General features: G+C 34.2%; 1 pseudogene across 1 annotated transcript; it reads right to left on the reverse strand.

The window, feature by feature from the left end:
* Positions 1 to 2,483: 2,483 nt before the first annotated feature.
* On the reverse strand, positions 2,484 to 33,467 carry LOC309615909 (myb/SANT-like DNA-binding domain-containing protein 7 pseudogene; annotated as a pseudogene). Its single transcript, XR_014249812.1, has 2 exons — positions 29,157 to 33,467; positions 2,484 to 28,837 (listed from the first exon to the last, which is right to left on the reverse strand). The product of XR_014249812.1 is annotated as a myb/SANT-like DNA-binding domain-containing protein 7 pseudogene (transcript).
* Between the last annotated feature and the right edge of the window lie 38,622 nt (positions 33,468 to 72,089).

A 72,089-nucleotide genomic window follows, 5' to 3' on the forward strand; every position in this document is an offset into this window, starting at 1 on the left:
TAGCTTTTCAAATGCAAATAAAACTTCCCACTTTTCTAAAATGTCTTTTTTTCTCACTGAAAGGAATTAGCTGTTGATATTCTCAGCTGCAAACTCCTGACAAAGTGATTACTGCCCTGTACTTGTTATAGTCACAGCCTATTACAAGTAAGAGCTTATATATTCTGACCACTCATTTTCCCATTTCACTGTCCATAGGAGCTAGTGAAAGATGGACCTCTGCATTTCTATCCTTTTATGTCAGTTAAAAATAATAACCAAATTCATTTCCCCCCCACAGAATGTAATTGAGATACAGGCAATGATTCCAAGAAACACTGAGTATTTTTGTACAAGTCAAATCAGTTTCTTCTTCTGCACTCCCACTGAAAAAAAGGCTCGATGATTTGCTACTTGCGTGAGAAATGTCAGAAAGCACACTTCTCTTTCCCACTAGTCCTCGGGTCACAATCCATCCATTTGCTGCCATGTTACCATGACATCATCCTTTATCATGCTTTTTTCAAGGACACAGAAACTGAATGAAAAAAGATCAAAAACATAGAAATATTTTTCTCAAAGATGTTTATTATTATATGTAAACAAAGGGCAAAATACATGTAAAATCAGAGTTTCCAATAAAAAATAAAGATAAAAAATAAAGATAAAAAATAAATCAAGAGCCTTCACTTTTAGCGTTCCAGCCACTGAAGATGTTTGATTTATTCTTTATCTAAATAGAATACACTCCCCTAAATATTTGAGAGACATAATATAATTTTTTAACTGAACACAGCATTTTAATTAAAATATATGTAGTGAAGACAGTATGTACTTATAAAAAGTACAAATATCAGGAGATGATTTTGCTAAACACTTTATTTTTACTTTTAGTATCACTTTTAAAATTTTAATGTTTTCTTATAAAGGATATGGTTCCTACCTCTTAGAGGAAAAAAAATAAGAAGGAGGGTTTCTGGGACAAAGAACATTTACTGGTTGTGTGTTGTTTAGAAACCATAAATAGCAAATAAGCAGAAAGCTACCCAAAAGTCAGATTTCACTAAAGGAAACACTTGGTATTCTTTACTATATACTCTTGGGTCCACAATGAACCTCTTACAATTAACACTTGCCAAAACTAATTTATTCAGAAAACTGAAGCTCCCAAGGAAACATTTGGTTATCAACAGATTACGCTGACTCTAATATGTTTAGGGAAAGAAAAATATAGCCTGGGGACAGCAGCATGAGCATTGGCTAAACCCACTGGGAGCAGATCTTGAAATATTTCACAGTGGTAGGTATTTATAATTCTCAGTTAAGTATCTGAAGATTAAAAGGAATTCATAATTTTTTTAGAATTTTTGATGCAAAAATTGTGACTTAATCAGATTACCTTAAGGTGTATCATATTTGAAAAAGTTGTTAAAAACTAATGAATAAAAATTAGCTAAATATTTTTAAGGAAAAATCATCCAGTACATATCATTTTTTGATCTAAATGGCAAAATTCTTGGTATTATTTTTTAAATTTAAGATCTAGAATCCTATATAATAACTTCAGAGAAACTTAACAGGCATTTAATCTAACTTTATATCTGATTAGGAATCTCTTCTACAATATTTCTTATATTAAATCATATAAACTTTTACTTCAAACTTCTGGTAAAAGATAGCTAAATTATTTTAGAAGCTGCTACTTTTTATTAATTTGAAATCTGCCTTGCTGACTCACTATAATTATTTTCTCTGGATTTATATATAGACTAAGTTTCTTACTAAAAATTTTATAGTTTTAAATAATTGATATAACTTTATAATCTGGCCCCCAAATCTTCTCCTTTCAAATGAAATATCAATTACCCTTCTCATGGCACACTGATTTCAGTTACTTCATAATTCTCTCCAGCTCCCCTTAACATTTCTCTAGTTTGTACATTTTACTCTTAAAGTGTTCTCCTAAAAAGGAACATAGCAGAACGCAGTAGAAATGTTAATAGTTTTGCTCTAAAAATAATAGCTGAGTGTTTCTCAACATACTGTTCTACAAGGTTGTGTTCCACAAGTGATTTTTGGATGTGTTTCAGGGAAAAGTGTTCTATTATTAAATATACATGGGATGTACTGCATTAACAGGTTTCTATAAAACAGAACTTATAAAAAACTATTAATTACTTAGGGGTATCTAAGTAATCAAAGTCATAAAAACAATAGGTAGAATAGTGGTTACCAGGGACTGTGGGGGGAGGGGGAAAAAAGAAGTTGTTTAATGTGTATAGAGTTTCAGTTTGCAAGATGAAAAAATAGTGGAGATCTGTTTCACAACAGTATGAATATACCTTAACATTACTGAACAGTACACTTAAAAATGGTAAAGACAGTAAATTTTGTATTGTGTGTTTTTTACCATAATAAAAAAAAATATTCTATAGCACAATGTTACTTACAAATCTTCATATATATATATGGTTTGAATCATTGCCCAAACAAATTTGATCATATTTATTATTTTGTTTTCTTTGGTGTTTTTTTTTTTTTTTTTTTTGAGGTACATATATTTATACCTTAGAGCAATATAACACACAAGATATTTTGATGAAATATTTCTGGGTCTTTACTGAAAATTAAGATTGTAAGATGTTAAATGTATCTTTGTGAGAATCAAATTCCTGTCTTTCTAACTTATCATTCCTTCATGGAAAGATGATTTTTAACTTAGTTCTTTACTTAAGAGCTCATTTAGGTTTGTGCTATCCGGAAGATATGAGAACCTGCCTACTATAACTTCCTCCAAATATTTAGTAATACACATTTAATAGTATCTAGATAAAAAGAGAATTCTGTGCATCTTGCTCAAGACTTTTTCCTTGATGGCTTTTATTTTATAAAATAACATTATGTTGTTTCCCTTTTTCAAAATACTTAAATCCACTTTCATTCAGACTATATTAGTCCATATATACTAACAGGTTATAAGAATGACTACGTCAAATGCAGTGTTAAAGTCACAGCATGTCATATTCAGACCATCTTTTGCTCTGTCTATTGGCCAATTATAAAATAAATATGATTCACTTTGCTGGTTTTCTTAATAATCACAATTAAATCCAAAATTGCCCAAATCTTATTGTCCATATCTTTGTAAATTATTTAAAAGCTAATAAACAATTCCAGAATTCTTATTATAATATTTGTAAATAAAACCTCAATTTCTTGGGGAGAAAAATTATAAAAAACAAAAATAAAAACAAATGAATAGAAAATAAATGAATATATCCAAATGAATATCACAAAATAAGATTGACCTATTCAATAAACTTAATTCTACATAAAGCCATAGCACTAGTATGGCATAGCACTAGCACTTTTATATTGTCAATATGTGCTCAAAGTTTGTAATATCCCTGATACAGAAACATTTAAATTTGCAATGTTATTACAAACCTTATTATATCTCAGGAATCACCTGACTCAAAATATGATTTAAATATATATTAACACAGTAAGATTAAAAATATTACACAGAGCCAATTTATTCAGAAGATATTATTGTGAAGTTTTATTTTTAATGTAAATGTTTTATCATTTATTTCACCTGCATAAATAATGAATTTACATTGTCTTTTTAGACATAAGTCCATAGAATCCACCTTGTATTTAAACAGACTTATGAAAACTAGGAAATATATAATATCAATTCATGTTCTTTCAAAAAAGTTATTAAAATGTGTAATGGAGTCTTATTTATGCATAAAATCTTATCCTTTCTTTTTTGCTTTTTATGTATTGGAATAAAAATTAAATTTTATATTTGTCTTTTAATAGAGTTTTTAAAAACTCTATCAGAATCCATTACTATGGTGTTTTATTTTCTTGTACAGAGTTTTCCTTCTATAGTTCTTCCCTGGAATATTTGCAGCTTCTGCAATTTTGTTTTGGTTATTTCTAATTTTTAGTAAAAGGGAACAATTCTCTATCTATAGGGAAGATTGCATCTATCCTAATGAAAAATGCTCTTTCCCTCATTATATTAGCATCCAGGTCTGAACTGGGAAAATTATAAACTTAGGCTGATTTCTGATTATGGCTGCTAGTCCTTAAGTGTTGTGTTTACTCTTACCAACCTCAACAAACAGAGGACAATCACAATAAGTAAATAAGACTGTATCCACAATCTTGTGGTCCATTCAATTTATGAGACATGGAAACAGATATTTGAAAAGTGGAGAATTGTTGTTTTGCAAATGTCCGTTTAAAAATGGACCCAACTTGTGCAGGTAGGTGAATGTGGAAAACTCTGTTACAAAACAGCAACACAATCTCCCTCTTTCACTGATAAAAATTTGAAATGGAATAGTATAGAACATTCAATTTTATTATATTTTCTGTAAATATTAATTATATATTCAGATTCATGCAATTTGGTAGGAAGTAATAAATTTATAACATAATTATTAATCACTGACTTATAAGGGACAAGTTTTTCAGCTGTTGTGCTCTGCTGGTAGAGCTGATATAGTTTCCCTCTTGCTGTTCACCTATAATGGCAGCAGTTTAATACACCAGACTCCTCCCACCTCCACCCACCAATGCTTAACATTATTCCTCAGTTTTCCTTAGTTACCTTTATTAAACAAGGCTGGATTTCTTTTCCATTTTTGCTCCACATGATTGAAGCATTGCTGACCTTCACTTCTACTGCACAAGATACCTGTAAAATTAATCAATCTGTCAATCCATAAATATTCATTAAATGATTGTTCTGTTTTTAGAACTCTGCTAAAAATATAATTTAAAGCACCCTGCTCTATCAATAATCATTAAGAATAATCATTATGTAAGAGACACAGCTGAAACCATTAGGTGTCATTTCGGGGGGCTCCTAGGAGCCGGGTCCTTTATGTCTCAGCACAGAAAGAATTCAGCTAGAGGCAAAGTGATAGATAAGAAGTGATTTATTAAAATAGGATACTTGTGAGGCTTATAAGCAGGCAGGCAAGCATTGCACTGCCCCAAATACTTAGTGGGTTACGTTTTTATAATCAAAGGAAGAGAGGGAAGGGAGAGAAGACCTTCTTTGTCTTTCTTGAGTAGATGTCATGCTTTCATCATCTGTTCCTCCTCCAGGTTGGGTTTTTTGTCCCTAAATGGTCAGGCTGGGACTGTCATGGCACTTTGGAAAAATTATCTCAGGTCTCAGTGCAATGAGGGTCTTTCACTTTGAAATGCCACCTTTCCATAAATGATTGCTTTTATATGTGCACAGAGCATGCCCTGGAGGTCATTAACTTGATGACACCACTGGGCAGGTTGTAGGTCTTACTCTCCACTATTGTTTTATTGTTTTTAGCGCATTGTGCAAAGAATATGTCCTAGGGGTCAAAGAGCATGTTTTGGGGGTCATTAACTTATTGAGCTCATTGAGCAGGATGTAGGTCTCATGCCACCATTGTTTTATCGTTTTGGGCCATGTCTCGTGCTTCTGTTGCATGATTTTGTTGTTAATCAAGTTGGCTTGATTTTGTTGTTAAGCAAGCCAATCTGGCCTCGATGCTAAGCGACTTGTTCTGCTTTATGAGTCAAGCAAGCCTATGTTGTTTCAGGATTTTCCCATTAATTTCTTGAGTGATCATTAATCTTAGTGTGGTCTCCCAAACCCCCTAAAATTCCCTATCTACAATCCCCTAATGGGGTTTCTAAGCTGACTATTTGATTATCCTACTCAATCCCTATCACAGCTAAGCACCTTTTGTTACCAGTGGGCATGTCCCAAAACATAACTGAGAAAATCACTGTTATTTGTATTTTTTGAGATCCCTGTTGAAAAAAGCCTAATTTTTCCTTTACCTAAAAACTAAATTCAAATGAATATTTGTAGCAAGACAGAGTGGAAGTGATTAATTGTTTAATTGAATAAGGTGAAATCAGAGTATAAATCAGAATTAAATGCAGGTAGCTTCTGTTATATATATATATATATATATATATATATATATATATATATATACACTATTAATAATTAAGCATAGAACATGGCAAGGAAAATGTCAGTTCCTTAAGATCTGAACTCATAAATTGGCCTGGTGTCACCAATGCTTTATTCTACTGCTTACAAGGTCCAGATTCAAGGGGCAAGAGCATAGACCTCATTCTCCATGAGCTGGGCATGAAAAAAAAAGGAGGGGCAATCCATGTTTTAAAACTTCCACTTTAATTTTGTCATCAACAAATATCTCTTGACAACCACAATAAATTCTAATATAGTAGTGACTATCTTTATCCTAAAATATATTATAAAAGATACTGTTGAGACACTCTCCAATTAAATAGGGATAGATCCCCAATAATCAGGTAGGTGACACATGATTTTTCTTGCTTAGCCATATACTTTGACAGTGGATGAATGCTAACCCAAAATAAATTAATCAGATTATCTTCTAGAAATTTGGGATTGGGTCTGAGAGACAGTCAATTATCCTTGAAAATGGATTGATTTCAGATTATGTAAACTCAGGGATTTTGCAGAAACTATTTCAGGCTATGTGCACACAGAAAAAGTGAGATTGACTTAAAATGAAAGAAAGCAATGAATCAAATAGGATCTAAGAAAGAAAGAGTAAATGAGAAAGAGCTTTCCAAATACTTGATTGCTAATCATTTCCAGATTCTATTTCATGAATCATTTATGCATTAATTCATATTTACTTAATTTTTCCCCTGGGCCTGACCCTGGAGATACCATGGTAAACAAACAAGACAATGGCCCTGCCTCCGGGGAATCTGCATTACCATGAGGGAGATAGTAAACAAGCAGCAAGGTTAATATATAAACAAGCATGATACTTTCTGATTGAGACAAGCCTTTGTGTTGAAGGTTGTTTTTTTAGATAAGGTGTTTGGGAGTGGCCATTAATTTCATGGTTAGCAATATATTCTACATGATGTCCTGCTTACTAATCATAATTTTTATTATAACTTCTTGATAAAATTGGCCATAACTTTGTGAAATGCAGATCAGAAGTAATTACACTGATTCAATTATAATTTTCAAACAAAAGGCTGATAAGATTAAAATGAGACTTATTCCCAAAGATCCCTTACTACATATGACATAGGAATATAATTTTTCTTTTTCTCTTTATTTCATTAAAAAGATACTGTAATAGGGAAGAACAAACCTGAATCCATATTGGATTTGTTTCTCTTACTTTAACCTTTGTATTCCATTGCTTTTGCTATTAGTTAAGAATGTTGCCTATAGTCTAAAATATACAGGATAGCGCATTCTCAAGGCTCTGACCTTTAAAGGTATAACACCTTTTCATTCATATGGAGATAAAAAGTTGCAGAACAGAGAATAACATTTGCCTTATTGGAGGATTACAGGAACATCATAACCTGACCTACATGGACAGCTGCAAGAACAAAGGATTCTGATACCAAGAAGTTTGCAACAATCAACCATACCCTCTTCATTTTTAGTATAAAAGAAGGCTGAATTCTAAGTCAGGTAAGATGGTTCTTTGGGACACTTGTTCACTATCCTCTTGGTTTGCTGGCTTTCCAAATAAAGTCACTATTCCTTGCCCCAATAACTTGTCTCCAGATTTATTCATCTGTCCTGTGGTGAGCAGTATCAGCTTGGACTCAGTAACAATACTGTCAAAACAAAAAATGTGTTTTTAAGAGCTAGGGTGTGCGGATCATAGGCCATCTGTGTTTGCTGATTGGCTTTACCCAAAGGAAAAGCAAACTGTCTAGTAACTTCATGACAGTTTCATGACTTCAAGTAGTTTCACAATTTGGGGAAAGTTGTCTGTAGTTGGGCTCCTACACTTCCACAAAAATTGAGAGAAAAGAGTGCTGTCTTCCTTGACGGTTATATTTCAAAGGGATGGCTTCCAGGTCCCTGAAAAAGACAACCCTGCCTTGTAAAATGTGCAAGAAACTTTTAAAAATATTTATATCTCAAAGGGAAAAGAAATAATTTGCAATTTTCTAAAGTAAATTCTAGAAGCAGAGGGAGGTCAGAGGCCTTGGGGTTTAGGTCCTGTGGATTCTGTAAGGGTGGAGGCTAGGAGTGAGTTCAGAGGCTTAGAGATAGGAATAAGCTCGTCTAAAGCTTGATCAAGCAGAAGGAAATGTTAAGGTTACTTTGGTGAATACTGTATTATAAAATGAGAATGGTTAGGGCGTCATGAATTGGATAGATAGATCGATAGGTAGATATTAGAGTATTAGGGATATTTATAATAGATATTATACATACATAATATTTTATATACAGTACAAATAGTATCTGTGTAATCTAATATACATATATGAGTATAGTTGAGTACACATGGATATACATATATAAGATTAAAATGAGGGTTTAGGGAATTCCCTGGCAGTCCAGTGGTTAGGATTGTGCTCTTTCACTGCTGTGGGCCCAGATTCGATCTCTGGGAATTAAAATTCCGCAAGCTGCACTGGGAGGCCAAAAAAAAAAAAAAAAAGGGGGCTTTAATCCCAAAGATCCACTAGTATATATGATATAGGAATATAACTTTATATTTATTTATTTATTTATAATACTAATCAAAGCCTCACATGATTTATCAGTTCTTAAGTATTTTAAAGAGCTTAATTATTTTCATACTCACCACAATCTTACAAAATAAATATTACTACACTCATTTTAAACAGAGAAAACTGGTTAAAAAGTGGTTAATGTAATACCCATAGATATGTAGCAAAGAAATGATAGAAATAGATTTTCATAACAGAATTATTTTACTCTGAAGTGGATAAACATAAATAGGCATCACAAAAATAAACTTTACTCACATTAAATTTAGAAACAGAAGAACAAATTTAGATATTTGAAAATAAAAATCTAAAAATTACATATATTTGAAAAATATATAATTCATTTTAAAAACAGCTGATAGAGATTTATTACAATACATATATAACTCATAATGTGAATTTGGTTTGCTGACTAAATCTAGATCCAAGTGTCTTAGGAATGAGGAGTCCATGCTCCTCTAAGGGATATGAATGAAAAAATGTTGTCTGCCATATCAGTAAACAAAGGATGTTGCAGCCATCAAAACACTACAGCCACCCTGGACCGTGAGCCCTGAGGGAACTCAGGATGGAGACAAATGGGCTGCCTGCTGCCAAGCCCTCAGCCAATGCAGCTGCCTGAAACTATGCACCCTGAGGGGATTCAAGATGGAGAAAAGCAGGATGCTGGGCCTAGATAGTTAAGGTACACATCAAAGGAATGATTTCAATTGAGCCCACACCAAGAAAAGTGTTAAATCCATTAACTTGAGATATCTGGTTTTCTTTAATTAACAGTAATCTTTTGAAGTTCTGACTACGTTGCCTTTGTTGCAAAAACTCCTATATATCCTGGCTCTTCCTCTTGCCTCTTTGGAGCAGTCTCTCAGAGCTATCTGACAGTCCTGTGTACTGGGTTTAAGTCTCAGATTGTCCACCAAATAAAATATAATTCTCAACTTTCAGGTTGTGCATTTTTTCAGTCTACAGGAAAGTTAATCTATGTTAAAGGAAAAATAAATTACAAGAAAACCTTCATTTATAAAGCTGCTTAAATAAAAAGAGTAAAAATAAAAACTTTTAAAAAAGTTTATTTATAAAATTTCTTAAGTAAATAGTAAATAGCTAAAAAACACTAAAATTTGAAAGGATTATCATGTAGTTATCTGTCATAATTTTTCTTTGCTTTCATTTCATTAACTGAAGCTCTTCTACCCCATTAGAGAATCACTGATGGCAGTGTTCAAACTGAAAACTCTCCATGTGAAAAGAAGACAAGAAAAACTAGACATAATTTAACAAAATTTTATGGTTTTGAAAAATAATTTAAAATAGTATACATCAACTATTTAATGCAACAACAAAAACTCCGTTTTATACAGAAGCATTAATAAATGGCTAATTTACTTATCCAGAATGTTGCCACTTACTGCATCACTTGAAAATATTATTAAAACATAATGAACTGAATCAGTATTGTTTTTCAGCTTTATAATTCACAGTGCTGAGAATATGCATTATTTTATTATTATTATAACTAATAATTACTATTTACTGAATATATCTTCTATAGAGTAGTCACACTGCTACGTGCTTCATATACATAACTTTATTTAATCCTTACAATAACTAATAAAGATTTCCATAGGAGAAACTGGTTCTCTAAAAATGGTAACAAAAGTAATGTGGTAAACTGGAATTTACAAGAAGGTCTAATTTTAAAATACATATTATATTTGGGACAATTCTAATAAGTTGTAAGTCCTTAAAAAAAATCACACAACAACAAAACAAAACATATTGTGGAATGGTTATCATTAATTAACACAAATTAAGATTGAATATCTGAGTGTAATGAATATCGGATCATCCACCACTACCTTTGGATGTTGTAGCCCTTTTAATATTGTTGTACATATATTGACCAAATACATTACCACCTAAGTGAAAATTTTTGTCCCGTTATTGCTGTATGACGAATTACCCCCAAATTTAGCATATTCAAATAATCATTTTATTTTGCTCCAGGTTTCATGAATGGCTCAAATGGCTCAATTCTAGCTTGAGGACATTTACATCATTGCAGTCAGATGTTGACTAGGACGGCAGACATCCAAAATGGCTCCCCCACTTGGCCGGGGCAGCTAAGAGCTCTTTTGGGGCTGTGAATCTGCGTGCCAAACCTTGGCCTCCCCAGCCTGAGGATCTCAAGGTGTTCAGACTTCTTACATAATAGCTGCTTCCTCCAGAGTAAGCATTCCAAGAGCATGTTGGGAAGTCACAGATTACAAGTTCTGCTGCTTTCTACTGGTTACAAACAAGTCAGTAAATTCAATAAGAAGGGACATAAACCTGATCTCTTAATGGGCATTATGCCAAGGAATTTGCAAATATGTTTTACAACTTCCATTATTATGTTAAGTGTATAGTATTTTAACTACTGTAAATTATTTTTTCTTATATTTCATCTTAATTTTTTCCCTATTTGAATGTATTATATGCTTGTCTACTAACATTTGAAAACTACTTGAAAGAATAATGAATTCTTTAAAGGCATCTAAAGTGCCTAATCCAAAGATAACTACTATGTTCTTTTATGTTTCTTTTTAGTCTTACTAAGAGCAGAAAGAAGTCTAAGATTGAATTATATAAAATATTAATTACTGTGTTTCTCATTTAATGAGCATGTTGCTCAACTCGTCTTTTGGTCTCAATGGCCTGCAGGTATTAGAGTATGTCAGGTCCCCTCAGCACCCCAAGTCAGGCTACATGGAACTGGTTCCTCAGGCATTCCTCAAAAAGCCAAAACACTGGACACATGCTCCACTCTTTTCTTTCTCCCTCCTGGGAGCAGCCTCTGACCTGTCTCAGCCTTCCTCTGCTGTAGTGCAGGTGCTCTGCAGCAGCAGCATGTGGCCAGCTCTCTTTTGTTCTCAGTGGTCCCTAGGCATCTAGGGTATGGTGGGCCAATCAGTGCTCTGAGATGTGAGACAGAGAAACCAGTCCTTCAGGCAGCCCCCTCTATCAAAAGTCAGCCTTGAACATTGCTCAATGTTCTCTTTTCCTCCCCAGAAAGCAGCTTGATCCTCTTGATCATATCACACTGTCCCAGAGGGAGGGAATATGGTGAGAGTGTACACAGATTTTCCTGCCAGTGTAAGTGGTTTCAAACTCAACAGGGGTGCAGGAACCTTTTAACTGGAATCTAGATTGGTCACAAAGGAAATTGGTCTACATATTGTTGAATTAGTGCCCTCATGGTAGAAAGGAGGGTTTGTGGTTTCCTTTTCCACCATCTTGCTGACATCATCTCTTGTCCTTCACATTTTAAATTAATTATTCAAAATGTTTTTATTATTTTTTGAATTTTTATTCATTTCTAATATTGGCCTGTGTAACACAGTTGGTTTTAATTTGGGTGTATTTATATTATAATGGATATATTTACACACAAACTCATTTACTCAATAGCTCTTCTTTATTGATCAATAATTCTTTATTTCATGTAATTCTTGAATATGATATGAACTATTATAGTCTTTTCAAGTCAGTTTCATCATTTGATCTTTTCTTATGCTAGTACCTCACTTTTCAAATTATTTTGTGGAGATATAATACATTTAATATTTGGCAGAGATAGTTCTAATCCTGTCTTACTTATTTTTCATTGTATTTTCTTATTTATCTACATTTCTACAGGAGCTGACCTGAGATAACCTAATACTCACCTCTGTATTCTCTTTACATTTTTCACCTGATCTCAATGGTACTAACTCATAGACACAAAGCCTTCTCAGATTAGTATAGCTTTAGCTTATCTGAATTTGAAGTTATCTGTGTGAATCAACCAAGAATTCTTCTTACTTCTTTCCCAGTTAGATTATCTCTATTGAAGCAGAATATTTTCATTCATAGAAGATTTTTCTTTAACTAGATTTCTTTTCTTTTCTTTTTTTTTTTATGTACAGATAAAAATTTTATTCGTCCATACCAGGATTAAGTTACTTAACAGAGAGACAGAGGGTGGTGGGAGGTTGGCATACACAGCACCATTTACTTTGAGGGCTTCAGGAGGCAGAGCATCACTCCTACCACAGTACCATGGCCTTCATCCTCCTCCTCTTCCTCCCTCCTGAAGTGTCCCTTGCAGTCAGCAGGCCCCTGCCCCTCACTCACCAGCACTCTCGTGCTACTGGGCTTCTTTCCCACGCTGTCCCAGTACAGAGCCCACTATGTCTGGAAACATCTGTCTTTACATTCATCTGTCCACTGGGCCCTCACACAGCTCCTGCGTGGTAGCTGGGATAGCCTCCCACTGGATAAGTGAGGGACCTGAGGTACAGAATGGTGAAGTGACCTGCCTGCAGACTGACAGGGGGTCACGGCTGGACCTAGAGCTCAGACAGGATTTCTGGGCCTGTTTCTCTACAGCCTCCCCTTATTATGACTTCCCTCCTCTTCACAAGATTTGGCCTGTTTTTTCTGTTTACTTTTTAAAGATTTTTCCCTTTAGTTTTATTCCCAACCTTAAAGTTGCTCTTGCCCATTAGATCTGCACACTACTACCTCCAAAGTTCACCTTGACTTCTGCTCTTTAGCACTTCTCTTATCTCAAATAAATCCCTGCCTGTGCACTTTGCTACCATTAATAGATAACTATAGTACAAGGCTAACTCGTTCAAGTCCTTTCCTGTTTTCTGGAAAGTCTACCTATCTACAGTAGCGTTATCCAGTTGTAACTGACATGGACCCCTCCACGTAAGGTCCTAAAACAACTGAGAAAAAAAATATATATATATCTCCATTTCCGTGCCTTAAACATATGCTCCTTTAAAGCAAGGAATCTGTGTCTGAGTGTGGTGCTTATAGAAGTTCATGAGTACATTCATAAATATTAATACTGTAGAATGCTTCCTTAAGACACAATTGTTACCAGTATTTCACATACATTAATACGCTGCTGTGACTGAAGATATTGCAATCAGAATTTCATTTTGCCTTTTGTTATGCTATTCATCTAATTTTTTAGAACTGGAAGGTACAAGAAAAGTTATCTAGTACAAACATCTCATTTTAGAGGTAAAGAAACCGAGGCACAAAAAGGGCAAGTGATTTGCTCAATGTAACGAACTGTGGCAGCATTAGAATCTGAGGGTTCTGACTAGATTCCAGTGTGTTCTACCTCATGCTGCTTCAACATAATCGCCCATTCATCAGAGAAGCTTGCCATCTATTCCTGCTTCCAGTATGTTCCCACTGTGGTTTGGACCATTTCTCCAGCATTGGTATTTCCAGCATTTAGGTAAGCAATCAAGCTGGCAAAATATAAAATAAAACCTCTCCCAACATGCCTGCACATTTTTTCAGACTCTTGATTAGAGGAAAGCTTTTTAAATTCCAAGTTTCCTTTTTGTACCTTCTGAAAGTACTAAATAACCACTAAGAGCTTTAAGTTAGGTTAACGAAGGCTGGTAAATGGCTTCCCTTCTAGAGTAAATTGGAAGCATGGCTCAACACCATCATATCTCCTCTAGGAAGTGTATGTGTTTTGGAGGGAAAAGGGGATGGATTTGTGGAGGGTTGGTGCTTAAAAAGAGTTGCCTATTGCAGGCCATCCTTATCCACACCACCCAACTGTTCCCAAAGCTGTTCTATTCCATCATATGCCATTAACGAGGTGAACTTCTGTCTATATCTTGTGAGAAAAAGTGACTTTGGAAAATTCCCTAGAAGAAAAGTTTTCTAGGGCTTTCCTTCTGTAACATACTAGACAGAAAAAAGGCTAACAGAGAAGAACAAAATTAGCTAAAAGCCTTTGGAAAACTGATATAATCCAAATTGTTTCAACGATGTCCAAATGGCAAACCAAAGCTAAAGATATATAATTATGCATAATCAAGGAACCTAAAAAATACGGAATGCAAAGAATTTACTTACATGTAATATTTTATAAGACAGCCAATTTCTTATCATATCAAAGATTGACATGAACCAAAACACACGACTGTGGTTCCCTGTCAGTTCTGAATTATATCCATAGTGATAAGAGACTAAGGACTAGTAAAATGGAGGGAAAGATGGTTTGACTATTGAGTGTTTGCTAGTGGGCATGTCACAGACACAGCAGTGAAGATATAAGAGATAAATGTACTAATACGTGTTGTGTCTATATTAGCCTAATGAGCTAAAGAGAGATTTAAAGAAATGAAGATTGTAAACTCCAGGAAGCAGTCAAGTTAAACTAGTAGATTCAAGCAATGAGGTCTTGGTATACAACCTTAATTCTATATCTTGTCAGCTTACCCCATATCTTGTGCCTCACCCTAGCATGACCTCGGCCAAGGTCATGTGCTTTAATAACTTCCATGTGTATAGTGCTTGTAAACTTTTAAATCCTTTCACATCTATTTAAGCCATCTGATCCTCACAACAACCCTGTGAGGTAGGCAGGTTGCCCCCTTTTAACAGCCGAGGAAACTGGTGTTGAGAGGTAAACTAAATTGTCGCACATCAGTGATGAAGCCAGGGCTAACTAGCTCTCTGGACTTGGCTACTTCCATTGTCTACCAGGCCACCACTCATGTTTCTGAAAGGTCTTTCAACTAGTGAAGACGCTTGGGAGAAGCAAGTATATTCTTACCCGTCTGCACCTTAATGGTCCATCCACTCTTTTTTTTTCTGAAGACACGGAAAAGGAGCCTGGGTACCAGAAGGCAGCTGTTGGACCCGGGCCTCTGCCAGAGAAGGAAATACACCCTTGTGTGATCAGATAACTTTTGGTGTTTGAAATTAACCTCTGAAGCAACTTATCAAGCTGAAAAGCACCGGTTGCCTCTTCTACCGCTGTGGCCGAGCGTCTGACCGCGACCACAGCATCCCTGCGCAGCTCGTTGGCAGGGTCCTGCTGAGCGCTGGCCTCCTCGCCAATGGCAATCAGCCGGTCCAATTTTTCTTCCTCCCACTTTGAAAGTTCTCGTGCCAATCTCCTGTTTTCTGCCAACTGGGCTGCAATAGTCCTGGCCACTGACCACCTTCTTCACCTCGCCCACCTGGGAGGGGGCTCACTGGTCAAAGGCCCATCCCCACCAGAAACAAAAGGAGCTCTGGAGGAGGAGACTGGAGGCCGCTGTGCCGAGGCCACCCCGGGAGTGTTTCGGCCGGAGCTGGTGCAGGGGCTGGGCTCACCAGACACTCCCAGTCTGGTCATGGGGCTGCTCTGACAAGGAGCAGCTGCACCTCTGAAAAGGTGGTGGGAGCTGCTGTAGCTGGGAGTTCCTTGAGAGCTCCCTGCACCCGAGGATTCATCCCAGGAGTCCTCAAGGTCACTGGTTTCTCTCATCTGGTCACTGATCCTCAGTTGACAATCCTCCTCTGATTCCTTAACTGTTTTCAAGGTAGGCTGATGATCTGCTGCCTGAGTCCTTTTTGCTCCCAGAATGCTGGTTCCTTCTTCCCCTGGCATGTCAGGGGCTGCCAAGTTCTGATTACAGTGCTGGGTCCAAGCAGCCTCCTCCATTAAGTTGTCTGCATCAGTCACTCTCTGATTTCGGAGAAGGTGATCCAACATATCTATAAAAGGGCCAGTGTGGTGGATCACCCATACTTGTGGCGTGGGCCACATAGGCCTTTAAATATAATGCCTTCAGGACTTTGAACTTGGAGCGGCACTGACTCTCCGTGCGGTAGAAGCCTTCCTGCTGCGTCCGCTTAGACACAGCCTGTTAGACGTCTGCATTGTGATGTACGGTCTGGAGGTGCTGAATATACTATGCCTCACCTAGTATGGAGAGAAGCGTCGGTGTCTCCTGTCTGGACCACCGGATGCCCACACTGCTATTGGAAGTGGTCATAGCGGACTGCGAAGGAAGGCTAGCTGGAGGAGGCTCCTGGGCAGCAAGGTGCTGATCTGAAGGTGTGGGGAGGCTCTGTGTGCTCCGGTCTATCTCCAGGAGCCAGCCGATTCTTCCCTCTCAGGGCTAATTGCTGAGAAGCCAGGTCCAAGGACCGCGTTTCTGGCTTCTGCCAAGGATCTGCTTTACTTTCATTACTGTATTTGAAATATTCCTTATTCTACTTTGTTTTGCTGCCAATCCAACAACCTCTTCATTTTCTGAGTAAGCAAAAACAGCTGGAGTAACTCTGTCACCTGCACCATTGGCAACTACATCAGCCTGGCCGTCCTTATAGACGGCCACACAGGCTGATGTGCAGCCTAGGTGAACCCCGATGGCCGCCATGAGGTGGCAGAGACGGCGGTAGCAGTAACGAGTGGTCCCCGCGCCGCAACAGCGCCGGGCCCTAGATTTCTTAATATTATATTTCAGAGAATAGTCCTTGGAAGTTCTAGTATGTGATAGATTATTTTGTGCTTGCTTACTAGTGATTTATTTTCTTTTCCTCTTTGTTTGTATAGATATATGAAGTGTTTAGGATTAAAAAAAAATTTTTTTTTTGAGTAAGTGTGAAAAATGACTAGATTTTGAAGCATGGAGCAGTTGAAATAAATGCAAATAAGATAATAATCTCTTTTCTCAAACAAATCATACTATATTGGGTCCTGACAGTACAAAGAAACAAACTATTATTGGTGGGTAGCATTAAACATACCAATTCTGTATAAAAGGCTAATCTTAAATAGTAATATTGACATTTTGGATTAAATCAGTTTCACCTCTGAGCCATCAACATTACTATTAGAACATACCGCAAAACAGGAAGCCAGGATAGCTGAGTACATGAAGATGCCTAGAAATCCTAGGCGTGTAGTAACTGCTGAAAATTCCTACCTACATATAGTGACATGACTGAATATTTATGTGTAAGCAATATGAAAGACAGTTTTGCAGTGACATAAAAGAATAACATTTTTATAATGAATAAAATTTAGAAAACAAAATGGAAAATTAAAAAATGTCATTATCGTATGCTAATAGAATTATAAACAAAATAATTTTTTTGTTTTCACTTTTTAAAATATCTTTTATTGTTATAACATCATGTTTAAATGGTATTTTAAGTTATAAGATTTGTGACTTACTTAATTACTCTTGCCTTAAAAAATAAATCCTGAAAGTTATCCTACCACACAATAATTATCTATGAAAAAGATACGTTAGCTACAAACCAGATAGCCATCTCCAAGCACACTGGTTATAAGAAGAAAATTATTCTGATAAAGGAAAATTAAGATATCATATTTGAGGGAGAAAAACATGTAACATAGCTTTCTTTTGAGTATAATTTTAAATTGTGAGCCAAAAGTATTTTCTCAGTGTTGTCTGTAATTTAATTGAATGCACTTTAAGTATAGTTAAATAAACACTGTTATATGTATAAGCTGTTTGAAGGGTACCTATAGAGTGGTCATGGGGAAATAATACAGAGAGGTGAATTATTATGCATATGCTTTCTAAGCATTTTAAATCAACACATTGTCATAGTGAAGAATGTAGTCTTTAGATCTAAAATACATAGGTTTAACATATAGTCTCTAATACTCTCTACCTATATGGTTCAGTTCCCTTATATTTAAAAAGAGGGAAATGGACAGCTAATTTATAGCCATTTTAAGTATTCAATTTTATAAATAAACTATTAATAATGTTAACTACAATTAATGTTAAATCAGACAATCTTTTTATAACCAGGCTATTAATTGCTTAATTATTTCTGTTTTTCATTTGAGTTTACTTAAAGAGAGCTGTGTACCATCTAAATGGAGTCCAGAATTCATGGAACATAGCACAATTAAGAGCTCATTTGTCATGGAGCTCTCCAAAAACAACATTCAGTTTTCACTGTCAAATGCAAAAATCTGAAAATTGTTTGATATATACACATGCATGTGTTCAAATTGTTTAATTAAAAAGTTTTATACTGAGTTTACCATAAAATATAAATGTATACACAAAAGATGTTTTCAGAACAAATATGATGCTAGATAGAATTTTAGTTTGGTAAGTCAGCTTATCAAAGGCAGAAATGTTTATATATTGTACATGGTCAAAATGGAGTGGAAAACCATGCTGACAATAAATAATTCAAATATCAAACTATGTTTTGGGAATAAAAATCAGGATTTTTTTTTTTTTTTTTTTTTTTTTTAGTTAGCTTTATCCTTTTCCTCATAGAAAGTTACCAGAGGTTCTATGGATTCCTCAAGTTTTTAGAAGAAAAGTAACCATCTAGATCACCATAGAGCTAAAAAAAAAAGCTGTTGAAAAAGCAAATTAATTAAGGGCTTCACAAGTCTCTGGCCCTGGATATAAAAATGTTGAAATTGCATTCTTAAATGAGTTCAAGACCGAGAATTTTGTAAAATCCATTAACCACACCCTTCACTACATGCATTAGTTGATTTCTTGATTCTTCATTTCACCATGAGCATTATTTAAATAGTAGAACCCATACTATTAAACATATAATATATTTTTAAATTAAAACAAACTTTACTTACTGCTTTATAATTTATAAATGTATGTTTCAATCAGTAACTTATTTTTTTAATGAACACATAAAACAGTAAAATTTGGTTTAGTTAATATTTTAAATAAAAGTATAAGTTTTTAATTTTACCAAACAAGACAAATTTCAGGGATTAACAGACCATTCTACTTTCTAGTAATAAAATAAATATTTCACCTCCTTTCACGAAAACGGCAGAACAAAACAGGGCACAGAAAATGTCTGTAACCAACATAGTAGCAGAATAGTTGCTGCTTTTAAGGTCAGTGCATTGTATAACCAACTACTGAAATTCAGGAAACCTCACTGTTGGAAGAAATGGTGCTTTATCTCATCACCTGCTTTACCTCTTTTATTTTCTTGCTTGTTTCCAAAGCTCCTGCACTGCATGAACTATTGTAATGTCACCAACCAAACGTTCTTGATTTTCTTCAGACTGTTGTTTTATTGAAATGTCTCCCCAAATAGGGAGAGTGATTCCTACAAAGATAATTTATGTGGGCAAGTTGCTATTCATTCTGAAAAATGTAGCACAGTAGCTGGTGAAGAATGTATGCTCAATTAGCATTTATATTACTTAAGTAGATGGGGACTAATATCATTAATTTATATTCAGATAGTAATAATGATATGCACAGCCAGATATAACCATGCATATTATATACTATATATGATGTATTGCATTTCAGTAATTCAAAGATGGACTTACATTAAAACCTTTATTTTAATCTCACAGTTGATGTGATTAGATGTTAAGTGATATTTTAATTGACATTTTTTTTTAATTGACATATTTTTAATCAGAGGGCTCAATATAAAATAAGCGTTTACTTTACAATTTATGCCATTTTTCAATTTCTAGCAGAATTTCCTTTTTCTAGATAATAAAACCTTGTTTATATTTCAAATGTGTGTTTATAAAAAATTAATAAACAGAAACCTCAATTAAATAGGTTCAGGAGACCAGAAGGGGGAACTCTTATGCCCTGCAAAGATAACATAACCCAACAGGAAGAAGAAGGACTCCTCTTTTTCCTGGCAACAACCCAGCCAATGAAAAGCTATAGACTCTTTTTATACAGTAGCCCCCCCCTCCCCCAACTTCCTTTCCTCCACTATAAGAGAGTTTTCCTTCCCTTGCTCTGCTGGGAAGTTTCACATGGCTCATCATGGTTGCAGACCCTGAATTGCAATTCTCTACTGATCCTGAATAAAACCATTTTTGCTAGAGAAATAACAGGCAGTCTATTTGTTTTAGGTCAACAACTTTATAGTGGCAATAATGAACAGGAAAATGAATGGTTTGTAAGAGTAAAGCTTGGTAGACTTGCCCTGACTGAGGGCACAAGCAGAGTGACAGGTGGTTGACAGGATCACATTGTGTCTGCAAAGTCCATGTTGATGGCAATCATGGAATGTTTCATAGAAAATGGAGGAAGGAACTCTGGTCACCAATGAGTTTAATTTTTGTCATTCTTTTGCAGTGATAGATGAAATTCTGTTTGTTTGTTTTTTTTTTTCAGAATTGTCCTGGAATGAATGATCAAAGTAAGAATTGCAGTTAATCAGGTAAGTAATTAAAATGTAACAACTCTAATGATGAGATGATGATAATTACAATAATCTGCTTATCCATCTATCTAATATGTGATTAGAGGAAAGAAGAGGCTTATGCCTATTCATTTAAGAAGCTGTCTTGGTTTATCTAAGAAAGGAAATATTCATTCCCTATGCAGAGAACATTGGGAAGGGAGCTTTCTATCATCACCTTTATAAAGGAGTGGATGTTTCAGAGACTGACATCCACTGGGTCATGACTTATTAGAGGTATAGAGGGTTCACTTTATTAGACATCAAGTATCATTTAAAACACACTACATTCCTCTCCCTCATTCTTCTTGTTCTTCTTGCTTCATGGATTAATAGGAATCAGGACATTTCCTTTCCAAGATGGAGTCATATGCTCTCTGTTCATTCTTCTCTCAATCAAGACTGGTAAAGACTCTTACCCACGTCATGAGCTGGGCAATCAAGGCTAGGTAAGAACTAAGCAGAAAGGACAGAGCATTTATCTCTCTCTCTACTGCCAGGGCTAAGTGAGAGAGTCAAGCCCACAGCCTCATCCTAGGACCATGTGAACGGATTTGAAATTTGTTCAAGACTCCGTTATCTTGCTCTTTTGTTTCTGTAGACACAGCAGAGAGTGCAAATCTCACACCTAAGATTTGCATAATATCATGAAAATATAATTTAGCCTTTGTCATAAAACATATTCTCTAATATATTTAGCTACATACAGGTACATTTTTGTATACTCAAAAGTCAAAGAAGAGAAGGGTTGAACACATCACAAAATACTAGCAGGTATCATTACTAAGTAGTTATTATTTTATTCCCACACCATAATAAACCCGTTAGATACATTTTCTTATTTAATCCACCCAACATTTCTAAATTAGCCTCTATATTTACCCTTATTTATTGGATAAGTTTACAGAGCCTCAACATGGTTAAGTAATTCACTAAGATCTTCACAGGTGACATATGGTAAAGTCAAGATTTCAAACCATTCATTCTGATTCTGGAACTTAAATTCTCACACTATATTAAACACAGGCCAGTCTTTTTGGCTCAGTGACTCTGAGAAAGCAGCTGCTAAGTGAAGATCACAGAAGTTTCTCACTGTGATTCAAGAGATAACTGCTGTTCCTTCTGTAGTTTCCTTGCTGGCATGTGAAACCATGGACACCAGTACAGATCTGAAAAAGTTTGCTTTTGATTGTGACTGTTATCTCCATGGGTGGATTGTGGCTACAGACAGTAAGGTGGTAGATAACAAACATGACTAAGGACATAGGTGTGTTTCCAGATTGGTCAGGAGGCATCACAGACACAAAGAAGCCTTGACTAAAAGAGAAGGCTAGCAGATTGCTTCCATACATCCCAGATAGCAGGGCCCCTCCTGTCTTAACTTTAGGTCCTGGCCACCCAGACTGGTTTCCCTGGATACAGGAGCTTCCTTGCTTAGATAGATTGAATCATTAAGTGTGTCTGAATTTATTCAGACAAACTCAAAAGGACAAATGCTCTCTGAAAAATATGAAAGTTCCTATTTTTAAGAAAGTAAACACAAATAGATTAATTTTTAATATATTATATATGACCAGATTTTATCTAGTTTTAGTTATTTTATAGTGATCTTAAATTCAATCTTAGGAAGATTGTAGTAGAAGTACCCATGTTCTAGTAACACATTTTTTGGCTTTGAAAAAGAGTATTTGAAACAGATATTGTTTAACAAATCATTTTATAATCTTACTATATCAGAAATCACCTGAAAATATAAGCACAATCTATTAATTTCTCTTTCTAAAGAATGAATGCAAATATGGAACTCAAGGAGTGTTACAATTGTTATTTTCAGAGTATCAAAATAGAAATCATGTATTTTCATTTTTTTCTATTATTCACAGAACATAGAACACTGTCTTGCATATAAATTTTTCAGTATTCTTTGAGATAAAGTTACTTTCTCCCACTTCTGAGTAGGCAATGTAAAGAGTGAATCAAATATCATTTTTATCATTCTAACTTAAATACCTATTCAGTAATTCTACAATCTTTTATTTGGTTAAATTGGCCCTTATATAAAAGTACTTTCAATTTTGGAAAAAGAAAGATAGTTGACTAAGACTGCACTAAGCTGGGAATTCCTAGTCAGGACAGGCTAAAAGGGGAGAAATCATAAAGGAAGTCTAAGGGCCAGAAAAATGATTGTGGTCATAAATCTGGACCCTAAGACAAGAGATTGACACCCCAAAGCAATGCCCAAAATGTCATGGGGAGCATAAGCTTGACCTGGTTTGCTGCAATGACTTCTTAGGGAATCTAATCTGTTGAACCGGAACAGGGTGGGGGGAGGCAGGAGAGTAGTATCAACAGTAGCTTCTAGGAAAAGACAAAACTTGGGTGTTGTCTTTTGTTAGGAGCATTTCAACAGACCACAACTTGATGGAAACAGAGCTAAATAGAGCAGTTCATGTTATTATGATTCCAGGCACTAGATTGGTTCAGGAAGAGTTTGATTCTCAGTAAGGAAAATGGAAAACAATTTTGAAACTTGTGGGAATTGATGTTAGGATAGTGCAGCTGGATGGATACCTAAGGACTCCTACTCCTAACTCAGGCACGCCAAATACAGGGTGTCTGTGATCCTCCTGCTGTGTGTGGACCTGAAAAATGTCACATAAGCTAGTTGACCATCTGGGCTATAACATGGAGGTGTTTCAAAAGTTAAATGATCCTCGCTGTATGAAATGACATGTCAGCCTCACACAGAGAATGCATCTGTTACTTGGGGGCAGAAAGCATGTGTCCAATATGAGAAAAAAAAAAAAAAAAAGGTCCTAGGAAACTACATCACATATCTCAATACCTTGTGCTTTGCCTATACATTTCATTATATGTATATTTGTACTTATGAGTAAAGCTTGATACTCTAAAAAGATGTATAATTTCTGAGATTCTGATTTGACAATTTGATGTTTCCTGCCAGCTCAATATAACATACTGCAACCAGCTGAAATAAGAGCTTGTAAGTCACTTCCACAATGAATCATGAACAGCTTTTTCATTTCCTTATAATCACTTCATGGCTTATTTTCACCTTTGTCTCCAATTTCATTGGTGGGGCAGATATATTCCCTATGTTCTATTTCTGTCATGATAGGAACGATGTATTATAGTAAATTTTACATATTATATTACCAAGCAATTTTGATTTGAAAATAGGTTATGTACTATGAAAATTGCAGTCACTTGCTTCTATTCTTTGAAAATAAATAGAGTGTATGTCTAAGTGACAAGTACAAACATAACAAAATATCTAACGATGTCTAGAAAATCCAAAATAGATTGTTTCCTACCTTCCATTTCATCATTTTCATGTTCACCCAGTCCCTGTTCTGTGTTCTTGGGGTGCACTGGCCATGTTACAATTCTTATGGTCATGTTCTCTCCATCCACAGGGTTGTTGCACATGTAGAATAGATTTCTCCAACTGGAATGTCTCTCAACTCTTACCCTGCTTCATTTCTTAGACTTCAGTTCAAGCACCATTTCATACAGAAAATCTTCTTGAACTACCCATGTTAGTTTTGAACATAATTTATTCCTGTTATGTACTCTCACAGAATCCGATGACCTGATTTCATAACCCATATTGCAGTTTTATTTGCTAACTAGTTCATTCAACATTTATTGAGTATTTTCTATGTACCACATACTGTGCTAGGCAATAGGGGTAAACCAGGGAACAAATTAAACACAATAATTTTACGTGTATTTTCAGGATTATTTGATTAATTCTTGACTTTCTCACTATATTGTTTCTTAAGTGTAAATGGATCTTTATTTAAGAGCAAAAGATTGGATCATGTTCGGTTACCCTTGTTCTTCTCCACTAAGTTCATATGTTTAACAAATTAATGTATTAATTTGATTAACTCTAATTATATTTAATGGACATTCTCAACTAGCCAACTTAATTATCTCTTTATTTAATTTTAATAAAACTGTCAGACTTTAAAATTTTTCTTTTGGACAACTGGAAGGTGACCATCTACCTTAGTATTTCTCAAATTTATTTGAACAAAATAGTTAGCTGAGGCAGGGAGATCACAAGAAAATCTACTCTCCCTCCTCTCAGACTACAAAAACTATGACTAAAAGAAAATCAAATTCAATCTAAAGGATGTAGGATAAAATAATAATAATTAGAGGAGAAATCAGTGAAATTAAAAACAAGAAATCAATTAAAAAATCATAGAAAATAAGATGACTCTGTAAAAAGAGCAATAAAATCGTAAGCCTCTATCCTGGGTACCCAAGACAAGAGAAGACATAACTACTAATATAAGAAATGAAAGGGGCCTATCAATACAGATCACACGGACAAAAAATAGTAAAGGAATATTATGAACAACACTATGCTCACAAGTTTGAGATGGAACAATTTCTTGAAAGACACAATATACTAAAACTTACAGAAGAAGAAATAGACAATCTAAACAGGACTATATATATTAAAGAAATTGTACTAATAATTGATAACATTATAAAAAAGAAAGCACCAGGCTTGGATGAGTTCATAGGTGAACTCTAACCAAACACTTAAATAAGTAATTATACTAATTTCCAACAATCTCATCCAGAAGATAAAAGCAGAAGGAATACTTACTAACCCATTCTTTGAGATCAGCATTACCCTAAAACCAAAACCAAAGACAGTATATGAAAAGAAAGCTAAAGACCAATACCTTTCATAAACACAGATGCAAAACTCCTCAACAATATAGCAGAAAATTAAACCTGCAATACATAGAAAGAATTATACACTGTAATTATGTGGGATTTATTTCAGGTGTTCAAGCAGGTTCAATTTCTGAAAATCAATTAATGTAATCCATCACATCAACAAGAATAGACAAATAAATCAATGGCCCAGAATAGAGAGCCCAGAAATAGATCCACAAAAATATATTCAACTGATCTTTGACAAAGGAGAAAAGACAATGCAATGAAGAAAGGATAGTTTTTTCAATAAATGCTGTTTGACATCCACAGGCAAAAATGTAAATCTAAAAATAGACCTTCAGAAAAAATATGAAATGGATCAAAATACATATACTAAAGTCTAAAATATTGACAACAACAAATTCTGGTGAGGATATAACAGAAATTAACATTAATTGCTGGAGGGGTCATAAAATGGTTCTTTGGAAGTCAGTTTGGCTATTTCTTACAAAACTAAACATGCTTTTATAATATGATCCACCAATCACGCTCTTTGGTATTTACCCAAATAAGTTGAAAATTTACCTCCATATAAAAATCTGCACAAATATGTGTATAGCCCTTTTATTCATAATTACCAAAACTTGGAAGAAACCAGGATATCATTCAGTATGCCAATTGATAAATATACTGCTGTGTATTCATAAAGAAATATTATTCAGTGCTAAAATGTATCTATCAAGACATGAAAAGACATGGAGAGACCTTAAAAGCATTTTACTAAGTATAAGAAGCCAATCTGAAAAGGTTGCATACTGTATGACTCCGGTCATAGCTGGAAAAGACAAAACTATGGAAACAGTAAAAATATCAGTGATTGCCAGGAGTTTGTGGGGGAGAAGGGATAAATAGGTAGAGCTCAGGGAATTTTTAGGGCATTTAAACCATCGTGCATAAAACTATAATGGTGGACATATGTTGTCATATGTTTGTTAAAACCCATATATCATACAACACCAGAAGTAAACCCTAGTGTAAACTATGAAGTTTGGTGATAATTATGTATCAATGTTGGCCCATCAAACGTAAAAAGTGTACCTATCTCATGTGGGATGTTGACAGTAGGAAAGTCTAGAATTGTGTGGGGGAAGGTGACATATGTGAACTCAATTTTGCTGTAAACCTAAAACTGCTGTAAAAAATAAATTCTATTTAAAAAATGGACTGATAGGGTTTCCCTGGTGGTGCAGTGGTTGAGAATCTGCCTGCCAATGCAGGGGACACGGGTTCGAGTCCTGGTCTGGGAAGATCCCACATGCCATGGAGCAACTAGGCCCGTGAGCCACAATTACTGAGCCTGTGCGTCTGGAGCCTGTGCTCCGCAACAAGAGAGGCCACGATAATGAGAGGCCAGTGCACCGCGATGAAGAGTGGCCCCCACTTGCCACAACTAGAGAAAGTCCTTGCACAGAAACGAAGACCCAACACAGCCATAAATAAATAAATAAATAAATAAATAAATAAATAAATAAACCCAAAGTTTAAAAAAAAAAGGACTGATATATTTTAACTGGAACAATAAAAAATTTAATAGACTTAGGTTAGAAATGAGTAGTGTGAATTACCTGTATTTAAGCTATAATATACACATGCCTTAATAGCCACATATTAGATAATTTTAAAGACAAAACATTACTGATACAAACATGAATTACAATACAATAATTTTTACCATAAAGACTTCAGCAATCTAAAGTTATACTAATAAGGCAAAAGTCAATAATATTTACATGTTAAAAATAAAAAAAAATAACAACCAGCACAAAACACCAGTGGCAGAGATGTTAACAAAGCAAGATTCTTACAGTTATTGGAGTTTTCAAGTATCTTTATGTATAAATAACTAGCAAAGCTTTGCAATGTTGTCAAGCATTGAGCAGCCTTCCCACACCTTAGTGATGTATCAAAGTATAGACTTAAATTAACCTTAATCTTAGGCTTGCTTTAGTTTATGAGTATCAAATTTCAGTGACTCAGCATAATGTGCTTATTATTCAACTAATAAATACCAGTTTGTCATTTATGGAAGTGAATATCATTATTTATAATCTGTATCATTCCCTTGTGAGAAGCAAGAGGAAAAGCTAACTTTGTTTTTTTTAATGTAAATCACTGGAGTACACTTAGTGGTAAAGTTATAGATAGACTATTCTGACTCACTTATTCAGCCTAACCAAATCTTACTAAACAATTAGATTCTGGAATTAGGTTTTTGGAAATTATGATACTTTACACAGTAATCTATTAAACAAGCCAATTAAAACAAGAAGTAGCATGGTAGTGGTGTTTTGAACATACATGCAGTCGGTTTTGCTCATTCTTTAAGTTCCAAAGTTTAGCTCTTGTCTCTTCCTTATAGTAGTATTGCCTCAGCGATTCTCAGTAATGTAAACAGGAACACCAGGAAGAGATTTATGTTAACATCCTTCTTTCATGCAGCTCAGCCCTCTCCTGGTTGGTTCCCAAAAAGAAATCTCATCAGTTTCAAAATGCTGCCAATATACACAACGTTATATAAGTTTGACTCCATCCTCCTTACCCAATTCTCAGTTTCCTATTTCAAAATTAACTTATTTTTAGCTTTACTTTAAAAATGTTTACAAACCCTTATTTTTAGTTCTGCTTGCTTTATTTTTGTTACAATTCCTTGTACTGAATTCATTGCAAATATTAATAGATTCATACGGACTTGCATTAGTCCCCAGCACCAATCTCCAGCAAATTGCTCAAATTATCAAGCTTTAGGTTTTTCATTTGTAAATTGGGCCTAATAAGGATTGTTGTGTTGATTAAATGGGGCTATATATGGAAAACATCAATCACAGTATCTGACACATATGTTCTCCATGTGCTGGGAATGTTCACAACTTCTGCTATTTGAATATTGTGGCACACTTATAGTTCATATATGGCTGTACAAACTGAAGTAACCCAGTATACTTTCTAAATAAATATGTGCACCCAGTACCTCCACAAGAAATATGTGTATAATATTTCTAGAATGTGGAATAAGCATATGTATTTTGGAAAAACAAAGCCAAACCTGTTATACAATTCTGGTACACAATTCTGAAGTGCATGACTTTTCATACACATGACATAGAAAATAGCAACTCAAAGCAAATTTATAAATTAAAACATTGACTTCATATAAAGAGATAGCAAAACATTTGATATTATACGATTAGACAAATTAGAAAATATTAGATGTATTACAGTATGGTGTTTCTTTTGTTCACATGGAAGTGTTTTTAAAACTCCACAAGTTCCATCTCCCTAAATAAGTATATGTAATATATTTCTAATCACAAAATATATGATTGATAAATGAGAAAGTGTTATTTTTGTAGCCTTGAAGATGAATCAGTTGTTTATCAATTAGGATATAAAGAGTAATTCAAGAGAAGAAGGTCAAGATGGTGGAGTAGGAGGACATGGAGTTCATCTCTCTTCACAAATGCATCAAGAATACATTTATGGGGCTTCCCTGGTGGCGCAGTGGTTGGGAGTCTGCCTGCCAATGCGGGGGACATGGGTTCGAGCCCTGATCTGGGAGGATCCCACATGCTGCGGAGCAGCTGGGCCCGTGAGCCACAACTACTGAGCCTGAGCGTCTGGAGCCTCTGCTCCGCAACAAGAGAGGCCGCGATAGTGAGAGGCCCGCGCACCGCGATGAAGAGTGGCCCACACTCGCCGCAACTGGAGAAGGCCCTCGCACAGAAGCGAGGACCCAACACAGCCAAAAATAAACATAATAAATAAATAATAAATAAAAATTAAAAAAAAAATACATTTATGAATGGAACAATTCTCACAGAGCACCGGCAGAATACTAACAGAGGACCTGGGACACCTTGGACAAGAAATAACCCCATATAATTGTGTAGAATTAAAGAAAGAAGGGAAAAAGAAGAGGAAAGGGAGCAGGTTGGGACCAGTGCCCCTGGAGCACAGAGACGAAGGAGAGGAGAAGTTCTTGCATCTGGGGAAGCTCCCTCACAAGCAGGGAGATCAGTTGGGACAGAAAGGGAGCTTCAGGAGCTATTGGAGGAGAGTGCAGTAACTGGTCTATGGCAGGCAGGACAGAGTGAGACCTACACAGATGGTTCGTTCCACTGACCTGGACACCCCAGTCTGACACATGTGTGCACCGGTGTGGATGGGAGCTGGGTGCTGGAAAGTGGAGTTTGGAGAGCAAATCTGTAAAGACAACTGCCTTTGGCTACAAGGAGATAGCCTGAGGGGATGGGAGTAAGGAAATCCGCAACCTGGAATGCTTGTGGAGGTAACACAGACTGCCATAGAAGCAAAGTGCCATTGGTAAGTGACATGCAAGGGGTGGGACCACCATTGCAGTCTTTCTCCTCACACTCTGGCCCCTGCCTCCCCAGGCACTAAGAAGGGCCCCCATCAGGGAAGACTCTCTCATGCCTGTGGCTGCTGGCTCCTCCACATGCCCATCACTGCTGGGGGTCCCACAACGATGGCCACTGCACGCCTCTGTGTGCTCTCTTCACCAGGGTGGCCTCATGTGCTCCAGGGCAGCCTGGGGGGCAGACGCCTGTGGGTGACCCACACACAGAGATGGGGCTGAAACCACAGCTGAGCCCCAGGGGACATGCAACTAAGGAAGAAAAGCTGAAATCTCTCCTCACAGCTGTGCAAACTGCAAATTGACACCCCCTTGACCGGCTTTGTAAACTTAGCACGTACAGAACATCTGAACAGACAACGAGTTCTCACACAGCTGAGACAGGCCTAGATTTAGCATTTGTAGACTATGTGGAAACATACACATGGGGAATGGCCCAGGCCAGAGTCTGAGCTGCCCCCATAGCACCCACAGTGGGTCCAGATCAATGATTACTGTAATCTTGGGACCTGACTTCAGTGTATCTATGCTGGTGGCCTGGTGAAACAATGTCTAAAAGACAACAGGGCCAATTGCCAGCATACCCACAGTTAAGGTAGGGCCAAGAGCAGTGCCAACAACAGGGTAATCTGAGAGCTCAATAGGTGAAAGGTGACACAACAGAGAACACCCACAGGTGAACAGCTCCAGAAGAGGAATACTCAGTGGCTTCCCTCTCGGTGGGAGTGCTCCAATCCCTTGAACTGCAAATCAGAAACACAGCTAAGAAACAGATCTGGGAGGCTCTACTCCAACAACTAGGGAGCAGACCCCACCTCTGACAGAGCAGTGACAACCACAAAAGAGAGGCTCTGCTCAATATCCAGTGCAGGCTCTGGTCACCACAACAAAAAATATTAAACCCATGCAGACTACACAGAGATGTTCCCACATAATATAGCACTCCAAGACAGTCTGAGGGTCAGGCATCAGGAGGAAAACCCCCCAGAGCATTTAGCCTTGAAGGCCAGCAGGGTTTGAGTGCAGGAGCTCCACAGGGCTGGGGGAAATGGAGACTACACTCTTGGAGGGCACACACAAGGTCACACTTGCATGGGACCCAGCAGAAAGCAGTACCTCCAAGGGAACCTGGGCTACATCTACCTAGGGGTTTTAGAGGGATCTCTGGGGAGTCAAAGGTCAATTGTCACTCACAGTGAGGGCAAGGACACAGATAGCAGAAGCCCCAGGGAATATTGATTGACCTTAGATCACCCAGAGGTCCACATTTTAGCACCAAGACCCAGACTCATGGAACAAGCTGCAGTCCCCAGAGCTGGAAAGACTCAGAGCAAACAACCACCAAGATAAGAACACAGCCCCAACCATCAGAAGACAGCTGCTGAAAGTTGTACTGAGCTCACAACCAACACAAAACACACTCCATGACAGGGCCATGACAATCAGAGGGACAAGGCCCAGCTCCACCCACCAGAGGGCAGGCACCAGGACCTCCCACCAGGAAGCCTCCACAAACAGCAAACCAACCTCACCCACCAAGTGGCAGACACCAGAAGCAAGAGGAACTATGATCCTGCAGCCTGTGGAAAGGAGGTTACAAACACAGAAAGTCAGACAAATTGAGATGACAGAGAAATATGTTGCAAAGCAAGGAACAAGATAAAAACCCACAGGAACAACTAAGTGAAGAAGAGATAGGCAATCTATCTGAAAAAGAACTCAGAGTAATGATAGTAAAGATGATCTAAAATCTCGGAAAATGAGTGGAGGCACAGATCAAAAAGATACAAGAAATGTTTAACAAGGAGCTAGAAGATTTAAAGAACAAACAGAGATGAAAAATACAATAACTGAAATGAAATACTCTAAAAGGAATCAATAGCAGAATAACTGAAGCAGAAGAATGAATACGTGAGCTGGAAGACAGAGTGGTGGAAATCACTGCCACAGAACAGAATAAAGAAAAAAGAATGAAAAGAAATGAGGACAGTCTCAGAGACCTCTGGGACAATATTAAGTGCACCAACATTCATATTATAGGGGTCCCAGAAGGAGAAGAGAAAGAGAAAGAACCTGTAAAAATATTTGAAGATATTATAGCCCAAAACTTCCCTAACGTGAGAAAGGAAACATTCACTCAAGTCCAGGAAGCACAGAGAACCCCATAAAGGGTGAATCCAAGGAGGAACACACTGAGACACATATTAATCAAACTGACAAAAATAAAGACCAAAAAAATAATAATAATAATTAAAAGTAACAAGGGAAGGGCAACAAATATATACAAGGGAATCCAGATAAGGTTCAGCTGATTTTTTAGCAGAAACTCTGCAGGCCAAAATAGAGTGGCACAATACATTTCAAGTGATGAAAGGGAAAAACCTACAACCAAGAATACTTTACCTAGCAAAGCTCTCATTCAGATTTGACAGAGAAATCAAAAGATTTACAGACAAGCAAAAGCTAAGAGAGTTCATCACCACCAAACCAGCTCTACAACAAATACTAAAGGAAATTCTCTAGGTGGAAAACAGAAGAGAAGAGACCAAAAGAAGAAAGGAAGAAAAAAGACCTACAAAAACAAACCCAAAACAATTAAGAAAATGGCAATAGGTACACACATATCGAAAATTACCTTAAATGTAAATGGATGAAATACTCTAACCAAAAGACATAGATTAGCTGAATGGATGCAAAGACAAGACCCATATATATGTTGTCTAGAAGAGACCTACTTTAGACCTAGGGACACCTACAGACTGAAAGTGAGGGGATGGAAAGAGATATTCCATGCAAATGGAAATCAAAAGATAGCTGGAGTAGCAATACTCATATCAGACAAAATAGACTTTAAAATAAAGACTGTAGCAAGAGACAAGGAAGGACACTACATAATGATCAAGTGATCAATCTAAAAAGAATATATAACAATTGTAAATATATATGCATCCAATGTAGGAGCACCTCAATATATAAGGTAAATGTTAACAGCTGTAAAAGGGGAAATCAAAAATAACATGATAATAGTGGGAACTTTAACACCCCATCAACTGACAGATCATCCAGACAGAAAATTAATAAGGAAACACAAGCCTTAAAAGACACATTAGACCAGATAGACTCAGTTGATATCTATAGGACATTCCATTCCAAAGAAGCAGAATATACTTTCTTCTCAACTGCACATGGAATATTCTCCAAGATAGATCACATCTTGGGTCACAGGTAAAGGCTTCATAAATTTAACACAATTGAAATTATACTGAGCACTTTTTCAACCACAATGTTATGAGATTAGAAATCAATTACAGGAAAATAAAACTGTAAAAAACACAAACACATAGAGACTAAACAATATGTTACTAAACAACCAGTGGATCACTGAACAAATCAAAGAGGAAATCAAAAAATACCTAGAGGCACACAAGAATGAAAACACAGTGATCCAAAACCTATGGGATGCAAGAAAACAGTTCTAAGAGGGAAGTTTATAGCAATACAATCTTACCTCAGGAAACAAGAAAAATCTCAAATAAACAACCTAGCCTTACACATAAAGCAACTAGAGAAAGAAGAACAAACAAAAGCTAAAGTTAGTAGAAGGAAAGAAACCATAAGGGTCAGAGTGGAAACAAATAAAATAGAAAGGAAAAAAAATAGCAAAAATCAATGAAACTAAAAGCTGTTCTTTGAGAAGATAAACAAAATCAATAAAACTTTAGCCAGACTCATCAAAAAAAAAAATATATATATATATATATATATATATATATATATATATAGAACTCAAATCAATAAAATTTAGAAATGAAAAAAGAAGTTCCAACTGACACCACAGAAACACAAAGGATCATAAGAGACTACTACAAGCAAATCTATGCCAATAAAATGGACAACCTAGAAGAAATGGAAAAATACTTTGAAAGACACAACATTCTAAGACTGAAGCAGGAAGACATAGAAAATATGAACATACCAATCACAAGTACTGAAATTGAAATTGTGATTAAAAATCTTCCAACAAACAAAAGTCAAGAACCAGAGTTCACAGGTGAATTCTATCAAACATTTATAGAAGAGTTAACACCTATCCTTCTCAATCTATTCCAAAATATTACAGAGGAGGGAACTCTCTCAAGCTCATTCTATGAGGCCACCATCACCCTGACACAAAAGCCAGACAAAGATATCATAAAAAGAGAAAATTACAAGCCAATATCACTGATGAATATAAATGCAAAATCCTTAACAAAATACTAGCAAACTGAATCCAACAACACATTAAAAGATCACACACCCTGATCAAGTGAGATTTATCCCAGGGATGCAAAGATTTTTCAATATCTACAAATCAATCATTGTGATACACCACATCAACAAATTGAAGAATAAAAACCATATGATCATCTCAGTAGATGCAGAAAAGTCTTTTGACAAAAATCAACACCGATTTATGATAAAAACGCTCTAGAAAGTGGGCATAGGGGGAACCTACCTCAACATAATAAAGGCCATATTCAACAAAACAAACAGCAAACATCATTCTCAGTGGTGAAAAACTGAAAGCATTTCCTCTAAGATCAGGAACAAGACAAGGATGTCCACACTCACCACTTTTATTCAACATAGTTTTGGAAGTCCTACCCACAGTTATCAGAGATGAAAAATAAATAAAAGGAATCCAAATTGGAAAAGAAGAAGTAAAATTGTCACTGTTTGCAGATGACCTCATGTTATACATAGGAAATTCTAAAGAGGCTATGAACAAACTACTAGAACTCATCAATGAATTTGGTAAAGTTGCAGGATACAAAATTAATGCACCTAAATCACTTGCATTCCTACATACTAACAATAAAACATCAGAAAGAGAAATTAAGGAAACAATCCGATTTATCATCGCATCAAAAAGAATAAAATACCTAGAAATTAACCTACTTAAGGAGGCAAAAGACCTGTACTCAGAAAACTTAAAGATAATGATGGAAGAAATCAAAGATGATCCAAACAGAAGAAGAGATATACAATGTTTTTGTGTTAGAAGAATCAGTATTGTCAAAATGACTAAACTAACCAAAGTAATCTACAAGTTCAATGCTATCCTTATCAAATTACCAACAGTATTTTTCACAGAATTAGAACAAAATTTTTTACAATTTGTATGGAGAAACAAAAGACCCTAAATAGCCAAGGCAATCTTGAGAGAGAAAAACAGATGTGGAGAAATCAGACTCCCTGACCTCAGACTATACTACAAAGCTACAGTAGTATAGTACTGTATGGTACTGGCACAAAAACAGAAATATAGATCACTGGAACAGGATAGAAAGTCCAGAGAAAAAGCCATGCACCTATGGTCACCTGATCTATAACAAAGGAGACCAGAAGATTCAGTGGAGCAAATACAGCCTCTTCAATAAGTGGTGCTGGGAAAACTGGAGAGCTACATGTAAATGAATGAAATTAGAACACACCCTAACCCCATACACAAAAATAAACTCAAAATAATTAAAAACCTAAATGTAAGCCTGGATACTATATAACTCTTAAAGGGAAGCATAGGCAGAACACTCTCTGACATAAATTGCAGCAAGTTCTTTTTTAACCCACCTCCTAGATTAGTGAACATGAAAATAAAACAAAAAAAAAATGGGACCTAATTAAACTTAAACGCTTTTGCACAGCAAAGGAAACCAACCACAAAAAGAAAAAAAAAAAAAAAAAAAACCCACAGACTGGGAAAAAATATTTACAAACGAAGTGACTGACAACAGATTAATCTACAAAATGTACAAATAGCTCATGCAGCTCAGTATCAAAAAAACAAACAACCCAATCAAAACAAAATGGGCAGAAGATCTAAATAGACAAACAGATGGCCAAGAGGAACATGAAAAGATGCTCAACATCACTAATTATTAGAGAAGTGCAAATCAAAACTACAATGAGTTATCACCTCACACCAGTTAGAATGGCCATCATCAAAAAATCTACAAATAATAAATGCTGGAGAGGGTGTGGAGAAAGCGAACCCTCCTACACTGTTGGTGGGAATGTAAATTGGTACAGCCACTATGGAGAACAGTATGGAGAGTCCCTAAAAAAAAACTGAAAATAAAGCTACCTTATGATCCAGTATTCCCACTCCTTAGCATATATCTGGAGAAAGCCATACTTTGAAAGGATACATCACCTCAATGTTCATTGCAGCACTATTTACAATACCCAGGACATGGAAGCAACCTAAATGTCCATCAACAGAGGAATGGATAAAGAAGATGTGGTACATATATACAATGCAATATTACTCAGCCATAAAAAGAATGAAATAATGCCATTTGCAGTGACAGGGATAGACTTTGAGATTGTCATACTGCGTGAAGTAAGTCAGACAAAGACAAATATCATATGATATATGTCAGATATCATATGTGGAATCTAAAAAAATGGTACAAATGAACCTATTTACAAAACAGAAATGTCACAGATGTAGAAAACAAACTTACGGTTACCGAAGAGGAAGGGGAGGATGGATAAATTGGAAAATTGGGATTGACATATACACACTACTATATATAAAATAGATAACTAATAAGAACCTACTGCATAGCACAGGGAACTCTATTCAATACTCTGTCATGACCCATACAGGGATAGAATCTAAAAAATAGCGGATATATGTATATGTATAACTGATTCACTTTGCTGTACAGCAGAAACTAACACAACATTGTAAATCACCAATTAAAAAAATTAATTTAAAGAAAGAGGAATTCAAAATTTAAGAGATAAAAAGGTGACAAATGAGATTAACCAAATTTAAATTCAATTATACTGACATTTTACAGATATAATTTTGTGCTTAACACTGATTATTGTTGAAATAAGTACTGACCTTTCACCTTTTCAAATGCTTAACAATGAACGATATACTATATGTTATTTCACATTAAACCAATTTATGGGCAACTCTCAGGGTGAGGATCATTGCATTGGCTTCATTGATGGAGAAATTGAGATTGGAAGGTTTCATTGTTTGGATGTAAAGATGTAGCTGAAACAGGACCTAACACCAAGTCTTGGAATTTTATTCCCAGAATCTTCTACTACGTTAGAGAGAGATTGAAAAAATGCAACAACAACTTTTTAATTATCTTTTATCCCTCCCAATGAAATCAGGAAATATTTAATTAATTGAACCTACAATTAAATGTTAAAGCTTTGGATCTTATAAATATCCAAATACATATGCTGCATATAATTAAATATCATTTTTAAGTATTAGTCCTAACTCTTAAAAACAGATCTTTTCTAAATAAAATGTGTCTGTTAAATAGTTTTTACCAGCTTTCTTATATATAATTCATTGACTTGTTTGTGTCCTCATGTTATTCAATAGTTTTTGTATATATACTATGTGCTTATTTGAAAAGTGAATATACAAATCCATTTGTAATATAGTATAGAAGGAAATATGAGCCTAAGTTCTTCAGTTTTGTATTATCTATTTCAATATTTAATCTTGGGCAAAGTTTGATAAAATCATTTTGTAAAGTTGTGATTTCTCTAAAACAATTCCCAAACTAAAAATATTATATTGAATATATACACATATATATGATTTTTGACCATGTTTTATCTACAAAAATGCAATTTATATGTGTGTATGTATTTATATACACATAAAATTTTAAAATGGAAATAAATTTTCAAGGATAGAAACAAAAATTATATAAGCAATTTTGTTAGTGTTGCCAAGTAAAGAATGTCACTCACCATCAGGTTCTACAGGAATGAAGTCACTAGCCAACGCAGTTGCTGGCCTTTAACATACTCTGAAAGGAGTTCAGGGATGAGATCAGGAATGAGGCACTCTGTGCTCTGGGAAAATCTGGCTGAACAGGCCTTCAGATAGTTAGGTATTTTCAGGAGAAAATTTTAGGAAACCAATTTCTTGCATCTTCTCATGCCTAGAAAAGCACTATAATCACTTAATGGAGACATCTGCTCTTGTGATTAGCAGCAACCTTCTACCGAGATGTATGCTTCATTGCATGTACCCCATTTACCAAAGTCGTATATATACACTGACCTCCTCCGCTAACTCTTTGGAGCAATTCCTCAGAGCTACCTGAGTGTCTGTCTCCCAGGCTACAGTCCTCAGTAAACCCCAAATAAAACTGAACTCACAGCTCTCATGTTATGCAATTTTTGTTTTTTCTTTTTTTCAGTCAACAGTGTCCATTTTCAAATGTAACAATATCTAGTTCATATTAGTTAAAAACTACTAACAAACTTAAAGATTGTGATGCAAAATGAATATAATATTTATGATAAACTCTAATGTAAATATCAGTCACATGTTTCAGAAATGCTGACCAAAATCTCATGATCATTTCATAATTTGTATTTGTGAGATGGCAGCTTCTGTCTGAATTTCTGCTACTATTAGGAAGTAAATAATTAATGATAAGATGTGTAGTTATGCTCAAGTTTTCTTCCAAATGACAGTATCAGCTTTTAAAGTGTACTCTCATCAGGAAGAAAACCCTGAGTTACATTGTTTGGGACACTTACATGGAAGTTGGGACTATTTGGAAAAGGAAAAATAAATTTCAATTATTTATGAGTAAACCTGCATAGATAACACTTGATTAAAAAAAGCATACTCTGAAAATGTTCATAATAAACTCCTTAAATTTTCATGCAAAGCTCTTAGCAGATGCTTTCCCATGAAAATCTTCTCTCTATGGTAAATTTTATATCTTTCATTATCTGGCACTTTTACACAACTTTTTCTTAAAACTTATAAAAAATTAGGACTTGAAAGTCTTCATTTAAAAACAGTATATTCTGTGGAGTCTCAAAGTCCAAAAACATAAAATTTGTAACTATTATGGAGACATTTAACAAATAGCAGCAATGTATTATGATTTTTTTGAGGAAGTAAACTATAAAGAGGAAATCATGATCAGTCCCATAGCCGAACAAATAGCAAGTTGAATTTATCGCAATTCTTCCTATAAATTCATTTCTTCTCATAATTGTCATTTGTGAATGCATTTATTAGCATATAAATTTAGATGGTGATGATGATTATGATGACAATTTTTTAAAAAATTTGTAAATAATACATGTTAAACTGTAAAAAAAATAATAAAAGTAAAATGTAAATTCATTGTTGTCACCTGTGCTCATAACATTTTATTCAAAATTGGAAATTTATAGGTCATTCTAGTTCAAACTTTTTACATTTTGATGAAATAAAAAATGCAGCCTAGAGTGAGTAAGTGATATGTCTATGTTCTTACAGGTACTTATTATTTACATATCAGTTAGAGTAGCATTCAGTGCAGACATAGATTAAATGAGTTCCTAAACACAAGAAGTTATTTAAGTTCCTGTATCTCAAAGACATTGCAGACATTAAATACTTTTATAGGGTTCTACTCTTTCTTTCTAGTGCCTGTTGACAACTTAATAGAACTGAAAAAGAGCACATTCAGTTAGCCAATGATCCCTGATTTATTTCTAAGAGTCTAGCAGTGAATGAAATATATGTTGGTCATTAAGAATGTGGGCTCTGGAATCAGACTGCTTGTCTTCAAATCTCAGCTCTCTTACTTTCTAGCATGAGATAGTATATATATGGTTAGAATCTTGGATGTCAGAACCAGACTGTCTGGATGTGAATACCAGCTTCACAATTTATTAGCTGTGTAGCCTAGAGCAATTTACAAAATCCTCTGTACTTCAATTTTTCTCTTTTGACAAAATGGAAAATATAGTAGTACCCACTTCATATAGTTTGCTATTCACTTAAAATGAGTTAATGTGTATAAATCCCTTAGAACGGTACCTAACTCCACCCATCCATTACTCAATAACTATACGTTAGTTTCAGTAATAGCTATCAGACATGTAAGACACTTAGTACAATGCCTGACAAATATTTAGTGCTCATTAAACATTAGCTCTTGTTATTTCATTTACTTAAAAACAAATAAGTGCTTATCATCAGTCAGGAAACTTGTGGATCCTTGGGATACCTTAGTAAACCAAATATTTCCGCTTTTCTGCTAACATTTATTAATGAAAATAGAAATTACACAAAAAGCCTAATTTAGAAGCAAATAATAAGTTAGAGTGTGATAAGGGATACAGGTGAAAAACATGTAGAGAAGGGCAAGGGGGTTGAGAGAGTCAGGGAAATGGTACAGGTTGCAATATTAAATACACTGCTCAAAGGAGTCCCAGCGACATGGTAATATTTGTGCAAACTCAGATGTGAGCCTTGTAGATATTTGGGGGAAAAGCATTCAGGACAGAGGCTTTGTGGTAAAAAGTGCCTGCTACAAAGTGCCTGCTCACTCTACGTCAACAATGTGGAAAGAAGGCCAGTAGGGTTGAAGGAGAGTGAGCAGAATAGAAACTATCAGGACTGGATTAAAAGATGTAACTGGGGGAAATCAAGCAGGACCTTACAGGGTCTTGTAGGTTTTGCTTTTGTGAAGTGAGAATCACTGCACAGTTTTGAGCAGAATAGTGATATGATCTGAATTGCATTTTAAATGGACCCCTCTGACTGCTGTATTAAGGAGAGATTCTCAGATGTCAAGGATAGAAGTTGGGAGATGTGCTAGGAGACAATTGAAGAAATCCAGGCTAGAGACATTGACTGTTCCAACCACAGACATGCTGGAATAGGGGAGTTGGAAAGAATTAGTCAGATTCTGGATATATTTTGAAAGTAGAGACCATAGGATTCTCAAACAGATTTGATATAGAAGAATAAGGGATGTCAAGAATGTTTCTGTGATTTTTTGGTCTGACACCTCTATTGGTGCAGTTGTCATTGATTGAGAAAGGAAAGCTGTGAGAAGAGTAGGTTTGTGGGGGGGAGACCAGAAATTCAATTTTAGACCTGAAAAGATTTAAATGTCTATTAGTCATCCAAGTGGAGATGTCAAGCAGGCAATGTAATATACCTGCGAGTCTGGAGTTCACGAAAGCGTTCTGAGATGGAAATTTAACAGATAATAAAAATCAGGAAAGTAGACAAGATTGGAAAATGTTATAGTTATTGAAAAGAAAGGAGTCAAAGTCTGAGCCCTGGGACAATTTAAATTGAAGAGATTCTGGAGTAAAGGAAGAACCACCAGGAAAGATGGAGAATGAATGGCCAGTAAAATAGGACGGAAACTGTGGTTTTGGTGTCATGAAAGCCAAAGGAAGAACATGCAGTAAGAGGGATAAGGAATCAACTATGTCAAATCTTGGTGATGAAAGCACTAATTAAGTTGAGCACTGAAATTTGAAAGTATGTTTAGCAATATTGTGGACATAAGTGACTTTAACAAAAGCATTCAATGTTGTGGTTTTAACAAGAATATGGACAGTAAACAAAGACAACTCTTTTGAGATGGTTTGCTATAAAAGGGAGTAAAGAAGTGGAGTAGTAATTGATGGACAAAGAAGCAAAAAAGATGGACTGTAAGGGTGGGAGAAATAATGGGTTATTTCTATGCTGACAGGAATATTAGAATAGAAAGTGTAAATGGCATGATGTAGAAAACAGGGAAGGATTACAGACAGACATAATCAAGTAGGTGGTAGGATACAGGATCCCATGTATAAATAGAGAATTGTCCTTAGATAGGAGAAGGTAGGAAGATAGAGCTCATGAATGTAGATGTGAGTAGGTGGGTGAATGCAGTTTGGTGGTTCTAGAAGATTTCTTCAAATTACTTTAATTTTCTTCAGTTAAGTAGGCAGTAATACCATCACCTGAGAATGCAGATGATCTGAGGCATATTGGAGGTTTCAGGACAAAGGAAAACATATAAAATAGTCATCTGAAGGAGTGAAAAAATGAGTAAGGGGTGTAGAATATGACTGCCTGGCAGCAGCAAAGTCTTGTTGTTGCTCACTCAGCTGAATGAGTATGGTGGGTTACATCTAACCATCACTGTGGTTCTACAACAGAGTGAGAGATGGGCAAGGGAAGTCAAGGTTTTCAGGCAGGAGTGATTAACAATGAAATATAAAGTGAGTTAAGAGGGGAATCCAGACTTGAAGAGGTTTAAAAGATGAAAACATGGTAGTATCAATGGTCCAGGAGGTGTGGAAGGATTGCTGGATTCAGGGCACCTGAAGATTGGAAACAGATAAAAAGTAATTGGTCAGAGAATGGAACACATGACATTGACATTATGGAGTGTGTGTTGAATTATTGGAAATATCAAGGTCTTGGTAATGACCATGGAAGTCAGAGGCTGAGGTATGGTGGAAAACAAGATCATGAGAGAAAAGAATTTCAAGAACTGAAATAACAGGGAATTGGAAAAATAATTTATGTTTACTTGAAAACGCCATGACTTAAAAGAGAAGTAGTACTGAAGAGAACCAGGAAATCTTTTTAGCAATATTACTCTTTACTATCTCAAACTTCTATGAAATTTGAATCTGGAAGAAATGATGATACCTTGGGATTTATATTTATATTCTCAAACAATGATAATCAGACTTGAATAAAATAAAACTATTAAGACTGGGTATACTGAATACATATTATTGACATTTTGTTAGTTATCAGTAATACTGGGGAAAATCTGACCAGAGTGAAAAATCTCCCAAAGTAGATTCAGCACACTTGATGAAAAATAAATCTAAGAAATATATATTTTTATTTAAAGTTGCATTTATGAATATTAATAAAATCCTTTCAAGTAATAAAATTTCCTAAAAGAAGAGTTATTTCATTCTATATAAATGGGTAATTAATGAATAAAAGTAAATCAAGAAAGCTTGATAACTGTAGTTAAAATTCATTGCAAGCTACACTAAAGAATTGCATCAAACAGTAAAGTTGCATATGAACGTACTGTAGCATAAATGGCTTCATTTTGTATAAAATGTGTAAGAGATTTATACTGATTTGAGTACAGAACTAACCAAATTCTCCTTGGAGGTTTCAGCATCAAATAATAAAGATACTCTGAAGCATAAATTTCGAAACCTAGTTCAATTGGTACTTTTGCACTGCATTTTAGAGGCAAAAATATTTGTGGCTAGTGAAGTGAGAAACATGACAGTAATACTTGGGATATATATTTTTATTTCAGTAAACCTTTTGAATTCTGTAATGCTATTAATTTTATGTAGAATCTTTTGACCAAAAGCAGCTTAAAATTTACTGTTTTTGAGTGTTTATAAAATGTTACATATAAATTCCATTTTATTGTTTTATTAACATAAATAACAACAGAAAATTTCAGTAATTAACTCATTTCAGATGTGTAGGTTTTAACGAAATGTCATTCCTTGCTGTCTCAATCCTGCCTCCTTTCCTGAAACTTAACAGGATTGAACTTGTATTTGCTGAACAATGAAAGAAGAGGGGCTACTGTCAGTAGTTATTTCTGATAGACTTTCCCCAAGACCTAGATTTACCATAAGCCTTACAGTGGCCTGCAAGTCCCATCAAAGATCTGGCTCCCACCACCTCTGATATCATCACCTACAGCTCTTTTCTCTCTCTGTTCTAGGCACACTCCCATGACTTTCCAAATATTTGTTCACATGTGACCTGTTAAGTGATATAATTGGCCACAATAATCTGACATCATAAAACCTGTCTCTAACATTTCTTAATCTCTCCCCCGCTTTGTTTTTCTACTTAGTGCCTATTACTAGCAACTTACTACAAACTTAATTTCTCTTGTTTATTTTCATTCCTCTCTACTAGAATGTAGGTTCCTTGAGATATAAAGTGTTCGATATGAACATCAATTACCCAAATTTTAGAACAGTGTCTATCATGTAATAATCAATAAGAAATATTGAATTATTGAATATCAAAATTCTATAATCATTCTGAAGTTGAGTTTTCAGAATCATATTCTTTGGAAGATCTTAGAAGTTATTTAATCTTACCTTTATACTTTTAAAAATAGAAAAAAAACTTTTGAACTTTTAAAATTTACCCTAGTCCAGGGAATTGAAAAACTTTCCCATGGTCAGCCAGAAAGTTAAAGACTCAATAAGTACTACATAACAGCTCCCATTCCCTTCAGGTAAAACTGATTTCAGGCTCCTCTGTTGCTTCATTGCTTGATAACAATGCCTACCTACTTTGGTAGGCTTCTACAAAATAGCATAATCCATTCCACTAGACACAGTTGTTTCAGGAGCAGTTACATGCCAATCAAGATGAATCTTAGGATGGCTGCTAGGAAAGCACAGACAACAGTATTTTCTCCTGCTGGATATGTATAAAGCAATGTATAGATTTGATTTCTACTGCTAGGTGCTAGGCCATCCGATCACCCTAAGAGTAATTTCTCTGACAAATTAGATGGCATAGCAGAAAGGCAAAGATATTGAGTCCCTTGAGATAACAATGAGCCAATGGATCACCAAATTCTGAATTCTGTCCTATACCTGGACTTCTACTTATATGAGCTAATAGGTTTTCTTTTTATTAAGGGAAAAGAAAAGAAGATTTTTCCTATATTCTTGACACTTTTCTGTCCTGCCTTCCCCAATTTAGATTCTGGAAACTTCAAAAACCATGAAAGATGGAGTGTATAACTACTCATCAGGAAACAGAAGAAGGCAAACCTATGCCATTCTTAACTCCTGACTGCTAGTGGCTCACCTACAGTAGACCAGATGGGAAAGGGGAGTTACTTCCAGTTCAGTGTGTGTGTGTGTGTGTGTGTGTGTGTGTGTGTGTGTGTGTGTGTGTTCATGTGCATGTGTGTGTGTGCTGTGATTTATTTCATTGGCCTGGACAAAATAATTATTGATGTGAGCTTCTTACACTACCTAAGACTAACTAGAGAATTTATAAAAACCTCTCTAAATTAGCAGCCAGGAACATTAGTAGGCATTAAAATCAGAAATGCAGAAATATAAAAGTGCTAAGAGATACAGGAACCAAAGACTCAGATTTATGAAGGTAATAGTCCCACCAAATAGATTTAAATTGACAGTAAATTTGCTGTGTGAATGTTTAATGTGTCATTATTTAGGTAAGTTTTCCAAGGAAAAAAGAAAAATAAATAATAAGTGGCAAAAATCAATTTTGTAAATACTCTATTTTCTTTAATCCCCCCCCCCCACACACACATCTTAGAAGCCCAACCCCTTCAGCAGAAAGCTTTATAAAACACATTGTCATCTGAAAGGCTCTGAGGATTCAATGAGTAAAGACACCTCATCTTTCTTTAATGTAATCTTTTCTAAAAGTTTTGAACAAAGTACATTTTTTTTTCCCATGGAATATTTACCATCTTTGAGGTCATCAGTAGACCACAGAACAGGATTTGAAAACGTTACAGGCAATTTCCTCAGCTGGCTGTTTGCACATGACTTAATGTTGTCATATTACTCAATATTTGATTACAGACTCCATTCTCTGAAATCAGGTAGTTTATGACCTCATTGGATAGAGAAATCTGAGCATATCACTATTGACTTTTTACCTCTAAAGCTTTCTCAAGAAGTTAGTTACAATGTAAAGCCTGTTATTCATCCTGTCAATGTCTAAATTCAGAAACATACAGAAAATTGATGACAATCTTAAATTAGTCTTAATATACATATTATGCTTTGGGGAATCAATGTAGATGTAAATTCCTATAATCTTCATATATAAACCTCAATATCAACAGGAAAAAAATGTACAGGTAATGTTGCAGTTTTAACTGTTTTCCACATAGCTTGGTCTCCTTTGACCTATTTTCAATTTTCTTACAAATTCTCTTATTTCTCATTTTTTCTTTGTTTTGCTAATGTTCCTTATTATTATCATAATAAAATCATTTTATATTTTCAGAAGAGTTGGAAAAATTGTATAATGAGTTCCTATTTACTCTTTACTTAGTTTCTCCTAAAGTTTACATCTTATGTAAACAATAGTACACTTATCACAACTCAGAAGTTGCTTAGAATTGGTATAATATTGTGAACTAAATAAAGTTTTAATTCAGAATTCACTAGTTTTTTCACTAATTTTCTTATATTTTCTGTTCCAACATTTACTATATACCATGTTCTATGTTGCTCTTTCATCTTAGTGTTCTCCAGCTTTAAGTTTTCAATGTTTGTTTATTTTTCATGGGCTCGACACGTTTGAAGTGTACTCATCAAATATTTTGTAGAATATCCCCCAGTTTGGGTTTGTCTGCTATTTTCTCATTATTAACTGGATTAATGGATTTTGAGGGAAGAATACCACAGAAGTGAAATACCCATCTCATCACATCATCCCCATTCCTTTCTTTAATCCTAGCTTCCCTCAGTACTACTCTCACAAGCTTGATTTCTGAACTTATGCTTATTACAAGAACATCAACATATTCCAACTTCAGTAGGTTTATTTTCCATGGATAAGGCTAGTATCTGGAATTAATACATTCTACCATTAACATCATGGTGCTTATTTGACTGGCATGACTTGAGACAATTTATAGTAAAACAATGTCATGATTTCTAACAGTATTTTGTAAGAATTCATGTTAGTCACTGATTTAATGTATCTAAGACCTACTTTCCCCTTTCCTATTACAGAAAACTGCAGATTTTATATAAAAATCTCAAAAAAGAATTGTGTTTAATTATGAACCCAAATGATTGACATAAATTGGTAAATTCCCTTGACAACCTAGACAACTCTTATTTAGTATAAAAGTTTCATAATAAAAAATGGATTCAATGCCATATATTTTAATAATTGCTTCTCAAAAATTTTGAGCTAAATTAGAAAATCTGTAATCAAGTGGATAAAATGCAAAAGTTCTATGATTCCAGCTTTAAGTTTCCTCTAAAAGTTATTTTGAATATTATGCTATATTGAGACTGATTGAAAGATAAGAACTATTTCTCATTAAGTCAAATTAGATATAATGGGGAACCACATCTCCTTCTATTACTTACACTTTTTTTTTTCTTTTTTTTTTTTGAGTTTTCACATATACATAGATACACACTTCTTTTCTGACTTGAAAGAAAGACATTTTGAAAATATAGTAATGTATTATATATGTTTACCACTTTAGTTAAATGATGAAATATTTAATCATGTAACCTTTTGTAATGTGGGAGATGGTTTATTTCAATACATAAGTGCAGAAAAAATATGAAAAGGTAGTTTATATAAAATTTGGATACAATTCTCCAACTTGTACATAAAAAGAATTATGAGCTGTTAAGACAAACCAATATTACTCTTTAAAAAGGGTGATTCATATGTATCTATTTTCTAAGATAAAATGTTAATTTTTATTTTGTAATTTACATATTTAATATAAATGCTATAGTTAGAGTTCTGTAATCTTGTTGGAGATCTCACTTTAGGCTTTTTTGCTAATAGTTTTATTAATGAGCTTCAGGTAGAATTAACTCATTCAATTTATTTTTTAAATTGAGATAGCATTGTTCACATGACATTTTAAATATTACCTCTCTTCTTACAGATAACTTGAAGCTTTAATTTAAATTGTTTGATTGTGATGATGTGTAATTGTAATTTTTCTAAATAGAAGTTATTTCCTGTTAATTCATTAACATTTTTAACTTAGAGATTATGATTCTACTTATGATGGCAAAACTCCCCATGATGTGCTACCATTGCTGTGACAGTGCAATAAAAAATGGAAAAGAAGGAAACAGTGGTAGAGGAAGGGGAAAAGGAGAGATGTGGAAGGAAGAGAAAGAGAAAGGCTATGTTTTAAAAAGATAGGGGGAAATGTGTGATTTGGTTAGACTATGAATCTCAATTCATAATACACAAAATGCACCTTTTTATTCATGTTATACCAGTATAGATTTCCAACCAGTCAGTTGTTACATGGAGTAAGACAGAAATACATAAAGGTAAATGACAGACTCTGTAAAGCAAATAATAATATTAGCAACAATATATTTGTCACCTATATTTTTAATTTTAGAAAGAAAAGCCATTCTTTTTTTATTGAGATATAATTAGTATATAACATTATATTAGTTTCAGGTATACAGCATAATGATTCAATATATGTATATGTTGCAAAAGATAACCACAATAAATCTAGTTAATGTTTATCAGCACACATAGCAATATATTTTTTTTCTTGTGAAGAGAACTTTTAAAACCTACTCTCTTGACAATTTTCAAATATATGATAAAGTATTATTAACTGTAGTCACCATGCTCTACATTACATCTCCAGGACTTATTTTATAACTGGAAGTTTATACGTTTTGACCACCTTAGCCCATTTCACTATTCAAATAGAATAAAATAGAATACAATAGACTAGAAGAAAATAGGCTAATCTTATTGTGGTTTGTTTATCTTTTTTTTAATAGTGGTTGTTGCATATATATATATATATATATATATATATATATGTATCATCTTTCCTTAATTTCTTCATCTTCAACTTTTTGATATGCTCTAACTTTTAGAGTAAACAACACTAAATAAAAATAAGCAGTTATCTTGTCAACATGGTCAGTGTAGTTGCATAATTTATGTTCATGGGCATACCTTATCTATTGTAAACTGAATGGTTGCCAAATGCTCCTAACTCATTACAATTTAATATATAACCCTTACTTCACTTTCCTCAGTAGAATATTAACCGTAATAGGAACAGTGAAAAGTGAACACTTAATAATCCAAGACTTTTTAGGTAAGACAAAATGGAAATAAAAATTTGAATGGCTTATTTGAATAATTCAAAATATAACTACGATATGCTTTAAGCAAACATATTATTATACAGGCAGTCTATTCTGAATGTTTTTCACAGTTCATAGTAGATTTAAAATGAAAAAAATATAAAAACAAAACAAAAACCTTAATAGATATATCCCTCTGTTTCTGTACACAGCCAATTTATTCTAGACATAAACCCGATAAACCCAAAGACATATATATATATATATATATATATATATATATATATATATATATATATATGTGTGTGTGTGTGTGTGTGTGTGTTCCACATCTTATAGCATATTCTACCATGTTTTGTAATGATATAAAAATTATCATTAACTAACATGCCTTAGCAAGAAATTTATGTCTTCTTTATCTTTCTTTTCAAAATAACACGGTAGGTCACTATCACTAAAACAATAGTACTTTTATCAACCTAAAAATTATTACCAGCTTTGTTTTAAGTCCTTGGGTCAGTTTATTTGGATATTTTCAACATTTACTAAATTCACCTTAGAATCATTAGATTAGAAGACTCAATAATAAATGTAAGTACAATTCTCTGACAAAACAACTCATTGTTTTTAAGTGCTTAATATATTCTGGTTTTGGGCTTCCTTGGTGGTGCAGTGGTTAAGAGTCTGCCTGCCAACACAGGGGACAAGGGTTCGAGCCCTGGTCCAGGAAGATCTCACATGCCTCAGAGCAACTAAGCCCATGTCCCGCAGCTACTGAGCCTGCTTGCCATAACTACTGAAGCCCGTGTACCTAGAGCCTGTGCTCTGCACCACAATGAGAAACCTGTGCACCACAAGGAAGAGCAGCCCCTGCTTGCATTACTAGAGAAAGATGGTGCACAGCAATGAAGTCCCAATGAAGCCAAAAAATAAAAATAAATAAATTTATATATAAAAAATATTTATATATATTCTGTTTTTTCTGTCTTTTTTGGTAAAGTTCTCTGATTAATTGCTGAATTCCTGTTTTGCTTTCTCTTATAGATAGAGCATAACTATTGTCTGAAAGCAATTCTTTGTTACTGGTTAATTTTATATCTGAGCTCAACACAGAATTCTATTCTATCAAGTTTCTACTACAATACATTTTTTATTGATCAATGACTTTAACAGAAGTAAACCTGCCTCCTTACTACTAAAAAGAATAACAAAACAGTAAACGAGTAGAACTAAATAAAGAATTCAATCAGATGCCACATTAACAAAACTGTAATCACAGGTCCCTCTCCCATAAACAAGTACATATAATACAAATTATATAAAATATAAAGTGTCAGGCTCTTGAATTTGCCATTGTTATTTTTTCTCTGAGTGTGATTAATAAGAAATACTTTTGACAAATATAATCAGTACATACCATGTTTGTTTCAACTCTGTTTACTTGTCAGTCTCAGTAAGAAATTAGTAATTTGTATTTACAATCATTAAATGTTGAAATAATTTAGCACAATGAGAGAAATAATGTATATGATTTAAATTAAATTCAATGAAAGCTCTTCTGCAGTCACAGATTGGAAAAAATTAAATGCTTCCTTTCTGTCCTAATCCAACCTGATACTTCTTAAACTAGAAAACCCAGACTCCTGAAGCTGAAGATAATGATTCTCTATGTCTGATGTGGAAAATAATATTTTCTTTTTCCTCTATATTGACTGTAGAAAACCTCTTATGAGCACAGTAAAAAGGGTCTCAAAGCATTTTAGGAGATTTCAATCATGAAAAAAATGGTAATCTTTAAAAAGCCTTCTCCCTATATTTATTTCCATAATTCACATTTCTCTACTGCTGCCCTTGCTAATTCTACTGCAAAATGTTCAGACAAATGTCTCTTTTTTTCTTGGTCAATATTAAAAGCTAGTAATAAACACAAGTGCTTTCCATTTTCAGAGTGCTTTTTAAGTATATATCAACCTCAGCAAACAGGAGAGGGAAATTAACATTATCTCCATTTTACAGACAGGAAAACTAAAGAACACAAAGGAAAATGTTGAATGCTGATGCCAAAGTATAAGGCACAGAAATATATTAGAAAAATAGTGTTTTTACAGGTTACTCAAAGAGCATTCAATTTCTTAAACATCAAAATGTCTGAGTGTCTATCCGGAAAGGCCACATAGAATACTCTTATGTACCATTACAAGGATACATATCATGTATCAACATGTGGCAATCATAGAATATATGCTCTTATATATACCTGTATATATACTCTTTCAGAGAACCTTCTCTAATTGAACTCTGATTATTTATTTAATCTGTATGTTCGGGTGCATAAGTGTTTTGTGACAAATTAACACATACCAACATGGATCAAGTACCATACAATGTATATTTTCTGTTTCTCATACTTTTCTATGTGACTACATATCTTTGTTTAGACTCCTTGACTTCTTGATGGAAGTAGCTGTCTTCCACTGTCTTATTCCAGTGCACCCCACACGGAGGAAAAGTCTTTAACTGTGGGCACTCAATGTAGTAGACAATGGCTGGAGATGTTAGTGGGCCACTAAGTTTTAATAAATAATTCAAAGGCTACTGAGTTTTAATAACTCAGTATTGAATGAAATGAAAAACAGGCTGTCAAATTGGGTCAAGGAATCTTTGCCTACTGTGTAGCTTATGCTGCCACTTATGTTCTTCAGGTACCAATCCAAAGGAAACAGAATAACACTGTAGTCTCAATGTATGAGACAATAAATGTCATTTACTTATAAGAAATGTGGTAACTAATACTTGAAATCTTTGCTGTATCTCCTAGCTCAACACAAATACTACCTGATCAGAAAGATTTTTAACTTTCTAAATCTCTGCAATTCTAGAAATTCCTAGAGTACTTACCTAGTAAAGCAAATCTATTCAATTCTAGGAGTCTAGAACATCCTGAATTTCATATACCTGTTGGATATTTGTATGTCTTCTTTGGAGAAATGTCTATTCAGGTTCTTTGCCCATTTTTAATAGGGTTATTTGTGGGTTTTCTGTTATTGAGTAGTATGAGTTACTTACAGATTTTGGATATTAACTACTTATATTCAATATAGAAATATTTTTCCCATTCCATGCATTACTTTTCATTTTGTTGATGGTGTCCATTGCTGTGCATAAACTGTTTAGTTTGATGTCTATTTTTGCTTTTGTTGCCTGTGCTTTTTGTGTCAAATCCAAAAAATCTTTGCTAAGGCCAAGGTCAACAAGCTTTTCCTCTGTTTTCTTCCAGATGAAATTAACATTTGAATTGATTGATTGAGTAAAGCAGATTGCCCTCTTCAATAGGGTGGGCATGATTCAGCCCACTGAAATGCTTATAGAACAAAAAGGCAGAGGAAGGGAGAATTCACCATCTCTCAACATGCCTGCTTGAGCTGAGATATCGATCTTCTCCTGTTCTCAGACTGGGATTTACATTGTTGGCCCTTCGGTCCTCAGGCCTTTGAATTTTGACTAGAATTCACCACCATTGGTTCTCCTGGTTCTTAGGCCTTTGAGATTGGACTGAAACTGCAACCACCCATTTTCCTGGGTCTACAGCTTGCAGACTGAAGATCCTGGGACTTCTCAACTTACATAATTGAGTGAACCAATTCCTATAATCCTCTCTCTTCTTTAAGATGATTTATTTGCACTCATTGATTGAAACTATATATATATAGAGAGAGAGAGAGAAATACTGATATGCAAGGAAAACATGGAACCTGAATTTCTATTTAGAAATTTCAAATACATATTAAATACACATTAGCTTTTAGAGTTGAGGATTCTTCCAGTAAAAAAAAAAAAAAAAAAAGTTCTACTTTATTTTCTCAGCATTTGTCACTCATTTAACCTATAAAGGAGTATTTTGGCACATAAATTTCTCAATGTTCTGGGAAAACAGATGTATGATATTACAACTTCCATGTTCTTACTGCATGATAAGTGAAGAGTAATTTTAAAAATTTTAGTTATGGGATAACATGATTGAATTTGTATTTTAGAAAGATCTATCTACTATAAGAAAATATGTTGTATTGAGACAGTCTAGATTCCCAAGCTAAAATAATGAAGATCTAGGCAGAGAAATAATCAGCATGCTGAAAAAGGATGGAACACATCTAAGGATTGTTAAGTCATTCAATATATCAAGAGTCTGACGTTAACTGGATGAAAGATGTGATGAGGGATTCTCAAATGATCAGGCTTTATATTGAGAATAGGTAAATAGTATAACTACCAAAAAAGGAAACAAAAAAATAGAGTTAAGGAAAAGATGTTTGCTTTAATATTAGACAGTAAAGAGTTTGGAAAAGAACTAGGAAGGAATTTTTTTTATCACAGAAATCAAGAAATTGGTGATTAGAAATGAATTTGCCGAAAACGTCAAATGCTACTTTGGAAAGAGATACAGCAATTCCTCAGAGTCAATTTGATTTTGCAATTAGCAGTATAGTTAGTGGAATAGTTTAGTTAAAGCCTTACTGAAATGATTTTAAACACCCTATCATGTATCAAAATCATTGTAAAGACAGAATGACATTGCAGTATCTATGAAAATGTTGTATGTGGACAGAATGTTTGTGTCCCCCTAAAATCCATATGTTGAAATCCTATCTCCTAATGTGATAGCATTAGGAGGTGGGGTCTTTAAGAGATGATTAGGTTATGTGGGTAGAACTCTCATGAATGAATGAATATAGTGGATACCCCAGAGAGCTCTCTCACTCCTTCCTCCATGTGAGGATACAGTGAGAAGAAGCTTATCTGTGAATCAAGAAGAGTTTTCTCAAGAAAAAGATATAACAAAGGTAAATATTTATGCACCCAACATAGGAGAACCACAATATATAAGGCAAATGCTAATAACCATAAAAGGGGAAATCAACAGTAACACAATAATAGTGGGAGACATTAACACCCCACTTACACAAATGGACATATCATCCAGACAGAAAATTAATAAGGAATCACAAACCTTAAATGACACATTAGACCAGTTAGACTTAATTGATATTTATAAGACATTCCATCTGAAAACAGCAGAATACTTTCTTCTCAAATGCACATGGAACATTCTCCAGGATAGGTCACAGCTTGTGTGATAAATCAAGCCTTGGTAAATTTGCAAAAATTGAAATCATATCAAGCATCTTTTCTGACCACAACACTATGAGATTGGAAATCAATTACATGAAAAAAAAACAAAAAACAAAAAAAAAAACTGTAAGAAACACAAACTCATGCAGGCTAACCAATATGTTACTAAATAATCAATGGATCACTGAAGAAATCAAAGGAGGAATCAAAAAATACCTAGTGAAAACTGACAACAAAAACACAACAATCCAAAACCTATGGGATGCAGCAAAAGCAGTTCTAAGGGGGAAGTTTATAGCAATAAATGTTACCTCAGGAAACAAGAACAATCTCAAATAAATAACCTGTCCTTACACCTAAAGCTGCAAGAGAAAGAAGAACAAGCAACACTGAAAGTTAGTAGAAGGAAAGAAATCATACAGATCAGAGCAGAAATAAATGAAATAGAGACAAAAAAAAAAAAAAAAAAGCAAAGATCAATGAAACTAAAACCTGGTTCTTTGAGAACATAAACAGAACTGAAAAACCTTTAGCCAGACTCATCAAGAAAAAAGGGAGAGGGCTCAAATCAATAAACTTAGAAATAAAAAAGAAGTTACAATGGACACCACAGATATACAAAGGATCATAAGAGATTACTACAAGCAACTAAACACAAATAAAATGGGCAACCTAAAAGAAATGGACAACTTCTTAGAAAGATACAAACTTCCAAGACTGAATCAGGAAAAATAGAAAATACGAACAGACCAAGGACGAGTACTGAAATTGAAACTGTGATTAAAAATCTTCCAATAAACAAAACTCCAGGACCAGATGGCTTCACAGATGAATTCTACCAAACATTTAATGAAGAGTTAACACCTACCCTTCTGAAAATCTTCCAAAAAATTACAGAGGAAGGAATACTCTCTAGCTCATTCTACAAGGGCACAAACACCCTGATACCAAAACAAGACAAAGATACCGGAAGGAAAGAAAATTACAGGCCAATATTACTGATGAATATAGATGCAAAAATCCTCAAAAAAATACAGCAAACTGAATCCAACAACACATTAAAAGATCACACACCCTGATCAAGTGAGATTTATCCCAGAGATGCAAGGATTTTTCAATATCTACAAATCAATCACTGTGATACAGCACATCAACAAATTGAAGAATAAAAACCATATGATCATCTCAATAGATGCAGAAAAAGCTTTTGATAAAATTCAACACTGATTTATTATAAAAACTCTCCAGAAAGTGGGCATAGAGTGAACCTACCTCAACATAATAAAGGCCATATATGACAAACCCACAGCAAATATCATTCTCAATGGTGAAAAACTGAAAGCATTTCCTCTAAGATCAGGAACATGACAAGGATGTCCACTCTCATCACTATTTTTCAACACACTTTTGGAAGTCCTAGCCACAGCCATCAGAGAAGAAAAAGAAATAAAATGAATCCACATGGGAAAAGAAGTAAAACTGTCACTCTTTGCAGATGGCATGATACTATACATAGAAAACCCTAAAGATGCTACCAGAAAACTACTAAAGCTCATCAATACATTTGGAAAAGTTGCAGAATACAAAATTAATATACAGAAATCTCTTGCATTCATATATACTAACAATGAAATATCAGAAAGAGAAATCAAGGAAACAGTCCCATTTATCATTGCATTAAAAAGAATAAAATACCTAATAATAAACCTATCTAAAGAGGCAAAAGACCTAAACCAAAGATGACACAAACAGATGGAGAGGTATACCATATTCTTGGATTGGAAGAATCAATATTGTCAAAATGACTGTACTACTCATAGCCATCTACAGATTCAATGCAATCCCTATTAAATTACCAATGGTATTTTCACAGAATTAGAACCAAAAATTTTACGATGGAAACACAAATGACCACAAATAGCCAAGGTAAACCTGAGAAAGAAAACGGAGCCGGAGAAATCAGGCTCCCTGACTTCAGAATATACTACAAAGATACAATCATCAAATCATTATCATACTGGCACAAAAACAGAAATATAGATTAATGCAACAGGATAGAAATTCCAGAGATAGACCCATGCACTTATGGTCAACTAATCTATGATAATGGAGGCAAGAATATACAGTGGAGAAAAGACAGTCTCTTCAATAAGTGGTGCTGGGAAGACTGGAGAGATACATGTAAAAGAATGAAATTAGGACACACCGTAACACTATATACACACACACAAAAAAAACCCCTCAAAATGGATAAAGACCAAAATGTAAGGCTGGATACTATAGAATTCTTAGAGGAAAACATATGCAGAACACTCTCTGACATTAAAAAAAAAAAAAAAAAATCTTTTTTGATCCACCTCCTAGAGAAATGAAAATAAAAACAAAATAGACAAATGGGACCTAATTAAACTTAAAATATATTGCACAGCAAAGGAAACCATAAACAAAAGACAACCCACAGAATGGGATAAAATATTTGCAAAGGAAGTGACTGACAAGGGATTAATCTCCAAAACATACAACCAGCTCGTGCAGCTCAATATCAAAAAGACGAGAACACAATCAGAAAATGGGTGGAAGATCTAAATAGACGTTTCTCCAAAGGAGACATACAGATGGCCAAGAGGAACATGAAAAGATGCTCAATATTACCAACTGTTAGAGAATGCAAATCAAACTAAAATGAGGTATCACCTCACACCAGTCAGAATGGCCATCATCAAAATATCTACAAACAACAAATGCTGGAGAGGGTGTGGAGAAAAGGAACCCTCCTACACTGTTGGTGGGAATGCAAACTGGTACAGCCACTATGGAGAACAGTATGGGGGTTCCTTATGAAACTAAAAGTAGAGCTACCTTATGATCCAGCAATCCCACTCCTGGGCATATATCTGGAGAAAACCATAATTTTAAAAGGTACATGCACCCCAATGTTCTTTGCTGCACTATTTAAAATAGCCAGGACATGGAAACAACTTAAATGTCCATCAACAGAGGAATAGATAAAGAAGATGTGGTACATATATACAATGGAATATTACTCAGCCATAAAAAAGAACAAAATAATGCCATTTGCAGCAACATGGATGGACCTAGAGATTCACCTCTTGTCATACTGAGTGAAGTAAGTCAGACAAAGACAAATATCATATGATATCACTTATATGTGGAATCTAAGTAAAGTCTACAAATGAACTTATCTACAAAACAGAAATAGAGTTTCAAATGCAGAAATTAAACTTATGTTACCTGGGGGTAAGGGGAGGCATAAATTGGAAGTTTGGGATTGACACATACACACTACTATATATAAAATAGATAACTAATAAGGACCTACTGTATAGCACAGAGAACTTTACTCAATACTTTGAAATGGCCTATATGGGAAAAAAATCTAAAAAATAGTGGATATATGTATAACAGATTCACTTTGCTGTACACCTGAAACTAACACAACATTGTAAATCAACTATACCCCAATACAAATTTTTAAAAAATAAAAAAGTTTTTAAAAATAAAAAAAAAATTATATGTATAAAGCTATAAACTAAAAACAAACAAAAAAAATATGTCAAATGTTGAAATCAGTACTCAGCATGTACTAACATAAATTATTTTTTAAATGGACAAAGAAAGCGAAAAGGAGATTATTAATGAGTGTGGTTTATAAACTTGAGGAAAAGAGAGATCAATCTGTAAGGAAACGGATACCCTAAAGTCTTAAAAATTAATCGTCCCAAGTCAATATATATACAGGCATTAAGATAAGTGCAAGTAGTGAAATGATGAAAAAAATAGAGAACTTATTCTCAATAAACATACTTTTTTATAGGGTTTCTCAATATGGGGTTCCATGATGGGGATTCAGGGATCTTTGACTTCATATTATTGAATGCAAAATAATTCTGTGGCATGTGGTATCATACGAAAATTTTCAGAATCTTCAAGGAGTCAGTGACCCAAAAGACTTGAGATACTTGGAAATAATTTTCACATATGTAAACAATTGTGCTGAAGTATGGTAGATACTAATATAAAAATAGTGTAGAGTGATAGTACAGAGAAGGTGACCATCTCCATTTTGTGAGTCTTAAAAGGAGTTAACAATGGAAATCGTACTGGTACTAAAATTTACAGTAGTTTCCCCATATAACACTAATTACAAAAACACTCAAGATGAAGAAATAGAATGAATTTAGAGAAATTCAACTGGTTTGCTAAGGTTGAAACATAATGCACAGGGAGGGACATTGGATAAAGAAGATTAGAATTGGGTTATGACATGCTGTAGATTGGTTGCTGTCAATATTCTTTCCAAAGCTTTTTAGATCTCTTGTAACCTGAGAATTTAAAGCAATTGGCCTGTGATCCATTCACTGGGGGAACACCACTGGGGTGAAGAAACAAAAGCAGGTGACCTAGTCTACTTTTCTAGTCAATTTCCTTCCAGGTAAATAGGCTGATGATATTTACAAGGAAGAAAAAAACGTATCTATTGAATGTCTGCAGATAAAGGGACATTTATGGTTAATTAACCTATAATTTATGAGGTTTGTCTTCCTGGTGATTCATGTAAGCTACTCCCCTCTCTAGAGTATAAGATTAGATGCTTTGTAATTTAAATGTTTCTCTCCCTATGTGAGGTAACTCCAGGAACCTCACTTAGAGACCTCATGCATTACTCTGTGCCAGAGGTGCATGCGTTGTAGAGGCCCATGATATCCTGTATCCTTAAAATTATTAGCAAATCTTGATACTGGGTAAGATCTTTGATTAGCACAATCTGATTTGACAGACTGATCCTTTGTGTCTCACACACTGATTCTAAACACCCACTCCACAAACAAGCACCCTCACCTTCGGGTAGGACAAAGGCTGAAGTATACTTTCTGCCCGATCAGGCTGTAGTGAGAATTTGGATTGAAACTTCACTTCGTTAGACTTCTTCCCTTTCCCCTGTTCTGATTCCTCCACTCCCTCATCAGTTTATCTTGGTAGAACTTCCTCAATAAATTACTTGCATCTGAACCTTTGTTTCAGCATCTGTTTTTCAAAAACCTGACCTTCTACAGACTGCATATAGTGAGATATTTAGACTTTAACATGACTTTAATGCACACAAAAAATGGAAACCACTGAAGGATTTGGAATAGAAAAATAATCCCCCAAATTATGAGAAAATGACAGAAGTGAGCTACGATACTTATCAAAGAAGAAAGCACTGTTTTTCGTTTTAGTACTGACTTCTGTCCTTTGTTTTTCATCAGTTCTTTGCTTTACTCTTTGCAGCGTTCCTGAAGCTCAATGAAATGAATACTGAATTTGAAGGACAATTCAGTTTTTATAAGGAGCAGCACTTTAAAACTATTGAAACCAAACAAAATAAAGTATGTTATAATCAGTAAATATTTTTCTATTTAACATTCTACAAATGCCAATATATAAATTAAATTTTAACTCCCGTGAAGCACCAATTGAAAACGCAATTTTGTGAAGAGTGTAGAACTAATAAAGTGTAATAAAGATTGTTGGAAAATCAGTTCATTGCTCCAAACACCTGAGAGACCTCTCAGGCTTAATTGAGTCAAAATAACTTCTCAGTTCAAGTTGACCCAATATTGTGTTCATTATTCCCGATTAAGTGACAGCAGTGAATATGAAGAACTAAAGAAATGGGGGGTGGGGGGTAGAAACAAATATTCTGAAATTAATTTTTTGTTAAGAAATTTTAAAAATCTGATATTTATAACCAGTGAAATGAGACTAAAAATTGTATTTCAAAGTTGTAAAGACTGATGAATTTTCTCTGTATATAGAGACATAAGAACATTTTAAGTCTTAGACAGTAAATGCCTGACTAGATAATAAATGCCTGACTAGAATCATCTAGGAAAAAGATAAATAATTGTTATGTGTTAGTTGTTTAATGCCATAAATTAATACGTTTAACTCAGGTATGTCTCTGATAAGAACTGACAAAGGAAATTTAGTTAAATTTTAACCAAAGACTGTCAGTAAGAAAGCTTATGAAAACATATGCCCTTATGGAATAACAAAGGTGGAATCAAGAAAAAAAAAAAATTGAACTACAATGACACTTACTATTTATGCAAAGGCAATATATCTTGTTGAACAGAAAGGAATATAAATTCATTCTGCCTGGGTTTAATTCTTAGATCTGATATTTATTAACAGCATGATTTTGGGTAAGGCACTTAACTATATGTCATGCTCCATTCTTTAAATTAGAGATAATAATAGTACCTACCTCACAGGATTATTAAGGATAATATATATAAAGCACTTAGAATATTGTAAGGATTATATGTAAGGCATTTAAAATGGGGCTGTTACAGAGTAAGCACCATATAAATGCTATACTTTGTTATTATAATGATTATTAATTAATGTTTATACCTGAATAATGACTGAAGAATAAAACAAGGTGCAAAACAGTGTTTGTAAGTGTTAAATTTAAAAAATGTTTAAATAGCACATAGGCAAAATATGCTAATACTTAAATAGAAAACTAAAGCTGTCAGACCTTTAATGTCGACTTCTTATTAAGCAAATAATGCACCTGTAAATATTGGAATTTTCTTCCTTGAATTTGTTCTCTCTTTAGTCACTGGCATTCTTAAATGCTTATGTAGGAATGTTGCTTCAAAATATATTTATGGGATAATATGTCCACCTAAGCAAATGAATTCACTAATATGGATGAAAAATATAAAAATTATAGCATTTAATGTCAATTAATATATTAATTAAACTACTTATTATTGCACTTTTATTTTGTTTCTAACACTATGTTCAGTGATAATATGGAAATGAATATGACAAACTTCCTGCTGTGATACTCGTTTACCATCTATTAGAGGAGACAGGCATTCCTAGTTCCTACATATTCTGATAGGGTTCGAGTAATGTTTTGTCCAGGGAAACAAAAAAATGAAGCCCTTCACCTTGCCAGTGGAACCAAATATGGCTTTCCAGAACTGAAAATTATTGCAATGAATTTGAATTAAGGTCTCCATATTAATTACTTCTACTGTAAAATGAGTAGATAATATTTAAGAGCCTCATAAACAACACCCATCATGTATGTTTTAGGTGTCCTTATTTAGGAACACCAAGACAATTTTGAACCAAATACAAAATATCTGACAACAAATTGACCTTGATTTAATGCCAGAATTCATTCCACAGTACTTACAGAAGTGAAAGTTTAAGTACTCTACAGGTATTACTAAATGTAAACTTGTGAAAGTTACACAACCTCTTTGAGTTTACACATTTGTGAAATAGGGAGAGTAAAATAAACGTAACTTCTGAGATTTTAGTACAAAGTACAAGGCCTGGAATATAGTAGGTATTCAAGATGTGATGGCTAATATCTGTGTTGTTAAATTCTTATTAGTGTTAGGAGAGAATTAAATTTAAGTTAATGACAATAACAATGGAAAAAGATAACTCTCTTCTTTATTATTATATTCTTTTCTAGAATTAATGATAACCCAGCACAAATCTATGTCCTTCAGAGTAGCTGCATATTACAAAAATGACCAAGGAATACAGATTTTTCTGGTTCTAGCCAGAAACTTTAAAAAACATGGTATTTCTGCTTTGGGGTGTTGCTCATAAATTCCTTGGAGAATCTTGGGAATGTTACTGCCAATCAATTCAAATGAATAAATGCACATATATACAGTCTTTACATAAAATTCCATGGAGCTAAGTTCAAGAAACATAGACACACATAAACACATACATACACATATGTATGTATGTATATATCTTCAGCTCACAGTACCCAAACTAAGGCATTCAATATCATGTCAGAATTGTTGATCTGAATCCTCTTTATATGTCTTACTTCAGCACTTAAAATTAGTTTTGTCTTTGTGTGACTTGCTTAGCTATAGGAAACATTATACAATCACCTTTGCACTTTCTGAAATGTCATGCTTTTTGGTAAATCTGTGAAAAACTATAGAGCATAAAGATCCCTTCTTTGAATTCACTTATTTGAAACTGAATGCTTTCTCTCTATGTTAGGAAATCACAGGGAGTATAATTTTGGTAATTTGTGGTTTTAAAATCTAGCATTAAAAAATAGTTAAAATATTGCAGTTGTATCCTTTTAATGCAATGGATATTAAACAAGAAGAATATCCGTGATAGGAAAATGGTAAAGTGTCTGTCAATGTTGATATTGGCCTCTGAGCAATGTTGTCCTAAGCATGGCTCTCTTAGCTTGGAGAGAAAGATTTAAGAGCAATTAAAAAGTCAGTTTGACTCGGAGACATTGGAAGTTTGAATTGGTATGGCAAACTAAGATAAGCAAAAATTGGCAACAAAGTCCAATTCTTAAACTCAGAATTTTACTTTTTGGTTTCAACCCTCCTTATGATGCTTAATGTTCACAATTCTCTTGTCTCTATCTAAACCACCTTGTTTAGCTTTCATTTTCTAGTGAAGCATAAGTTTGATTTTGACAGATTTAATTGAGCATCAACTGTCTACCTTATCCTGGTATTTCGATGGTGGAGAGAGGTTCCAGAGCCGTGCTGAAAATTATCTAATTAGATTTTAATATCAAAATAGTATATCCTTTTTGTACATCAGAAAGATTCTAAAAAAATATCCTTTCCATCTTCAAAATGTACATTATCAATGAAGAAAGTTGTATTTAGTTGTAATAAAAACTTTGTGATATGTGGAGTGAAGGAGAGTCTTCATACAGATTTTTTTCATCTGTTTCCTTACCCTCCAGATTTATGAGTATTCCAGGCAAGAAAAATGAAAAAGACAAAAAGAAAACAAAAAAAAACTAATATAAATACACATACTTTATTTAAAAAATAGGAACTCATTCAAACCCACTAGTAACAAAAATGCAAATTAAACAAGGCATGTTATTTTTCTTATAAAATTGAGAAAAAAAAACCACAAAAGATGAAAAGATGGTGGTTCATTTCATTATTCATTAAATATGTATTGGGTACATACAGTGAAACACCTTTTGAAATTTTAGAGGTATATCTATAACAATGACAAAATACTTGCTCTCATAGATTTTTGTATTCCAGTGAGAGAATACAGAAAATAAGTACCTAAATAAACAATAAAAATACATTCAGGAATATATGAATTATGTGAAGAAAATTAAATAAGGCAACATGACAGAGAATGACTATGTTGGGAGGAGCTATTTTTGAGTGAGTATTCAGTGAAAGCTTCTCTGAGGAGGTAAATTTTTATCTATGGTGAATAACAAGAAGCCAGCCTTGAGGAAAATATATTTTGTTTTTTGTTTGTTCATTTGTTTGTTTTCCAAACACAGGAAACTGCTAGAGCTATACCATAGAATGTAAGCTAGTGTCAACTTAAGCATCCCTAGAAATAACACCAGCATGGTTAGCACTTAGCATTGAAAAGGAGGTCAGAAAGAGAGGCATTATGTAGGGACTGATAGCTTTTACTTAAATGTGATGCAGAGTTTTGAAAAAGAAAGTGAGATATTTATGTGTGTGTATATATATATATAGAGAGAGAGAGAGAGAGAGAAAAGAAGAAGAAGAAGGAGGAGGAGGAGGAAGAGGAGGAGGAGGAGGGAACGGGGTGGGGAAGGTGGAGGAGAAGAAGAAGAATGAGGAGGAGGAGGAGGAGAGAGAAGACCAGTGGTTAAAGATAAATGGAAATGGAGAAAAAGGGAATAGATTTGAGTGAAGGTAGAGCCAACAGGGATTGCTGAAATAACAAATGTGAGGGGTGAGGGAATAAAGGCAAGGAATTCTGGAGACATTAAGTTTTTGGAATAAGCCAATTGTGTGGAATATACTGAGTGCTACATGCTCAGACTGGGACAATTCAGAGAGAGAGCAAATTTGGTAGGGAATGAAGATTCCTGCTTTTAGATATGTTTGGAGTGAGCTGCTTAACACTTGATTGACAAAGGTCAAGAGAGGAGTAATAGCAAATAAAGAAGACTCAAAATATTGGGTAATGTGTAAGAGGCATCTCAGAGTTGTATGGGGTCATATGAAACAAGATAAGAAAGTATTTCAAAAAGGAAGGAATAATTAATTATGTCAAATGCTGCTGAGAGGTCAAGAAAAATAAGAACAGAAAGATAATCTTTGTACTTAGCAACCTGAACATCATTATTGACTTGAATAGAAGTTGCTGTTCCATTATAGACGTAGAACCAAAGTCTGATAAGTATTTTCCAGAAGAAGGGAAAAGGTGATGTAATAAAGCAATTACAAATATTTTATTATTCTCACTTTCAGAAAGAGAGGTAGAAAAAGACAGAGACAGAGACAGAGCAGATAAATGAGTTAATAGCCAAAAGTGTGTTTAAGGTCAAGGATTCCTCAATAAGATGAAAACACTAGAGAATTATGGTATTCTATAAGAAATTATTTTATAAAAATCAGAAACTGAAGATGAAAAGAGAGAAAAGGAGTGTTGGACAACTATGGTGGTAGTATAAATTTGTGTAAATTTTGCCAAACAATTAGTTTAAGTTCTTAAAATTGTATTTACTTTGAGAAGTTAATCTCATTTCTGGGAATCTATCCCAAAAGCTTGTCTAAAAGAATACTATTCATCACATTACTTAAAATTTCAAAATATGGAGAATATAAAAATATCCTACAATGTAGCTCATCTCTATAATAGTATATTATAAAATTATTGAAAAATCATATTTTTGAACAATACTCAATAAGAGGAAAAAATATGATATAATGTTACATGATAAGGAAAGATTAAAAATTAATATTCAGATAATTCTAATTATAATATATATATTCATGGATGAGTTTGAATATATTTTGTCACTTACATATATAGATATTCACATGTATATTTTTTCTAGATATGTGAATTTTCAAATATGCATTCAGTTTACATTTATGATTGCTAAAATAAGTTTTATTTTCTCCAGTTTTCACAGAAACAGCCATGCAAATTTTTATAATGAGGAAAATATGCATTTTAAATGTTTCTAGATGTGTTATTTTGAGAGCAGAATGAAAGCCAACAACTCTTGGGAGGTATTTAAAAGTAGAAGTTTGGAAAGAATTGTGAAGAACAGTCCTTGGGGAATGAACCAGATTGTATTCAACACAGAGGACATCTTTTTCTCCACTTACAGGTAGAAACTTCCATCAATAACCTCTAGTCACCCTCAAGTGGACAATTCTTTGTGGAGGGAAATAATAGAAAGCATTTTGCAGGAGCAGGGCTGGGAAAAATTGCATCTTCAGGAGTTGCAGTATCTATATAATTTCAGCAATCAAAAATTACTACAGAGTAAATATTAAGCAATAAAAATATAATTTTCTTAAAATGTTAATCAAGCTAGAAAGTCTATATAACTTAGACTTAAAACTTAAGTTTTAGAATAAGTATTGAGGAATTAAAATTATTTTTACAAAGCCTTAAATTCAAAGAAGTTTGGACTGATACAAGTAGATTACAGACACAGAAGGAAGAGGAAAAAAAATTAGAAACTAAAATAGATGTGTGGTTTTAAAATTATATCCTTCTAAAACAACATTGTCAGTCTAATCATAAGAAAAACATCACAAAAACAGACACTGAAGAACATTCTACAAAACACCTGTCCAGTACTCCTCAAAACAGTCAAGTTTACCAAAAACAAAGTCTGAGAAACTGTCACAGCCAACAACAGCCTAAGGATTCACAATGGCTAAATGTAATGTGTTATCATGGATGACACCCTGCAACAGAAAATAGTAGGCAAAGCTAAAGAACTGAATAAATTACAGGCTTTAATTAATCAAAATGTACAAGTATTGATTTATTAATTATAAAAACATGTATCATACTAATGTAAGATGTTATAAAAAGGAAAAGTTGAGGGTGGAGCATGTGGGAACTCTGTACTATCTTCACAATTTATCTGTAAGTCTAAAACTATTCTAAAAAATAAAGTTTTTTAAAAAATTGGGATCATAGTAATACCAAAGAAACATATTGTGGTACCAGAGATAAGTAAATGAATGGAATATCACTGCTAACGTATTCACAAAATAAATCTATGTAAGGCACGGTTCAAAACTATGAAGGCTTGATGCTGAGATTCTGAGTGTAGTTCCTGGGGAAGAAGCTCAGTTGTGCTGCTCTCCCCACTCAGGGTGCATGCTGCCTCTATAATAGCTTCCTGCAAAACTAACACCAACGTTGAATGTTCTTTTTGCTTTTCACCTTTCTTTGTAAAAGTGAAAATCCTCTTGCGATTTCTGTTGGTTAGCAAAAACAGGTACTAATGTAGATCTTTTATGAAAGTAAAGTGACATAAAGATTTTCGGAAAGCAGGGGATACCTGTATATCCACAAAAATACTGAAGACTGAGGGTGGGATTCTTTTATTTTATTTTGAACTATTTTATTTGTTTTCAATTTTTGAAATAATATAAAATTAATTCATTATTAATTATCAGCATCAGATATTAAAATGATAGAAATTATAGGTGTAGAAAGTAATTGATATGTCATTGATATTAATTATCTAAAATTAATAATACATTGTGCACTATTTTGAGGTGGCTGGTGAAGGATGGAGTGGGAGAAAAATTAAGCGGGCAGTAAGTCCCTTCTTCAAGTATCAAGATGTACTTGTGCAATGCTTATAGTTAACGAACAGAGGTTAAATATATTATATAAAATTAAAAGGAACACTGACTGTGATATTTAGTGCCAGTACTTTTTGAATGAGTCCTCTTTCAGAAAAGCGAGACACTCAATGAACACCATCTCAGTAATAACCATGGGAACATGCAGCCAAAATACGCTGGTGATGATTTAAATATTTTATATTAGAGTAAACACATATTATGGACTAAATGTTATATTTTTACTGATATAAAATATAGAACATCTGAATTCCAAACAATTTTGCTGCTTTGGGTGATGACCCCAGACACAGAGCTATGTTTATCCAAAAAGCACTGTCCCAGCTACTTCTGGCCATATGATTGAAATACAGCAAAGGAGCATTATTAGTTTAGCATAGTTCATGATGGTGTGACTGTTGAACCTTAGTGCTTTGTGCATTGTGTGTATATATATGACCATATATATTCATACACATAAGTAACCAACATAATTAATGAAAACAGAAAATACATTGGATATACAAAATATGATGTAATATATAAGATGAACATTACATATAGTTTGGGATTGACATGTACACACTGCTATATTTAAAATGGATAACCAACAAGGACCTATTGTATAGCACAGGGAACTCTGCTCAATATTATGTAACAACCTAAATGGGAAATGAATTTGAAAAAGAATAGATACATATATATGTATAACTGAATCATTTTGCTATGCACCTGAAACTAACACAACATTGTCAGTCAACTGTACTCCAATATAAAATAAAAAGTGAAAAATAAAAATAAAAATAAAAAATATCAAGGCAAAAAAAATAAGAAAATAATGTGATATATGCAAATAAAAAGTTTTTCCCTCCATAGTTCATACTCTATAGTTTAACTAGATTCATCTGTTTTTCTAATAAGAAAGCCTTAGATAAAATAGACTGGTTACCTAAGAAACCATAAACCGTATTCTAGTATTTGGGGGCATAATTACTCTATTTATGATCATAACACTTAGAACCATTGTTTTGAGTCAACTTACAGTAACAGGGGATAATTTTGGTAGAATATTCTTTGAAGAATTCACCTATCTGTGAAATGTCCTTTTCCAAGATACACAAAATAGAACTCCTTTAAAAATAAATACAGATTTTAAAAGGTAGGTTTATACTCTCATCTTTCTGTATCCTATTTTTAAAACACCAGTTTAATACTGTGTTCAAAGCACTGATCTCATAATTGTCAATTTGAAGGAGTTAAATGAACTTATACTTTAGGTCTCTGAAGCCCCAAAGCATCTTTTCCTCTGACTCCAATTCATTTGTACATCAAGGTCTCACTTACAAAGCTGTTCTCTTAGAAGGTTCTACTGGGAAAATATTTTTCTCTGGACTCAGTCACATTTTCACAAGCAAAGTAAACTGATAAGCAGTTTAACCCCTTCCTTAATTATGTCTATAAATACTTTATTACAACTAACACTCCTTTTTATATGTAAAATGAAGATTTTCCCCAAAAGAATGATTTGAAAAACTACTTTCAAGAGAAATAGGGTGTTTTTTAAAAACTGTTTGTTTCCTTTGTTTATGCTCTCATTATCATTCCTAGTATACACCTTTAGCTTCAAAATGTCTCTGTAGAACAAAGAGCGTATTTTGGTCTAGTTAACAGTAGTTAGCACCATCTTAATGAAACTCTTGGTAAGCTAAACTTAGCAAAAATTTTTGGATGTTGAGACTGATAATGCCACACATACACCCAAAGAATGTGAAGAGAATTATCATTCATATAATGAGGCTTTTGAGAACAGAGGAAGCCCCTAAACAGGTCTGAAAATGGCTTGAGAAGGCAGAGAGGAGACTGAGGCTGTTGGGAGAGTCTTGCCTGCACTGGGAGGGGATGGGAAATGGAGTTTCATGGTTTGAACTTCCCAGATGCCAGATGAGGGAACGCTCGTGCTTTCTTTTCAGTTTGCCTAGATTTGGAGAAGAAGGGGAAGAGAGACAACTGAGGTTTAAAAGCTATCAGCCTTCAGACATCAAAAAAATGGAGAAAAACTATTAAAGCAGATGAGAAATTTGCCTACTTCCTATAGTCTGGAGAAAATGACTCTGATCTTACTAGCCATTATGATTCTGAATCTAATTTTTATTATCCTGAGTACACAGGTAAGTATAATGAAAAGAAGAATTTCATCTTACTATTCAAGAAAGCCAGATTTTATCATGTCTAGCTTATTATATCTTATTCACCACAATTTATTTGTTGTTGCTGTTTGTTTTTGTGCTGGAATGCTTTGCCATACCAGGAGAGAATTCCAGACATAGGCGGATTAATGGCTACATTTAGGCAGTATTTTACTCATTACTTCTGTAAAGAGATAATTTTGCCAATTGTGGGAGCAGGCTATTGAGAACATGATATGTGGTAGGCCCTAGAAGAGAATTTTACCAAAAATGTATAACCTATAACAGATGCCAATGTGCCCATAGTTCCAATATTGGATGTTCATATGATCGATGAATAAGTTATTGATCCATCACGATATTCCATTACAAAATGAATATACATTCTCGTTGGCAATTGCATCCACCAATTACATATTATTTTATTATTATTTTAATTGACTACTGAATTGTTGTTATTTCTATTCACCTACTATATGAGGTTAAGATTTAGAATGGAGTCAGATTAATTATGGTTTCAATAAACAGCTACAAAAATTAAACCTGACCCTTCTTCATTAATTTTATTGCTGCCAAATGCAACAGGCATAACTCATTAAATCGCTACATTTCAATGTGAATTTATTAGTGGTTTTTTTTCGTTTAATGTAGCTGGGATCAATCAGTGGTGAGGAGTTGTGGAGATTTGTAGATAAAGGGTAAGGCAGAAAAAAAATAGTAAGTTGTCAAAGAAAAGTGAATCACTCTCTGTGTACGGCCTAGGTTTACTTTGACTCTAAATCTGTGTATTCAAACACAGGCATTTCAATGGAAAGGGCAACTTTTCCTCAAATCATACTTTAAAAGCCCTGTGTACATTGAGTCTAAAACAATATGGATTTTTCTGAAGAAGAACTTTTTGCCAAATATTAGAAAACAAGATACTCTGTCAGGCCCTAAGTTTATTAATAGATTATTTTTACAGAGCCCCAAAGGAAAGGTTCAGAATTCCAAGTGACAAACTTCTGTCAAAAAAAAAAACAGATGGGGGGCTTCCCTGGTGGCACAGTGGTTGAGAATCTGCCTGCCAATGCAGGGGACACGGGTTCAAGCCCTGGTCTGGGAAGTTCCCACATGCCGCGGCGCAGCTAGGCCCGTGAGCCACAATTACTGAGCCTGCGCGTCTGGAGCCTGTGCTCCGCAACAAGAGAGGCCACGATAATGAGAGGCCCGCGCATCACGATGAAGAGTGGCCCCCACTTGCCACAACTAGAGAAAGCCCTCGCACAGAAACGAAGACCCAACACAGCCATAAATAAATAAATAAATAAATAAAATTAAAAAAAAAGATTTAGCAACAAGGCCTCCTCATTTTTATATTCAGGATAACATTGAGATAATCAGATACTATTTTTCTCATTTCTTAGTTCCTTACTGGTAAACTCTTACTTTTTCAATTGTTTGGAAAACCCAAGCAGAACTGAAGATACATGATCAAAATTGATAACACTCACAAGGTTTTGCCAAAAATAGGTTTGTCCACAGTCAGGTTCCAGGAACATGAACCTGTTGCCACTTAATCCTTTTGAAATGACATTTCTCTGTCTTTTATTTACAAGATAATGGAGAACAATGATATACATTTCAATTTTTATTTAATTGGAGATGTTAAAAATTGGATATTCTCTGGCCTACAGTATATTATATTTCACAGTATACTAAAAATATGAAGACTGGTGCTTTACTCCTGTTCAGTTGTTAAAACATATATAAATTAAATTGATAAATGTCAATATTAGGCCTCACTTCTTTATTATTTCTCAAAGTTTCATGTCTTGTAATGAGGGAAATGTTCTCGTATGGCAAATGGCTAAATAGCTCTCTAAACATGCTAAGGCAGGATTAGTCCAGGGTCCAACAAGAGAAAGGTGTTAGTAAATAGTTATTTATGTATTTTCTGGTTGATATATTTAAAACTATGAGTATTTATAACTGAGTAATAATTGTTTACATTACAGTTTCTTAAAAACACAGATAATTTAAATGTCTTTATTTTAATAATTTCTTGATTTAGCACTTCATGATCAGAAATGATTTAACCTATTTGTTTTCTTACATACATTAAAAAATTTGGAAACCCTATATTTCTAAATATACAAGTGAATTACAAATGGCTGGTTATTTATCTATATACTTGCCAGGGTTGGTCTTAAGGCTATATATGGATGATTTCATTTAATCTTCACAAAGATCCTATTATGTGGGCATTTTTTATTATTCCCTTTCAAAACTTATAGGTGAGAATGTAAAGATAGAATCTGGTTTCCTGAAATAAGTACAAGTTATAAAACCTATAATGTTGAGTTTTATGAATGTAGAAGATAGAACAATGCTAGTGAATAGACAGCCATCCCCAACTGGAAATTGGCATCTTTTTTTACGTGCTGGCAAAGCATTTTGTCAGACTGTTATTGATATAGTTTGGGTCTCAAAATATAGGTTGAGGGAGATTGTAGTACTAGAATGTATAATAGGACAAATAAATAAAAATATTTTGGAATGTGTAGATTTGTCACCATTTAAACAAGTCTTACAAGAGACATCTGATCTCAGACTAAAAATAATCAACTTGAAGTTAGGGATTAAAGAAAATAATGTTCCTTAAAATATTCAATCTTTGCTTATAACCTGGCATCTACATTGACAGAGTCTCCAGATTTGGAGCTTTACAGAGTTGAAAAATCCAAGTTTTGTAAACCAAATTGAAGGTACTAAATATCTCAGCAGAAGATAAAATCTTGGCCTTAGGCTTTTGTTAAGTAACTAATATTAAAAGATCTTTGCCAAGCAAATGTAGATTACGAACACTGTTTTTTGCCAAAAGACTATTGCTTCGAAATACTTCAAAGAAGTGACCATTAAGCTAAGCAAAGACTAATGGAAGAGAAGACTGCATAAAATAATAAAGTAACAAAACAGAAACCAACAAAAAATAACCCCTCAGGCTTAAAAGCTGTCTAAACTCATTGGCTATGGTTATGAAGTATTGAAAGGAACTATAATCACAAAACAAACAAATGGAAAGCAAGCAAGCAAGCAAGCAAACAAATAAAAGAAAGAAAAAGAAAGAAAGAAAGAAAGAAAGAAAGAAAGAAAGAAAGAAAGAAAGAAAGAAAAAGAAAGAAAGCAAGAAAGAAAAAAGGCTAGTTAGACACTTCCTGTGACTTTCAACACTTAAAGCAGTTCCTAGACCAGTGAATTTTCACTAGCAGAAATGGACTGCAAAAATTATGTATTCTCTAAAAAAGGTGTATCTCAGTTGTAGTTATGAAGCATAATGGACAGTAGAGATCATCTCAGAGGACAGAACTAAGAAAATATAGGAAAATAACTTTGCTGACATAACAGTGAGTTTTTGTAATTCTTGTCAGTCAGGATTTCAAATGTACTCTTGGATGTGATTGACTGATTGATTGATTATGTATGGAGAACTATTTTATTTTTATTTAAAACAAGTATTTAATATCAAAGGTTGGCAAGGGAATAGAGCATATGGGACTCTTATATATTGCCAGAGAGGGTGGAGATCATTTTTTTCTTCCAGTTTTACTGAGTTATAATTGACATTGGCACTGTATAAGTTTAAGGTGTACAGCACAAAGATTTGACTTACGTACATCATGAAATGATTATCACAATAAGTTTAGTGAACATCCATCATCTCATATAGATACAAAATTAAGGAAATAGAAA

The sequence above is a fragment of the Balaenoptera borealis genome (genome assembly GCF_965194805.1).
Source record: "Balaenoptera borealis genome assembly, chromosome: 18".
Taxonomy (NCBI): Eukaryota; Metazoa; Chordata; class Mammalia; order Artiodactyla; family Balaenopteridae; genus Balaenoptera; species Balaenoptera borealis.